Here is a 72,089-nt window from a genome sequence, read left to right on the forward strand (position 1 = left end):
ATGTTTGAGAACTAAATGTAACATCTCTTCTAATTAATCTTTGAACTTTGATCCATCATGTTATAGAAAACTAGCTATTTCTTCTATGTTCAATATTTTTAAAATCTCTTCTTCATCCACTTTAGAATTTAAATTCTTGTCCACCAAAACTAAAAGCTCACTTGATAAAAATAAGCCTAAAATAAATGTATTTAATTTGTTACTCTTTAGAATTTTTGGGCTGGGCCCAAATTTAACCATAATTGATTAGTGAGTATTTTTCTAACAAAAATAGTGTTAATGTTCCAAAAAGTTTTTAGCAAAATAAGTGAATTAGATGTGTTCAAGCTATTTCGAGTGAGTCCAAGTGGGTTGGTTTGGTGTTTGGGCCACGTGATTCCACTTCAACCTTTGTCATTATTTGCTAATAATGATTTGAATGATATTGCGCAAGGATATTTGTGGTATGAATGCAAATAAAGAAGTAATTAAATATTCTAAAAATGACTAAAATAAGAAATAAATTAATTAAGACTAAAAATTAGAAACAAATTAAAATTTTCAAGTACTAAAATTGATGCATGAAAATCCTACAAAAAGACTAAAATTAAAAGATAAAAATGTTATAGGAACTAAAAATAGAATTTCAAAATTTTCTAAAGTGCTAAAAAAACTCTAAATCATGTGACATCACATGAAAGTGTCATGTGTCACACCAGTAAAGATATCATGTGATACTTTAATTTTATGTCACGTAACACCTCCATGTGACGTCATGTGACATTCATGTCATTGTTGTGTTTGACATGAATTTTCATTTAATATATCAACACTTAATAAGTCTATTTAATGTTAATGATTAAAAATGTTGATGAAAAGTAACAAGAGACTAAAGGCTATCAAATTTTTATGAGAAATTAAAAATGAAAATCTGAAAAAAAAAAAAAACTAAGAACTTAGTTAGCCATATAATACATAAATAAGTTAGAGATAACATAAAACAATAAAAAAAATTATTGAATTTCGTAATAATAACGTGTATATTAAATAAGAAGTATTATTTAACAATATAAAATCTTGTATTTTAAATATAATATCTATATGATTTCATTTAACTATATATTTTAAATAATGATTTAATATAGAGAAATAATGAACATACTCTTAAATATACTCTTTTGAAAACACATTCTTATATTAGTTGAAATTTATTAAAAATAATAAATTTTTGCAAGTCCGGCATTTTTTAAATAATTTTTTTCCTTATAGTTTTTAATAAATTTTAATTAATTAAAAAGTGAAGTTAGAAATAGTATGCGAGATTATATCCCTGACAGTCTTTTTTAATATAATATATGAATAAGTCAAAGATAACATTTGATAAGGGGGAATCAACAAATTTAGTGATGAAGACACTTGAAATTTTGCAAATAGTATTAAACATAAAAGTATTTATAAGTTAACACTAAAATAATTTATCGTCAGTAGAAATTATATGCAAAATTCAAAAACACATTTTTTGTTTTTTTAGAATAATACATTTTTTTAGTGGTTACAGCGTAAAGTTTGGTAATAAACTCTATATATAATACTTTCTTCATTCTAAAATGAATGTTGTATTTGAGAAAAAAAAATAGTTTCAAAATAAGTGTCACATTTAATTTTTTAATGTAATATTCATGTTTTTCACTAATACATTTAATAAGAGTCAGTTTAATCTTTCAATGCAATTAATACTAAGGTTAGTTTCATAAAAATTTTATTTATTTATTTATTAATTTTTCTTGTTCAATATAAAATAACATAAGAAAATATTTATCTTGGGACTGAGACATATGGAATAGTTTTTTTATACATCTACCCCATCTTTTTACCACTAAACTTACCTAATTGTTGATATTTGTTGGTGCTTATAGCTCGGTAAGAAATTCCAATAGTAATATTTTATGTGTACTTCTAGTAAATGCATCAAATTAAATAAGGGTGTTTGTGGGTCGATTTTGGTCAAATTTAGGACCCAATCCAATCAAATTTGATCGATTTGATTCGGTTTGATTTTTACAATTTTTTTTAAACTCAACCCAACCCAACCCATTCATGAACAGTTTGGTTTGGTTCAAGCCAATGAATTATCCATTTAAATTTGATCTTTTTTTAGAACTACTATTTTATATCGTAATTCATTCAAATATCCAATACAATTAACACAATATTATCAAATGTCTTAAAATAGTAAAATCGATTAATTTAATACCATCAACATAATATTCTAAAATAGACTAATATAAATTAAAACAAAATATTCTTCAACGAGATTTACTATAATAGTTTGAATCACAATTATTTGCTACAAACTAATTTTTTGCATTAAACTTGTTACAATCAGATTTGCGACAACTAGATTTGCCGAAATGAACAAAATATCATTCATTAATATTATAAAGATGACAAAAAAATAAATAGGAAAAAAGGTGAAACAATAACAATATGTACCTGAAAGTAATACCTTAAGAAGTTCCAATACTAGTAGTTTCAACACTTGGAATCTCAATATTAACAGTATTTAAAGGCAAATCAAACAACTCTAAAAATTTAAACACAACTCCGTTAGCACAAAAATTAATTGATATTTTATACAAATATAAAAAAATAAGAGATTATAAACCTAATTCAATCTTTTTTACTTCATTTATTTCAACTTACAAGTCATTAACATTTTACTTAGCAGATTTAAACTAATTTTGGACACAAATGAGAGTTTCAACAATAGTGGAACTCAAGGAACTACAAAATGAATCTAGAATTTTATCTTCTATACTAAATATCTCTAGTCATACAAGAAATAATATAATATTTAAATGTTTTCAATTTTCACCAATTCAAAATGTCAAACTTAGGGTGGTCATCTTCAACATCATCCTCAAACTACTTGTCTACCTTATTTTTTTGCACCTCACCCTGATTTTTCTTCATTTTCATTCTAAATTAATTTTTTTAGTTTTTAATATATATATATATATATATATATATATATAATAAAATTTATATTTTAATTACGAGTTCATGATCGGGTCAACTGATTTATAAACCTAAACTCATGACTTAATCCTTACATGAACGATTTTGATCGGTTCAATTCAGTTTTGATCCAAATACATAAATGATCCAACTCAAACTGTTCGAATTGATTTGGATCAATTCAAATTTGCGGGGGTGACTCGTACTCATAAACACCCCTAATATTAAATACCCTTATGTTATTTATTTTTATTTTTATTCCTTTAATAGCATCATGTAGTGTAGCGTTTCAAATAAATGCATATATTGATAATTTTCATACTTCTAATAAATGTAATAAAAAAAAAGAGAGCTTGGTAACGAACTCTAGATACAATAACTTTTTATCCTTCAAATAAATGCGTCACGTAGTGTAGCGTTTCACCATTTAAATACACTTATGCCAATTATTTTTATTAAATGCATCACTTTTTTTTATTCCTTTAAAACTAGTATCTCATACGAAAAAAAAGAGCTTGACAACAAACTCTATATATAATACTATTTTTTATACTTGTAATAAATGCATCATGTAGTATAGCGTTTCAACATTTAAAGACACTTATTATGTCATTTATTTTTAATAAATGCATCATTCATTTTATTTTTATTTTATTCCTTTAAAATTATCTCATACAGAAAATGTCAAACAATGCACCCCGAATATTTAACAATTAATCCTTTATTATGACTAATATTTTGGCATATTATGAAAATTAATGCACTTAATTATCTTTATAAATAATCCTAATAAACACAGGATTGTAGTGTCAGAGAGAAAAAAAATAGACTCCAAAAATCACTTTCAACTCAGAGATACACAATGGCAAAAGCTTCAATGTTGTTTCCTTGCTTAATAGTTTTATTTCTCATAACATATGCAACAGGTATTCCTCTATGTTTTTCTTTGTTTGTGTCTCTTAAAATTAATGTTATTTTAGGTCGTGTGTAATGCAAAATTTCGTGAAATGAGTATTTGCTCTCATGAAACACCATTTTTTTAACTAGGCATTAAGATTTTGATCAGGATGAACAAATTTGACAGGTTTTGTGGATGCATGTAACTACCCGTGCAAATTCCCAAGTGATTGTAATAATTTACGATGTCTTCGCCCTGATTGCAAAAAGTATTGCCTCAATGGATGTTGCCTTTGCAATTGTCGTCTTATTCCACCTAGTGGAAATGTTTGATAAAGAATTATAATAAAAGAAAGTTGAGTCTTTCATGATTCAAATTAAGATGCAAAAATTTCCATGACTTTGTTGTGGGATTTATTTGTAATAATAGAGTTGAAATAATAACGTCTTTAATTCTTCGTCAACAACATTTGTATCTCTTTATTTGAGATTTTGTTTTGCTTGTGTTTTATATTGTCCTAAAGTTTCACTATGTATGTAGTATGTACTAATAATATTCTTGGGTATTGCAGATTATAGTTAATTATGCTCATGAACATGATTATGCCCATTAGATTAGTTGATGAGAAATTAAAAATATTACTTTAATTTATTAGAAAAATTACATATGATTATGTCATTAGATTTTTTTATGAAGTAGTAAGACATTGGATCGTCAATATTATTAATAAGTTATCAGGAAAAAATAATAAACTCTATACTTGAAAAATGTGTTTTTTTTTCAACTGCTTATATATCTCCGTTATATACTTATTATATAGGAAGGTTATAATGTTTCAATTAGCTTTTTTTTAATTATTATCGACACTAATTTTGTTTTAGATTTTTTATTCTTTATCAAATTAAAAAATAATGGTAAATAAAATAAATTATTTAAAATAATGAACAATTCATCATCTTATAAATTCAAGCCCTCGCCAATAAATATAAGGATAAAAAGTGAAAAAATTAAATTAAGAAAATCAATATTAAAGCGCATTGTAATGTACTTGCATGCATGTTTGTTTTTTGTTTTTATTGAACTCAACGCTAAAAAATTGAAATAAATAAAAATTATAGAAAATTTAAAAAGATGAATATTTTAGCATAAAGATAATAATATAAATAAAATCCTAGAAAAGAAAGGAAAAGGAGCATGATGTTGGCGTTGGTGGCCTTTCCTCATTTTCGGCAACCAATACACAGATATCATCATATGCACTCCCTCGCTCACTCGTTTTTTAAACTCAGTAGGTCACACTAATTAACAAACTCTCTCTCTTTTTTTTTTTTTTTTTTGAGAAAATTTAACAAACTCTCTTATGTTCGGACAAATCATATGGTAACAGATAATAAATAATAAAGAAATTATTATACAATTTAAGACTAGAACATGTTGATAATCTCAACCAATCTCCACATGTGATTCGTAGAAAGATTATAAGTCATTGTTTAAACTAATAAAAAAAAATACTTACTTTAAATAAAATTAGTTTAGACAAATACATTAAAAATTTTAAAAAATTAGTTATGTTAATAAAAAAATTATATAAAAAAATAAACTTAAACAAACGATCCCATAATTATACACACTAACAAGTAACAAACTCTCATTTGGTATCAGCATTCGGGTACACTAACCTCACACTTATCTTCCTTATCCACAGTTGTGGTTTGCTTATCAGATTCAACTTATTATATTATATTTATTTTATTATTATGATTCTTTAAATTTTTTATTTTTTGTTGCATATAATATTAGTTTTGATTGGGCTGTGTTTATTTTTTTTTTGTCACTTTTTACTTTGAACCTGTTTAGTATGTAGATATTAGAATTTGACAATTACTATTTCCACTACCCTTTATACTAATACACTCCCTTTTCCTTTTAATTCCCAAACTACCCTACAAAATGCACTCCCCTTATCTCTTTCTCCCCAATTCAATTATTTTCCATAAGAAGTATACACCAACCTCTTTCATATAACTCTTGCAATCCCAGAACAACACCCTCCCCTTCCACGTCATTCAACCTCTAGCAACATGTTTCAGCCAAAAATCCATAGACGACATACCCGTCATGGTAGCGACAATAATCGTCAATCAGTGACTCAATTATGATACAATTGGTGTGATTAAAACATAGACATTGATCTCTTCAAAATCAACAATTTCAAACATAGTTTCGGCTCCCCTGACGATTACAAAATTAGAATCGTGCCAAGTTCCTTACTTGTTTTGAATCATCAATGAGAGTTTTGCCCTAACTAGTTGAATTGTTGTGTTGAGATACTGACCTCACCATCAAAGCCTCATCAAAGAAGCTCGTTAACACCGATGTGATTCCTTGCGTTTAGTCTCATTCAGATCTGAGAGATTTGGTGAAACCCCAAAAAATGCAAAATCAATGACAAGAATGATTTAACAATTTAATGTAGTTGAAGTTAAAAATTCCACATCTCAAATTCAAGCTAAGAAATACCTAAATCAATCCCAAAATCGCAATCTTCAATCATAGGGGTTTGGTCAACGATGCATAGGTGCCTCTGCTCACAAATTCAATGTTGCATGGTTTGATTGAGTGTGATTGGTGATTAGGGATTGAATGGTTGAGTGTGAAATGAATCTAAATTCTCAAGTGATTAGTGAGTAGTGGGGGTCTATTGTGTGTTTGTGTAGTGTGGAAGGGTAACGAGAATCTCAAGAGAAGAGAAGCAGTGGATCAACACTACTTTTTCATGCAATCATGAACTTAGAAGGAAGGGAGTAGTGCTTTCTTTTTTCTTTTTTCCGAAAGAATAGCATCACATGAGAGGAAGGAAGAAATGAGAATGTGTTTAGAGGATAGTTTGGGGATAAAAAATGAGAAGAGGGAGTGGATTAGTATAAAGTGGAAGTGGATATAGCAATTGCCTAGAATTTTTGTTGGATAAATTGATGGGCCGGGTTAGCTCTCGTTTGAATCAAATTATATCTGACAAGAGTAAAAGAAAAATGATACAAGGTTTAGAGTTAAGAAAAGTTGAAAAATAAATAAAAATAAAATAAAACAACGTGGAATGTAAAATGTTCATGTCTCTCATGTTGTCATCTTATTTATTACTTTTAATAACCAAAACTTAATTTCCAAGTCATTTGGAGAATATTTATATGATATCAAATAATAAGTTCAAATCATTCGTAACAAGTAATAAAAAAAAAAATCATTCCTAACAAATAAGATTCCATCAACATCTAATTTCGCCACTAATTCATTCTTACTATGACAAAATGACGTAAATGAGTTTCTTTTACAAACTATTTACCTCACAGGATTTCAAACAATTGTCGGAGGGGGTCTCTTTTTTAAAAGTGTTCTGCCACTTGGACTGACAAAACCCTTGTCTGCATAAATTAGCAGCCCAAAGGGTTTCGTCAATCCAACTGGCGAGATACCCCATGTCATTCAGCCCATCCATGCTTGGTTCTAGAGAATGTTTGTTATCCTGAAATTTTCGTTTCTTTCCTAAATGATAAGGATAAAAAAATAGGGTCAAAAGAAAATGTCATTTTGGAGTTTTATAGACAATTTGCTTGTGTTGGTGGAAATCCAATATTTTCTGAATCTTTATGTAAAGAATTACAAAAAAAAATTCAACAAAGATGTGAATTAGGAAGGATTAGTTGACAAAATATGAACCAAAAGCTTAATCTTGATATACCTCATAACAATATATTTTTGTTACCAGAGATATATTGACAATTAGTTTCGCCATTCGAAGTAGCGGGATCTTTGTACTTTTTCCATTATTTCCGCCAGTCATACTGGCTAGATACAATGTGCAGAAATATAAAATAAGCGTTATGCGTAGTTACGGCCACTGAATACAGTGCCACTTTGCGTTTGCGTGGCTATAATGGTTATAACATCTTAGAGATGGCAGGTACACGTAGTAGCTCAATGGGACTTCTTCACTAAGTTACAAAGTGATTTTGTAAAATGATGATCGAACTGAAGATTGAGTTTGATTTATCTAAAGTGAGGATTAAAATAGATATAAATATAACTATAATTGTTAATCAAAAGTAACATCAGCTTTTTCATCAAATATATATTTTCTCCTTGAATAAAATTTGAATGTGTATTTTACTAATTCAATTTTCAATAAAGTGATGCGCTGGCTATATTCAATTTGAAATTACTTCATAAACTAGTGAGTATAATTGACTCGTGTAAGATATTCAGTATACCTTATGTTTATTGTCCAATACATTATCGTTATTAAATTTCTTGCAATCTAATATTTTATTACTTCTAATACATTATCTTTATTAAATTTCTTGCAATCAACTTAGGCGTACACGAGTCTTGATTTGCTTGTTTTAGTAATGAGTTTAAAAACTATGAACTAATCATACAAAATAATTTTTTCATTGGCATTGAATCATTATGTCTTTTTTCTTTTTAAGTAATTGACTGGAAGTTTTAATAACTTCAAAATTAAATACTCTAAATCTAAAAAATAATACACTACATATTATAAGTTAATTCTAAAAATATATATATAAATGATGTGAGGATTTAAAGAAAAATTGTCACCTATATTAAAATGGGAGACATACCAAAAAATAACAAATTTTCAATTAAATAATCTAAATCTAATAAATACTACATATTAAAAGTTTATTCTAAAAAAATTATAAATTATGTCATTATTTTAAAATGAAAGATATCACCAATATTAAAATAAGAGACATATCAAAAAATAATTTGTAAATCATATGAGGATTTAAAAATAACATATACAACCAATATTAAAATGTGAGACATACCAAAAATTAACAAAAGATTAACTGGTATCAATTTTAATCCCTTAAAAATTAAATAATCTAAATCTAAAAAATACTTAATATTAAATCTTAATTCTAAAAAAAATTATAAATGATTCTCAAAATATAACGGGTATTTCGCCAAAGGGATTGGCAGAACCACATGGATCATACTGTTCCGCCAGAGGGACTGGCGTAACCACATACATGGATATTCCGTCACCCATATTAGCATAACTCATGTTGTGGTGTGGCATGCATGGGGTGGGTGCATGGGTGAATGATGCATGCATGGGTATTTCTCGCTAGTGCTTTTGGCGTAACCCACATGCATGTATTTCGCTCCTCGTGTTGGCGTAATCCTTTGGGGTATCCCACCAGCAGTGATGGCGAAATAAGGGTTTCGCCATTCCTGTTGGCGGAACCCTAGAAAAACAGACCCCCTCCGGCAATTGTTTGAAAACAGACCCTGTGGGGTAAATAGTTTATAAAAAGAACCCCTTACGTCATTTTGTCTTCTTACTATCGCCATGATCATCATCCTATCATTTACTATTAGCCTTACTGTCACAAGGGTGACAACTCTGCTTAACTACTTTAATTGTTATGTTTGTTCCTAGCATCATCATTCTACGGACATTGTTATTGTGATTACTACATACTAGTTTTACTACATACTATATATAAGTCTACTTTTCCAAATCCAATATTATCACAAGAAAAATACACGTTTCAAACAACACTAGTAATATTTTATTATTAGTATAAGTATAATATTATGTAGGTCTTGTTGGTATAGATTAATAGGGTTGATAACACATTAATATGATACTTAATCCAATTATAATTAGGTATAGCAAAATAAACTCACACAACATGTTAAAAAATAGTTGGATTAATTGAGTTAAGTTGATTGAACTCGTAGATCGATCCCAACATGCTTACAATCCTACTCAGCGAACAACTCATAGATAAGTGTGTATCACACCGATTACTCTCCCATATTATAAAATTCTCATTTGAATTGCTATATATTATTGAAGTCCTAAGTGGATATTTGATTTCTCATATGTAATCTTATGTTCAAGTGAGGGTAGAGTCAAAATTAACCTAGTAGTTGGTGTTTGAATTGTTACGCATTATTAAAGTCCTTGGTGCATATTTAACTACCCATCCGCTAATTGTGTTCGAGTGAAAATTTAGTCAAAATTAACATAAAAGAAACTAATAGTTGGTTTTGCTTGTGCGGAGTGGGGATTAAATTTTTTACAATATCATATATAAAATTATTTGTTTGCCCACTCTTCTTAATTTTCTAAGTTTCCCCTTAATAATTTTTTATGAACATATTTTATCTAAAATTGAAATTTTTCTTTATTTTTACTTTCCACTATTTGACAATTATATTTAGTTTCTAACACATTTTTCTAGTTTCCACAAGATTGTAAGTTTTTTTTTATTGTTGTTCTTCCTACTTTATGTTATGAGTTTTTTTTTATTATGCTTTTAACATTTTTCATCTTGCATATTTTTCATCTGGCATGATTTTTTTATCGTCTAAACATTAGTTATAATTATTGGTTTTGTAACTACATCCTATCAGACCCTAATACTGTCCATCCCAAAAATAAAAAGAAATAAAGAAAAGAAAAAAAAAGTATTAAGAAGAAAAAAAACAAAAAAAAAGAAAACAAATGAAAAAAAAAAGAAAAGAAAGAAAACTTGCAAAAAAAGAGAAAACGTGGAAAAAAGAAGAACAGAAAACAAAAAAAAGAGGAAAAAAGAAAACATAAAAGAAAAAGAAGAAACAAAAAAGGAAAGAAGAAAGATAACATAAAAGAAAAAAATAACAGTAAAAAAAGAGAAGAAAACATGTAAAAAAATAAAATAAAACATTGTGTGACCTATTGGGCTCTTAAAGAGAGCCCATTAGGTCAAGAGAGACAACACAATGCATAAGGAAGGTTTATGGATTAGAGGACAGAGCAGCACGAATCTTGCGAAAGGGAAACGGACCAATTACATCGTGCCATTTGGCCATGACATCAGAGAAGAAAGAGGGGTCACCAGGTAACCCCTCATTCTCTCACTCTCTCACGTTTCTTCTCCCTCTTTCTCTCTTCTTCTTCCTCTCCTCCATTTTTCTTCTTCTCCTACAAAGCCTTGTCATTCGTCTTGTCAATGAGCTTCATGGTCGCCGACGAGATCTGTACATGATGATTTTTTTTTCTTGGTGTCTTTGCATTTCGTCATTCTTCTCTTCTTTTCATTTTTTTTCTTCTTCCTTCTTTCATTTTTCGCTGAAGTTAGCGCGCCACCATTGTGGGCCTCTTCCACGCCACCACCACCACCGCCATCCTTGTGGCAGCCTCGCATCGCGATGCCATGCACCAATGGAGTTAGGGAGGCACGCCACCCTCCGTGGTGGCTTCTCCTATTGAGGCCTAAATGTAGGTTGTTTCAACCTTGATGCCTAAATGCAGGTTGGGTCGGGTCACCCTGACTCGATTCCAACCCATCCCTAAAAAAACCTAAAAAACAAAGTTCTGTATACACCCATATGTTAATACATGCATCCGTTTTCCGTTTTGGGCCTAACCCATTTTTCTAAAATTTGAAATAAAATAGAAAACATTATTTACACCACATTTCTAATACATGCACCTCTTTTTTTTTTGGCCTAGCCCATTTTCGCAAAATCTGAAATAATATAGAGAACATTATTTACACTTCCTATGTCTTTATGTTCGGTAGGACTCAATATCCTCTCTCTTTATGTTTTCATAGGACTCAACGTCCTCTATCTTTATGTTTTCATAGGACTCAACGTTCTCTGTCTTTATGTTTCATGGAACTCAACGTCCTCTGTCTTTATGTTTCGTAGGACTCAACGTCATCTCTCTTTATGTTTTCATAGGACTCAACGTCATCTGCTTTATGTTTCATAGAACTCAAAGTTCTATGTTTTTTGTTTCATGAGACTTGTTTCCCTGCTTTGTCGTTGAACTCAAAGTTCTTTATTTTGTTGGTAATCCAAATTCTTTTTTTCTAAAGATTCTTCATTCTCATGTTGTGATCTTGCAAATAATCATTTGAATAGAATTAGTGTTTTTGTCTTTACGTATCTTTTACTTTCAATAAAAGATAAGTAAAGAAGGGTAGCTGTCAGACCCTAATTCTGCCCCCCCCCCCAAAGAAAAGAAAACAAAAATAAGTATTAAGAAGAAAAAAAACAAACAAAAAAAGAAAACAAAAGAAAAAAAACAGAAAACGTGCGAAAAAAACAGAAAGAAGAAGAACAATAAAAAAATAGGAAACATGGAAAAAAGAAGAAAAACAAAAAACAAAAAAAAAGAGGAAAAAAGAAAACATAAAAGAGACAGAAGAAAGATAACATAAAAGAAAAAACAACAATAAAAATAGAAAAGAAAAAAAAGGAGAAGACGTGTACAAAAAAAAAATAATGCATTGTGTGACCTATTGGGCTCTTTTTAAGAGCCCATTAGGTCAAGAGAGATAGCACAATGCATAAAAGCGAAAAAAGGAAGGTCTCTGGATTAGAGGACAGAGCAACACAGATCTCGAGGAAAAGAAATAGACCAATTACATCGAGTCATTTGGCCACGACGTCAGAGAAGAGAGTGGGATCACCAGGTAACTCCTCATTCCCTCACTCTCTCACGTTTCTTCTCCCTATTTCTCTCTTCTTCCTCTTCTCCATTTTTCTTCTTCTTCTTCTTCTTCTCCTCCTACAAAGCCTCACTGTTTGTCTCGCTGGTGAACTCCATGGTCACCAGTGAGATTTGTACATGATGTTATCATTTTTTTTCTTGGTGTTTTCGCATTCTGTCATCCTTCTCTTCTTTTCTTTTTTTTCTTCTTCCTTCTTTCGTTTTCCGATGAAGTTAGCGCGCCACCACCGTGGGCCTCTTTTGCGCTGCCGCTGCTGCCACCATTCCTGTGGCTGTCTTGCATCACTATGCCATGCACCAGTGACGCTAGGGAGGTGCGCCACCCTCCGTGGTGGCGTCTCCTATTGAGGCATTGTTTTCGGAGCTAGGTCATCTAGGATTGTTTCAACCTTGATGCTTAAATGCAACTTGGACCGGGTCACCCTAACCCGGTTCCATCCTAACCCTAAAAAAACGTGAAAAATTACAATTGTTGTTTACACCCATTTATTAATACATGCATCCCTTTTCTGTTTTGGGCCTAGCCCATTTTTCTAAAATCTAAAATAAATGGAAAACGTTATTTACACATCGTTTCTAATACATGCACCTTTTTTTCGTTTTGAGCCTAGCCCACTTTTTGCAAAATCTGAAATAATATAGAGAACGTTATTTACACTCCCTCTTTCAACACATGCACCTGTTTTTATTTTGGGCCTAGCCCATTTTCTTGTGAAATGAAATAAAATAAAACTAATGGTTACACCCCCTCTTTTACATATGCACCCCTGCCACTTTGGATGGTGACTAGGCCCGTCATGTCAGCACTCCTTCAGTATTGACTAAGCCAAAGTAAACCCTTTGACTTTGAAAAAAAACCTTAAATAAATAAAAATAATAGTGGATAACTCTTTATTTTATTTTATTTCTTTATTGTCTCTATTGTTTATTTTATTCTTCAATGTGATTTTCTTTTTATCATTGCTTAGTTAGTTAGTTTAATTAATAATGTATTGTAAATATCTCATTGTTCATTTTTTTTCCTCATGTTTCAATCATACATCCTTAATTACTAAGTGTCTCCACTTCTATTATGTGCATTTGAGTGAGGACTTAGTCAAAATTAAGTAAAAGTAGGGATGAAAATAGGACATGTTAACGATTTGAGTAAATTGTTCTGGTCTATTTTATAAAATTAAGGCTTAAATTTGACTTATTATCTATCATATGCTTTTCTTTAGACTTAATCTAACCTTTTTAAAAAAAAATTCTGGTATATTAGCTTATTTAAAATCCTACTTAATGCCATTAAATTAAATAGGTTAACAAATCTATTTTTAAACTCCCCAAGTTAGAACCTAAAAGGGATAATAAGCTCATTTTTTTAATTGCATGGAAAAAAAAAGTGGTCCACCCCGTTGTTATAAGCATGACCACCCCACTGTTATCAAAATTTAATTTTTAAAAGAATAAAAAAAAAAAGACTAACGTAACACGACAAACTTAATTGCTAACGTAAAAGCATATGATATAACAAACGTAAAAACCTTAACATAAAAGATATAAAAAAAAGAGCTCATGTAAAAACCATATGAAAACTTAATTAACAATATGATGTTGGTATTATAGATTTATTAAATTAATAATAATATTATTATTCGTATAATATGTATATTTATTTTTATTATATTATATAAATAAACATGTTTTTTTATAAGCCTAAGTCTACTTTTCTTAAATAAACACCCGCAATTTATGTTTAAGGGAGAATATAGTCAAATTTAATATTATAATAAATGGTTGAAGTCTTAATATATATTTAATTATCCATTTGTAATATGAGCTTGAGTGGTGATATAATCAAAATAAACATAAAAGTAACAAATAGTCTTAGTGTTTGAATTGATATATATATTTTTGAAATCCTTACTACATATTTAATTGTCCAAATATGATTCAGATTCGAGTGAAAATAAAGTCAAAATTAACATAAAAACAAAAACAAAGGCTAATTGATACTTGAACTGTTATAAATTGTTGAAGTCCTTAATGCATATTTAATTACCCGTCCACAATTTGTGTTTAAGTGAAGATATAGTCAAAGTTAACATTCTAATAAATTGTTGAAGTGTATATATTTAATTGTCCATCTGTCATTTGCATTTGGATGATCATATAGTCAAAATAAACGTAAAAACAACAAATAGTTAGTGCTTGAATTGATATATATTTTTTAAATCCTTAATACATATTTAATTATTCACCTGTGTTTCACGTTTGAGTGAGGATAAAATCAAAATTAACCTAAAAGCAACAGCTAGTTGGTGTTTGAATTGTTATATATTTTTAAAGTCCTTGGTGCATATTTAATTATCAACCTGCAATCTGTCTTTGGATGTAGCTTTACTCAAAAGTAATGTAAAATCAACCAAACGCTGGTTCTACATATGAGCATTTACAGTTGCCGCAAGTGAATCCAAACATGCCTTAAGTCTTTTGAGTTTTTTGCATTTGAGAATATTTTAAATAATACTCTAAAAATCAAAACATCTTGCTTAATCACGTTTTTACTCTCTTAACCATTAATGATTTGAGTTCTGCTATATAACATGAAAAAGAACAATATGAATTCTGAAAAAAAAAAATACATGTACATGCTTTTTATTAATTATATTTGAGAGTCAACAAAGAAAAAGTGATGTAACAAATTTGACAGAAATCACAGGAATAAGTTCGTACATAAATCATTTTTTTTAGGTAGAACGTAGAATTAGTACATTACTCTTATTTATGATTTCATAATGCATAATAAAAGAAATCAAATCTCACGTTTATGATTTGATAATATAGTTGGAACAAACACAGCCTATAAGTCAGTATCTTCGGCTGCAGAACCCAAAAGAATTTCCTAAACTTAATGCCACTGACACATCACCAGTTACATTCTGATCGGACTAAAACAAAAGAAAACATAGACATAATACAAAGTAACAATGTCTCACCCTCTACACAAAATGACAAATGGACATAATCAGTTTCCTCGGTTAGAGCATTGAGGTCCAATCCTCATCCCTCAGTTTCTGTCAAAAGTAAGTAAATAAAATCCTAAAAACCACATCTCAATTGGAGAACCTCACTGCTCACAAGACATGCTTTTCCTTTTCTAGCGTTTTGAAAGTACTTTTGAACTTCTTCAAACAAGGGTGTCACCTTAACGCGCCCCAAGAGCGTGACCACTGTTTTTTTGCTTAAAACCGGGAAAAAAAAACACAGCACAAAAAAATGACTTTACAACGCGCGTGGAGACAAGCCACTGCACCATATAAGTATATATCAATGTGCAAAAGCAAAGAACAACCACTCGCAGTCACAACGCCACACTACTTCTCATTTTCATTTTCTAAGAACTTATTTGCTCTTTCTCACTCTCACATTCAAATGCAAAGCCCGCCACCCTTTTTCTTCCTTGATGTAGCAAAATTCAAATCCCACTTTAGATTCTTGCCAATTCCAATTCCAATTCCCATTGCCCTTTTCTCTTTGGAAACTATGCCTTTATCATTGGAAGTTTGAGATTCCAACACCCCCATTTCACTTTTCCTTTTTTTGGTTTTAAAAATTCAGTTTTTTTTCTTCTTTTCTTTTCACTTTGCTTGATCATTCAAAACATGAAGAAGCTCTCATCAACTTCTTCTTCTCATGCATCCCCTTCATCTTCATCCACCACAAGTTTGGACCCAACTATGTGCACCTCCAAAAGCGCAACTTCAGGGTGTCTCACTGCTATCTTGCGCAAAATTCTTTGCTCTGATGGCCTTCCAAGGGACCAAATTAGAGAACTTGATTCATCAAATGCAATGTTGAGTGACAAAGATCAAAACTTCAAGGCTAAACAGAATTCGGAGACCGATACTGCTTCTACTGCTACTACCACTGCTGCTACCGTTACTACTACTACTACTACTACTCCTGGTATAGTGGCAAGATTAATGGGTTTGGAATCAATTGAGATACCCTTTGGACCAAAACCAAGTTCACTTTCGCGCAGCAGATCCATGAATTCTGTGGAATATTTGGGAGCATACAATGGAATGGAGGAGGTTCTGCATAAGAGGGTTAAGTCCACATTGTCTTTTAGGGAGGCTCCAACTTTTCTTCTACATGAAAGTGAGAAGTTTTTGGAGCTGAGTTTCGAAGGTGGAGGTGGTAAGAGTAGAGAATTCAGATCCAACAGGAGAAAGAGGGAGCCTGTTTGTGCAGAATTGAAGCAGAACGTGCGATCAGAGAGAGGTGAATTGAGGGAAAACAAGAGAGAAAAAGTGTGTGATGAGAAGGTTTTGATTGAGAAGGGGAAACTTGGAAAGAAAAGGGTCTCTCATGTGTCTAGTGGGAGTGTTGGAAGTGGTGGTAAGCTTCAAGAAATCACCAACACTTTGCATCATTCCAAGGCTTCATCTGAAAAGAAGTGTTTTGATGATTCTGAAGCAGGGAAATTGTCACAGAACATGAAGGGCAAGGAAGTTGCAGTTGGTGAAAAGCAGAAGAGGAGGAGGAAAAAGAAGAAAACAATTTGTCAGAAAAAAAACAAGATAGAAGTTGAAACCAAATCAGAAGATTCAAGCCCAGTTTCTGTCCTTGATTTTGAGCGTGAAGCTTGTGCAACAGGTGTGTTTCCTTTGATAATTTGAATTACACTTTATTTTGCCTTTGATATACATTATGTGAGTATTTGAATTCATGTTGGATGATCCAAAATTAAATTGAAATATATCGGTTAACATGATTTTAGATAAATGTTCACATGTTTGGTCTCAAATTGAATAATTTCAGTTCAAAATTAATAATAACCAAATTCACACTATATCAGCTCAATAGATTATTATGTTCAAGTTTTGAAGTTAATTTCTATTACGAATTGCAAATGAACTAATTGCAGTGGCACATTCTTTTGCAGTTGGTTTGAGTTCAAGAAGAAAATTATCACCAAAGCTTGACAATGATCAGCACCTTCCTGTGCAATCTGATGGTAACTTGATGATTGATGAGAGTAAGGTTGAGGCAATTGACAACAACAAAGATGAAGGGTCAAAGAAAAAGGAGAAGAATGACCAGGAGTATATAGATATATGGGGTGAAGTTTGCAGAATAGTTGAAGATGAATTGGCTGAATCAAATAAGATACATATATGGACCAATAAACAAGGAGATTTAGGTAGCATAAGTGCAGATTTTGAGGCAGAAATTTTTGATAACTTGCTAAATGAGCTTGTGGATCAACTTGCTGGCATCCACTGACAACTTTGCAACTTCAAAAATTTGTAAATTGAGCATATTGACATAAAGTGTATAAAGATTTAAATTCCTTGCTACTTTTCCGTTTTTACTTTGTCCCTATCTCATCACCTAGTGCTGCATCCAGGAAGATTCTTAAATTTGCTTTTGCTGAATTCTGTGAGATATGAACGGAAATGTCGAAAATTTTAAAGCAAAATTGATCAAGGGAGACAAGCATATGCTTTTTGTTTCGGACAAAATTCTCATGGGTGTGCGTGCCTTAATACAGTAATAATAATAATTATAGAATAGATTACATTATCCTTCTCAAATACTCCAGGTACCTCAATTATATTATTTTTCTTTCTATTTTAAAAAAAGTATATTTTCCTTACTTAAGAATTAGAGTGTGTTTGGATCCACAACGAACTTGCTGTTGTACAAAATACGAGGCAACCTCAACGTAAATGCAAGAAAGGAAATGCTTCCTGGAAACGGAGGTTGGGCGAAAATTTAAGTTGAAACCGGCAATCCAAACAAGCACTTAATAGGTGATATAATTGATGAGTTCATGTGAACTAGTTTTTCACCCTTTCTGTAGATTACAAAATAAATTACCGCAAGTTTAATTTTGCGGGCATATACTTATCTTTATCCTTAAATTTATTAGGTGTTAGCAATTAGGTTCCTAAATGATGAAAAATTAAAATTTTATCCCAAATTTATAAAAAGTATGACAAATTAATATTATTTTAATTATTTTTATTAACTCAAATATTTGTGCTTACGAGACACTTTTATTGATGAGATGATAAATGATAACGGTGTCAAAATGTTAACTTTTTAATTTGGTAAACTTAACAACTTATCATTTTAGACCATAAATTTAATTATTTATTGATATTTTGTTAAACTTATCACGTACACTTTTAAATTTTTAATTAAATCTTATTTTGCATAAAATTATTATCATAGATATTATTATATTTTTTTCATTTTATTCTTTTTAGGAATCAAAATGATAGTAAAAAATTAACTTAAAAGAACAAAATATCGATAAATGATAATATTGAGAACTAAAATGACAACAAATTATTGAATAAGAGATCAAATTAAAAATTCATGCATATTCCATTCTTTTTTTAAATGATTAAGTTAACAGATTTTGAATGTAAATTTTAATTAATGAATAGTAAGAAATTGTGTTAGAAAACAATTTTTAAAACCAATAAGAGAAATTAATCAAACATCCCGAAAGCAACCTTCCACTATTTTGCGTTTTTAGTTCTAAAAACCATATAACAGCGAACAGTTTAAAAAAATATTCTAAAATGGTTATTCAACAAGTTTTTTAGTTTGTTTATTTTAAAAATCAGAAAACTTTTTTTTATGCATTCTCCTTTTTATATTAAAAGAAAAAATGTAAATGAGAAAAAACAAGGTAAAAGTGTAGCATGTTCGCCTATGCAATGCACAAATATTTATTTGTATATAACTAAATTTCATAATAATTTTTTTTAAATATAAATATATTATATCTAAATTTTATTAAATAAATAAATTTTGAATATATAAATATATTATAATTAAAAAATTAATTAATATGCATTTTAAATATATAATTATATTTTAATTTGTGATAAATAATCTATAGTTTGTTAAAGATTATTTTCTTAATTATTAGATAATTTATTTTTCAAATATCAAAATTTAATTGAGAAATAAAGATAGAAAGGATAAACTGAAAGGGATAACCAATTAAGAAAATCAAATATATGATAATGATAACAATTCATAAAACCTCTTCATTAGAGAATAGCTCCTAAAAATGCTTTTATTCAAGCTTATTATTCTAAGTTATACAGATTCTCTAGGTAGATTGCAGGGGTGTTTATAACTAAACCAAACCTTTATAAACCGTTTAAGACCCAAAAAAACCGAAAAACTAAAAAAAAATCTAAAAAAACTGCATACTTTTGTAGTTTGGATTGGTTTTGAATCTTGATATAAAACTCCAACAAAATCAAACAAAACACTTATTATAATTATATTAATTTTTATTGTAATAATTAATAATAAGTATTAAATAATTGATTATTTTTTATTTACTTTATAATCAATATGTATATTTTATTTTTATGTTAAAAAGATGTATTAATGTTGTTAAAAAAGAAATGTAAAATATCAAGTGATACATAAATTATTATTATATTCCAAAAAAGAGTTAGTAATATCATTTTATATTAATGTTAAATAAAAGTAAAAATAATAATTTTGAATTAAAATATGTTAAACAAAATTTAATAAAAAAATAAAAATTATTTTAAAAATAATATAACATAATAATTATATAAGTTTAGTTGATAGATTTTAAATTATGATAATATATTAAAAAAAATAAAAAACTGCAAAATTAAACTGAGTCACAAAAGGTGGTTTGGTTTCAGTTGAATTTGATGTTATATTAAGATGAAACTAAATTGAATCGTATTTTAATTTATGTTTGATTCGAATGATTTTTTTATCTAAAAATTAAATTAAATCTTAGCGTGAACACTTCCAATAATTGTGCTATTTCAAAAGTTTAACCAAATTAAAATTAACATTAATTTTTTTAAGAAACTTTAGATATTTTGTAACTTTAATTCCGTTAGTTGGATTTATCCTATCTTATTTACATCTATCCTTAATTTTTTAATGATTTACACATTTATCCAAATAAAACTTTGAAGACGTAGATATAAAAAAAAAAAAAAAAAAACCTTGAAGACAATGCCATCCTTGTTATATGAATGGCACAAGTGGAATCGTAAAAAAAAAAAAAAAAACGGCACAAGTCTTCTTTTTTTTTGGAGCACAACTCTTCTTAACTAGGATTGGGCTATTTGTGACTATATTGTTGTTGAGTATACTATGTACAACCACGAATTATTCTCTTTTTTTAATATTATCTAACTAGTTATGTTAGGTAAGATATTTTAGTTAGTTTTAATTTTTTTTATTAGTTAAAAATTTTATTTAATTGTTCAGGAAACAAATTTTTTGAATAATTTTTTAGTAATATTTAGTATTTGTTGAAATGTTACCTGAGGTAAGTAGCTTTTTTAAAATATTAGTTTTTAACTTTTTATATTTTTTTTTCTTTTTTATTTTTGATATATTTATTTATTTTTTTATTATACTTTTTAAATAAATCATAATTTATTATTTTTTTATCATTTTACATTTTCCAGCTACTTCAACTATCAACTTTTAACTAATTTTGTCCAACATAATCATAAGTACATTTCTTTTTCTTAAAAAAATTAAAGTAGGTCCAATGTATGGCAACTCATTCAATCTTTTTAAAAATAGCCACATAAAAAAATGCCTGCCAGGTGGAAAAATAAAAATTTACTCTTCGTTAACGCAAAAGAATAGGGGAAAAAAGAGTTTACAGTACTCCTCATTTTATGCTTTCTTTAGATGATTAAAAAAATAAATAAAGGAACAAATACAAAAAGAAAAAAAAATGACTAGATGCGCATGCGTGGTGAGAATATTTGTACGTGGATTCCACCAGCATTTTTTCCCTTTGTCAGAAGTTTTCCATCATTCCAAATAGAAGAAAAATTATTGGAAAAAGCATTTTCTCTTTTCTTTCCCTCAGATTTTAACAATGTTATAGTTCTTGGAACAGTATCGTAACAAATTTATATGTGCATTAAAGCTAGCTACCATTTAAGGATCAAAGTCATTTTATACTTATAGGATTGAGTAACTATGTATTAAAGTTTGAAAAAAAAAGCCAAGGCCAATAAGTTGAGCTTTTCCTAAATGCCTTTACTTAGTGCTCAACAAACTTCTCATTCGGAGCCAAAGAACCAATGAATATAATCTTTCATGGCCTAAAGTAGCATCGTCAAAGGTACATATGGAAATGCTATCTACCAAGTTCACATCCTTGTTGTCTACAACAAATGCCAAAACATAGAGCAAGAATCCCAAAGGCATCAAACATAAAAATAGTAGTTACAAGTGCCACACGTATCCTATATTTGCAAACACCAGCATTTTGAATTTGTCAACCAACTTTAACTAGATTGAACCAACTTAAACATTTTGTGATTTATGGTTAAAATCGCCAAAAGTTAGAATGGATTACGACAAAAAAAATGATAAATTTACACGTCACACACGCACAAACTATATCACTGTCCTACAAAAAATAGTGAAAATAAAATGAACAATTCATAAACTTAAGCTATGAAAATTGAAAATTAAAAGTCTCAGTGCATTAGTTCCAATTCTTGGTTGCTGGGAAGTTACAACTCAATAGAGCATGACAAAGAACAGGAAAAGAAAAAAAAATAAGGGAAAAAATGGAGTCAAATACCCTAGAAGGTAGTTACTGGAGCAGAAAACTTGCATTCTGCCCAACTTCTACACTGTTTCATGGGAAACATTTAACCACGATTTCTACTAATTGTCGCCTACATATAAAGAATATTTATGAAATTAAAAAATAACAATAATAAATAAATAAACTAGCCTAGAGTTGCATAGAGGATTCAATGCCATTGTTAACATTGCATTCATGCAACATGTACAATTGCTATAGCATTGCAGCTGCTCTTCAACACTTGGTAGCACAGTGGCAGTAGCCATTGTAAAAGGACTACTGCTGCTTCAAAAATCCTACAGAAGAAGATTTGCTCGGCTTCTTTAGTTCATCACCACGGATGGACCAATCTAACTTGCCATCAGAGGGACCCCAACCAGAGAAGGTAGAAGGCTTGGCAGCAGTAGAGGTAGCAGGAGAAGGAAACTCAGTATCACCGTTAACCATAAAGCTCTGGCTCCGATTAGCAAAGGCAGCATTTCTTGGATTCAAAGCCATTGCGGCTGCTGCCCCAGATGGATCAACCCTGAATGAGGGCGATCCTATCACGCTTGAATTGTAAAGGTTGGAGGGATAGCCTCTCAGTTGCTGGTTCACATTTTGATGCACTTGAATTCTGGCTGGAGATTGTATCTGAGACCCGAAAACGTCTTCAAGGTTAGTAGGTTGCACTCCTGAAAGCCTATTGAAGTCCCCAGTATAATCACAAAGAGATGGACTATTAGGCATGGAGTTATTCCAGTTAGAAGGTGATGAAAGACCAGCCGTCCCCTCCATCATTAGCTGCTGCATCAAGCATCCATGATTTTCAATTCCAAGCAATTCCATGTCCAATTCAACATCTCTAGCATTTAGCGCAGATTTCAATCTGCTTTGGGGCAGCTGAAGGGTAGGGACAGCAACATGAATCTGAGAGTGCCACATGGTTCCACCCGCAGGAGAAGATCCTCCAGACGGAGTCAAAGGTGGGGATGAGGCAGGTGGTATCAAGGCAGATGGAGAGCCCAGTGTGAAAGGGTCCAATGGAGGAGAACTAACAGAATATGATCTGGGAGAAGGCATAGCAGAACCAGTTGAAGCATACACAGGGCGGAGATCCTCCACGTTGTGAGCAAAGAAACAAACTCTTCTGGTGCATCCTGTCTCCTTGCAAAGCCTTGTTTTATATTGCGCAGGGTGAAGCCAGCACTCAAAAATACCGTGCGCATAATCGCAGGCATCCCCCTTGCTGCAGAATCCCTTCCGAAACTCGGGGCAAGGGACACAGCTATATTGATATCTCCTTGGATCACGGCGCCTTGCATTTTCCCCGGGATGAACAAAGGGGCACTCGGTCCAATCATGAGAATAAGCTCTTGAGCAAGGCCTAACTTTGAATGTATACATCCTAAACTCATCTGAGCTATATATCCCATTTTTTATATCTGGAAGAGAGAGATCAACAGGATAATCTTTCTTCTCAGTCCCATCTTTTGAAACCTGAAGTGCATCTACATCTTGCTGTTGCTGTTTCTCCATTTGGCCAACTGCTTCCTCAAATCTGAGGCAAGCCTCATCAATACCATCTGCACCTTCTAGTACGGCTTGTAGTATCCTCTTTCTTGAATTGAATACACCATTAGACACCGAAAAAATCAAGTCGCACGACCTGTTTCCATTGGCGTCAACAGTACTAACATCCGCCGATGCGTCGAGCAAAAGCTTGATGACTTCAAGGGAAGCGGAAGAACCCCCAGCAACAGCACAATGAAGGGCAGTAGCCCCATCTGACCCACAAGCCCGGTTAACATCAACACGACCCGTCCCAAGAATATAAGACAAAACACTTTTGCTTCCAAACATGGCAGCAATCATAAGAGGGGTCCTCTCTTCAAAACACAATTCCTTTGAGCCAACCCTCCTTCCATACCACAACCCCACCTCATCAACATCATGACCCTCTTTTTCAACAGCATCTTTGAAAGACGTCACATCATCTGCGGCCGAAAACTCAAGCAAAGCTGAAATTTTATGATGCAACCCTTCTTGTCTTCCATGCTCATCCCCCATTATTAAACCTGTTTGGGAAGGTTTTCTCTTGGAACCACTGCACATGATTTCACAGAATCTACAAAATCACAATTGAAAGAACAAATTCAATATGCTATTGCACCACAAGAGAATAATATCTCGAATTCAAAGCTCACAAAACTTCCTTTAAAAGATTTCAGTTTAACCTAACCAACCAAAAAAGAATCAGATAAAGTGATAGAAAAGACAAATTATCCCCATTTTGTGGATGTTGACAACAGACTAGGCATCTAGCCATTTGCATAGTTACAAAATCATGAATTTTGCAACAGCTTTAGTTTCAGTTATCAGTCTTATTAGTTTATCAAAACAACAATTCTAAAAATAACACAAACCCTGATAACAGAAAAAAAAAATAAAAAAAAATAAAAACGAATAATTTGTCAATCTTAACGATAACATCATACAAAAACCTAACTTTTCAACGGGGTGCAACAGAAAGCACATTCTTTTTTTCACGTTACTACGCTAATTCACTCTCCTTAATTTTCTTAACAACCAAGTAAAAAACATTGCAACCACCAAAACTTGAAAAAGATCCAATATTTAGCACAAAATTAAAGACCCATTAAGAAGAAAAAAAAAGGCAAGAAAAAGAAGCATACCATACACAAAGAAAGAAACAGCACCAAAGCTCGTGCATGAACTTGGGTTTTTTTGTGTTTTGCTTTAAAGTTCAAAGCTTTTGAGAGAGAGACGGAGGGAGGGAAAGAAGAGAGCTGAGAAGACGAACTTTGGGGTCAAAAAGGAAGGTCACACACTCTTAAGTTTTTTTTTTTAATATATATATATATATATATATTTCTTGTTTTCTTTTTAATTTCTAATTTTTTAATAGCATTTTCTCTAAAAAAGAATCAATGGTGCATGGATTAGGATTTCAAGAAATTTTAAAAGTTTTTTTTATAAAAAAATCTAGTGATATTCAATCATAATTTTTAAATAATATAAATATGATTTTATTCAATTAGACCTAATAATTGAGTATTTCTCCCAACGAAAAATAATTAACTAGGGTGGTGTTTAATTAGAATTTTTTTATAATTTATAAAAAGTTTTTGGTATTTAAAAATATACAAATTTCAATAGATTATTTTGTAAGAAGAATATAGATGGATTTTATCATTTTTTTTAGTGTAAAACATTTATGAAACAATCTTATTCAAATCTTTGAAACTTTATTAGACTTTCTATTTCTTTTTTTATTACTTTATTTTCTCTCATCACACATACCGTTCCCTCTCTTTAATATTCTTCAAGGCACATGTGTCAAATATATTTTTCCTATATTATTTTCCCGTTTTTTCTTTATTTTCTAAATTAAATTAATGTTTGTCTGATGTGTTAAGATTAATTATGTTTTCTTTATAAGGCTACGCCAATCACATGTTCGACCGTGTGCTTTTGTAGAGATCATCAATAATTTCGTTCACGTGACAAACTTAAGTAATCTTCCTACATTCTTCTACCATCATTATTTCCTTCTAGTATATACTTATTATTATACTTCATTTAAACATGTTATTATATTTATCATAAAATAATTATAATAATCAAACAAAATCAAAAAACCAACTTATAATTTTAAATCTATTACCAAAAGTAAGAATGAGAAGATATTATTTCAAGAAAAATTAGTATATAAGGACATAAAGTTAAAATCAATATAACTATTAAAAGATTAAAAAAATATTAGTTTTACTTTTTTTTTTATTTAAACTTCATCATTTCTTATTATTTTTTTACTAACTTTTGTAATTTTAAATATGTTTTTAAAAATTGACATAATCATTTTAAATATTATAAATTTATAAAATCATTTCAAATCTTTTAAATTTTTATGATATAAATTCATTAAAATCTAAATTATCAGAAAAGTCGATTAAAGAAATCTCATAAATAATAATATTTTTATATAATCTTTAAAATTCATAAGATTATGCTAAAATAATATTTTAAAATCTTAATCTAATACATTCCTAAGAGTTTTATATTAGAACAACTCTAATAATTTTTTATTATTTTAATACATCTTTACTTTTTTTTATTATAGTAACTGTTTCTTTTTTATTTATTAAGAATTTTGCAAACTCTCTTTCTGTCTCTAATTTTGAGATTCATTATATAAATTATAAACCAATCAATTCTTTATCCTAATAATTAACATTTTTGCTATACAAAATTGCCAATTAATATGGCCTTTTTCTGTAACTTTTATTTCAATCGCGTTGACTAATTTGCATTGCTAATTAAGTCACGTTGTACATCAAGAAAAATGTAAGGTGAAATTTTTATTGGGATTTAATAATAATAATTAGATAGGTCAAAGTGGAAAAAATATTTAAAATATTATTAGAGAAATAATCATCATATTAAATTATTTAACAAAAAATTAGCTTTTATAACTTATCGAAAGCGAAAGGATTATTACTAAACTATTTTTATAGATAAATCATTCTTTTTTTAGAAGTAGATAAATCATTCTTATCAGTTCAGTATTTGTTTAGTCGTGATAAGATGATCTAAGATAAAAATAAATAAATAAATAAATAATGGAGGTGATATAAGATAATTATTTTATCATGATACAGTGAATCTGTTTGATGTGTCACTAGTATATAATTCTCTCATTTTATTACCTATTATATTCTATTAATGTTATGTATTTATTATCTAAACAGGTAGTTAGGCCAAAAATCAACATGATAAAATAGTCTTTCCATCTCTCAGTTTTATTTTAGTTTCAAAATTTTAAAACCTAATTTTTGAATTTTAGTTGTAGTTTTTTATTCTAATTTTTAATTTCAAACTAAATATTTGAGTTATAGGATAATTTTTGAGTAATAAGAAATTGAGTTTTTGTCTTGTACATGATGATAATGTCAACCTAATTTTTAAAGCCTTTATACTTGAGATAAAAAGTTGTTACATGATTTTTTGAGTAACAAGAAATTGAGTTTTTGTCGTGTACCCATCTGATTAATTTATGTATCTAATGGACTTTTTTTCAAATCAAACGTAGAACAAAAATATTGTCTTATCCAATACCATAAATTTTAGCAAATCAAGCGAACCATATTAGTTTAAAAGTGTATTTTCGTAATGATAACAACAACGATAATGATAATGTCAAAATCGGTGATTATGATAGTAATAGTGGTTCCAATACCAATGTTGTGGCGGTTACTCGACTAGTGGTGTCGGTGTCACTGGTGATGACGATAGTGTATTAGTGATAGTGCTAGGATTGTCTTGCATTTGTTGGATTTCTAGGTGTTGGGATTTAATAGAATGTGAACATGAACATGTACATTATGTATCATTGTTTACTTCTATTTTTCTTTTTCAAAAAATTATTTTGAAATTTAAAATAAATTTAATTTTTAGACCCATTGAGCCAAAATAACCAACTCGTTTGTTACTAGTTGGTTTGAGCTTAGTTTAAAAAAAAATTACATAAATCAAACCCAACTTAATTCGTAAAATTTTATTGGGTTTGCCAAATCCTACCCAACCCAGCCCATAAACACCATTAAGAAGAGATTTTCATTTAAAAGTAAGGAGCAAACCGAATGATAATTTTAGTAATTTAAAATGTCCAAAAATAGAGGGTTTGTAAAAGAAAAAAAATGTATGAAAAGAAAGGACCTAAAGAAAATTGTGAATTGGTAATTTGTTAAGGCTATTGTATTCTACACCTCCATTATTGTAATTTTTTACCTCTCACAGAATGTAAATATGCATTTTAAAATGAACTTTCCTAAAGAGAATGGAAGGTGTCTAATGTAATAGTAGGAATGCAGGATATAAATAACATCTGATAATCCAACCTAACTATTGATGAGATGCATGCTAAAGGGGTAGGTCCATAACTCTATTTTTCTTTCTTCATATTTTGCATCCATATTAATGATATAGTAATAATTAACATGAATATAAAATTACCAATTTATTATTACATTTTAATATTATCATCATACCCGTACATTGGAGCAACACAATGGATATATTTCCATACATCTACATAGGTAGTTGATTCTATCTCATTCTTTTTTCTGATAAAAAGATATACAAAGGGAAGAGTGAACCTAAAAAAAAAAGCAGAAATCTTAAGAGTTGAACAAGTGATATTAGTACATCATATGTGATGCTATATAATACTTGCAGCATGTTTTATTAGGCTTGGATAAGAAAAAAAAAAAAAAAAAGATAAATGCAGAAGCAGAAAGACATTAGAATTAACATGAAAACTGGTGAAGATACATTCTTTTACCATAGGATCACCACAAAAGAAAAAATTGTGGGATTGATTAGCCGAAAAAAGCTAGTGGCTACCAAATGCTATATCCTACAAGCTACATTTTACAAGTAATTACAAAATACATAGTGAGCAAAAATTCAGTTCAAGTTAATTCTAGCTGGAAGGCATACTCCAGGAGATTGTTCTTCCAAAAAAAATCTTTCACAATTAACCAGTTTCATCACAAATTCAGGTGCAAAGTGGTACTTTTGATGAGCTTCACCAAAGCTTCTTCCAAGAACATGTTCAACCCAATCTTCCAAAGATTTTTTCTTGTCTGATAACCAAGCAGCTGCAAGTATCTGTGTCATGACCTCATACTCAATTTCAAGTATAAACTCTGATCCTAACATCTTTTGAAATTGTGTGTCAATGCTTTTAATTACTTGCTCAGCAATAGAATCAAAGTTGAAAGGCTTAAAAACAACTTTTTCATCAACTTGATCACACAAATCATTTAACCAGGCTCCAGAGTTTTCAACTATTGATTCACTTTCATCATCATTGTAATTGTTGCCCTCTTCAACCTCCTCAAGAGGCATATTAAGATCGAGATAGGACCTCGATGCCTCCCTGACTGGTTTCAGTGTCTTGCATGGTGCTTTATCTTTTAAATCACCACTTTCTATTAGCTTTCTTTTACTCAGAAATGTTGTTTTGGATTTCCCTTTTCTCTCTGCAACCTTCACATTTGTGCAACCACTCCTTTTGGCACCCTCAGAAGCATGTCCAAGTGATAATTGCATTTGACATCTTTTAGCTTCTAGGATTCTTGCCTCTGGAAACATTTTAGGATCCTCCTCCAAGTTAAAAGAGCCACTACTTTTAAACACACTAGAGGTTACAATAAACATTGCATTGTTGATGCTGATTTCCCTTCCGTGTGAGTATGGGAATTTACCTGTTTTTATTGCATGGAACAAACTATTCTGCACCAGGAAATCAGCTTGATCCACATTTTCAAGAAAGACGACCGAGTGCGGCTTTTTACTCAACTCCCCAGCAATATAGTCCAACACTGTCTTCCTCATAAGCACATCATGACAATATGAATTTTGGAATTCAAAAATAGAGTATGATGGGTAACACCGGTCTTGGGAGCTCAAATCCACAGTGATTAGGCTTTGTTTGTTTCCAAATAAAATCTCAGCAAGTGCTGATGCAATTTTTCTTTTTCCAAGCCTATCTGGTCCAAGAAAAGCAAGCCATATGTCTGCTCTAACATGTGAATCACTACTAAGCTTTCCAGCACCGGATCTACAACGAGACACGGTTCGATTGATAGCGTATATGGCCTCATCCTGCCAGCCAACCTTTTCAGTGAGAAGATGGTAAAGTGACTTGAAATCTACAGTTTCAAATCTCCCTTCTAGATTTGGACCAGAGCAGGAAGAAGATCTTGCAATTTGGTGTGAAGTATTCTCATTCATAGCATCAAAATCGGTTGAAAGGGAATCTGACAAGTGATGGAGAGGCTTCTTATGATCACTTAGTTTTGGTGTGTCTGGCTCATGAGCAGCTGATGTGTAAATTGTTCCCAATCCCAAATCTGTGGTCACAGGAGTCACAGATGAAAATGTTGTGGGATCAAGAAGGCTTATATTGGCCTTAGGGGAAGGAGAAACCCAAGTACCATGCATATCAGTCTTTGAAACTTTTGGTATTTGGTCTGCTTCATCAGTGATACTAACAGTGTCAAAAGGTACCGAAACTGGTAATATCTGTTTAAATGGAAATGCACTTTGTGACTCTTTAGACATGTAGGAAATATGATCAGAATATTGGATTTCACTATGGAGTGGACCTCTGCTGCTACTTCCTGGACCAAATTGAAACCCCTCATGGGAAGGAGCTTGGAACCTTGTTTTGGTGATATCAAATTCAGGTAATGATCGGTTTTGATGAAGACGTTGACAAATATCACTCCATCTCCTTTGCAATCCGAAGATCTTTATATTCAAACTTGTATTTTCTTCATTAGTCTGCACTGGATGATGAAGTTCATTCTTAAATAAAATTCAGCCACAAATTGAATCAGTGAAGCATGGTAAATGATGCAAAAGAAGATTTGATTAAACATTTTATGAGGGTAGATTTAGAAGAACTTTTGCAAATGTTCCACACGAGTTTTCTTTTCTTTTCTTTTGTCCAAAAATATTAGTTATTAGTTTGTGAGTATACAGTATGATTTTCTCATTACCCAATATTAAATTCAGAGGAAGTCCTTTCGACCAATGCAGACAAGAACATAGTTAGTGTGTCTTTGGTTTATGGTTAACACACACTCCAAGTCAGTTGAACGAAGAAGTGTGCGAAAGCATGGATTAGAATGAACATCTGTTTGTGTCTTTGAACGGAAATCCAAACACACCCTTAGAAGGCATATGGTTGAAGTGTTAAATATTATAATTTTATGAGAATGAAGATTTGTGGCACACTACACGCAGGAAATATTTGTTTGGGAGTGCTATAGCCCCCACTCCTATGCCTAGGTCCATCCTGAACGCATGTGTATAAGGTAGGACCAAACCAAAGTATTAAAAAAATATACAAGTTGATATACAACATGTCTTGATCAACTTCCAGAGACTTGGGTGACAAAAAACATAGGCTCCACATAAAGAAAAAAAAATTGAGTGACAAAATAGATTAGAGAAATACTACTATTATGGTTCCCTACAGATAAGACACTACATTGTCGGGTTGGATCCTCTCTAGTCACATTATCGTCATGTGAAATCTTAGCCTTTAATTAAAAATAGGGAAGAGAAAGTTTAAATAATAAAAGAATAAAGACACGAGGTTTTGATGGTGGAGATTTTCACATGACAAAATTCGAAAACCTCGCCTGAGAGGATCCATTCCCCGAGTTTGCCACATTGCTTTTTTAATGGGAAAATGTGTTTTTTTTTTACCATTTTAGGCATGTAACATTTATTATTACTACTGCGTACCTCTAAAATTATTTTAGTGGGTCAGTAGTACTAGTACAGCAATTGCCCGCAAGATGCTGCATGTATGTGTGTGAGCATGTGAATGTGTCTGCATGCAATGAACAAGGGAAAACAAGATTAGGTGGATCATAACACACACCTTTGCCACATCCAATCCTCTATCTGAGTCCACATTAACCTTTTGTAACCTAGGCAAGCTCGTGGAGGAGTAAACAGAAGTTGAAGTAGCAGCAGGGCCTACCTTCAAAATATCAGCAACTTCTTGCTCACAACTTTCATTGCATGTGTCACATCGAGTTAGTAAAGATGATGATGATGCATTCGTACAGCTTACGGGATTTTTGAACTCAGAAGGTGTAGAAAAGAACCCACCAAATGGCACAAAGGACCCCATCAAGCTGCAAGGTCATGAAGTGTGTCAACTTTTATGTCCATTAGACACAGAAGTGTCAGAAGCCAAAGTGCACATTATGAGATAGACTTATAAAGCATCATCACACCCACCAATGAAAAAAAATTGAGTTGAGTCAAATAACTTTAAAAAAATCTTATAAAGATACTTGTGTAATATTCATTAACAAAATCCTTAAATCCATTCAAAATCAAATCTTGTGAAATATCAATTTAATTATTATCAATTAAATCAACGTTGGTTATAAGAAATATATATATATATATATATATATATATATATATATATATATATATATATATATATATATAAAGTTTGAAGGGCTATAAAAAAAGGCCCTCTTAGGGTATCTTCCACAGAGTCCAAATATGTTCATAACCCAAAGGAGAAGAAGGGGAGCCCGTGGGCCAAGGGCACAGAAACAGAAGAAGCATTTATTTATTACGGCATTCAGCAAAACAAGCCTGCGGGTAGAAATAACATTTAGGGCTCACGAGACCACACATGCGAATCAGCGGCAAATTCTATACATGCCAAGATATAGATCATGCTAATGAAGACTGATTGCGACCATTCCAGCTTGCATGAGGGTAATTGGCCTAAACCCCACAAATTAGAGGAATCCCTTCAGAATTCAGATAGACTTCAATGACTTGTTCCCAACAAAGTAGTATATCACACCAAATCTATTTAACAGAGAATTTATTTTTTCTTTGAAAACAAGACAAATTGAATCATGAACCTCACCTCAGTAAATAATTCTTAACACTTCTAAATTAAAAAAAAAAAAACTCACATGTCTAAACTAGAACCATGAACATGTCATGTTTCTGAGGCATATATAGATACTAGAGAGGTAAATTAAAATTTAATTATAATAACATTAAAAAAAAAAACCTTTTCTTTGTGTTTCCACAAAGGAGGACAAGGAAAGGGAGGCAACTAAATGCATCAAAACAATTGGATCAACAAATAAGTTCATGGTTTGAACGGTATTGAATTTGATTTTTTTAAATAAGATTTTCGGTTCAAGTTCTATAAATCAAAAAATAATAATTAGAAGAAAAGAATTCTATTAAAAATGGTTAGTAAGATTTTCCGACAAAAATTATTCATTGCAAATGTAGATAAATATTCCGTATCAATAACTTAATAAGAAAAAAATAATTGGATCCTAAAATTAAGTCAGGAAGTGAAGGATTTCAAGTTTTCGTCGACAACAACACCACAGACAAAACCTTCACTTTACACCTGATCATTTGTATGTCAACTTTAAAAAAATATGTTACACACACATCTAAACACACCAGTGCCTTTTCACATAATATATTATTATTATCATAATTATTATTTTTATCCAAAAACCCATTACTTATTCTCATTCGAAAATAGACTAAAATAAATAGGACACAAAGGCTCCAACTTTGAAGTGAACAACGAACAGAGTACAAGAAAGCAATAAAGAAAAAAGAGAAAGAAACCAACCCACCCACCCACCTGGACTTAGGGTAGAGTTTTTCAATGGAAGGGGTGGCAGAGGTCATGGTCAGAAGATGCAGATCCCAATCCTTGTCCACAGTAGGAAACAACCTCAGGAACTTAGAATAGTCCTCAGAGGTTCCCGCCACCCCCAACAACCACACCTTCCCTCCTCCATGAACCCCCAACAACCTCGTCAACTGCGAAACCACAAACCCAACACTACCTTCTTCCTTATACCCCCCAACAAAAACCTCAATCTCCCCGTAACACACCACAACCCCACCACCACCATGCTCCACCAAATGACCCACATGCTCAAAAATCATCTCACCCCTCCCACCTTCCCTCAGAAACTCCCCAATCTCTTTTTCCACCGAAACCACGCTCAAACCGTTAAGCTCACAAGGCAAGACTCCACCTTTACCGTTCTTCTTCACAACTTCAACGAAGCTCCTGAGAGCGGTTTTGGCGTACACCCCCATCAAAAGAGGGTTCCTTTTGGTCTTCCTGGTGATTACTTCCACGATTCTGCGGCAATTATCGTCGAGGCACGAAATGGGTTGGACTGAACCGGTTTGGATAGGTTCAAGGTTGCAGAGGAAAAGCGGTGGGGTGAGGCGAGAGAAGATTCTGGAGGGAGGGGGAGGAGGGGGGTGGAGGAGGGCGAGTTTGATGTCGTAGCTTCGGAAACCGGCTTCGGCGAAGACGCGACTCACGATAGGGTCGTCGAGGATAGAGAGAATGAAGTGTTTGAGTTCGACTTTGAGCAACGACGTCGTTTGAGTTTGATGCTGCATCATTTGCATAAGGTGGAAGCTGTCCGGGTGGCGACGCTGGTTGGCCTGGGAGCGCTTGATGGCAGCCATCAGGGAGTTTGAGACGGGAGGACCCTCATCGGCGCCGCCGGATTTGGTGGTGGGGAGGCGGTCGAGGGAGACGCCGACGGAGAGTTCGAGGGCGCGAAACTGGAGGCGGGGGGAGTAGGAGCAGCTGCGGCAGCTGGAGCAGGCGTCGCGGAGTGAGGCGGAGGGGAGGGAGAGGAGGGCGGAGACGGCGTGAAGGGAGGTGGTTTGGGCGTGGCTGCGGCGCCGGGCGACGGAGACGGCGTCGTCGAGGGTACGCGCCGCCTCGTCCGTCAGGCATTGCCTCGCGGTGCTTACCGGCGTCGGCATCGCCGGCGAGCATATATGAAAAAAAATGTTATGTTATTATAATAAAAATAATAACAATATGGGGATAAAATAAATGTGATGTTGGAGTTGAAGTATGTGTATTTTGGGTGAGGAGGTAGTAATAAAGAAGTTTGAGGATTTGGGTTTGAGTTGGTCGAAGGGAAGAATTAGTTATTTGGAGAAAGGAAAGTTGGGGGAGAGAGAGAGAAGGCAGAGAGAGAGAGGGAGGGAGTAGTGAGGTATGTAACTATGCAAGTGTTGGAGGGAGTTCGATGGTGTTGATGTAGTTCATGATGAAGAGGAGGAGGATGCTATTATTGTGGGGAGATTACCATGTGTTTTTTATTTTTTAAAAACCTATATTTTTATTAGAGTTTTTAACAAGAAATCAAAAGTTATATTCTTTAAAAAAAAAAGAGAGAAAAAAACTCCCACACATGTTAATAATTTAATTTATTATCAACCAAAAATTATTTTTAGTGTTAATTTAGATTATTTTTTTTAGAGATTGCAGCTGGATAAAATTATCAAAGGTGGCAAAGTCTCTTCATAAATATAAAAAATTCAAACTTTACACTTTTAGTCAAATTAAGGAGTAAGATATTCATTTTACTCAGTTTCTTACAACTCAATTTTATCTTATTTTTCTTTGTATATCTCCTTACTTGTTCTATCACATCATATATTAGTTTAGTTTGTTAAACTTAAAAAAATAACTTTAAAAAAATATTTTTATATAAAAATTTTAAATATGCACATATTATTTGTTTTTTAAGTTTATCCAAAAAAATATTTTCTTTTTAAAATAAAAAAGCAAAAAGATTACTTATTTTAGATAAGAATAATTTAGACAAACACATCAAAAAATCATTAAATTATTTATTTTATTTTAAAAAACACTTTTCTTATATAAAAAAAACTTAAACAAACTACTCCAATATATCTATACTTTTCTCTTTCAACTTTTTTCTCTTAATATCTTTCTTTTCCATCCATCCCAAATTGCAGTGTAAAGTACTATTATTCTAAATTAAAACAATCTTATATCAATCATTCTCCCACACATTTGGTGTGATAGAATGAATTTAGTATAAATATTAAAATTGTGAGTTTAATTGTTTTATATATTATTAATATAAAAAATTATTGTCAACTAATATTTTTTTATAAATCACATATATCTTTTATTTGATACAATATTGTTCTAAATAAGTAAGTTCATCTTTCGAATATTTAACATGATTATACGATTACATATATTGAGTTCATGCGCTTACACACACATATATATATATATAAAGATTATGTTTAACAACACAATTTTTTTATTAACTGAAAACTCATTTGATTGTTCGGTAAGCAAGTTTTTTTATAGTTTCTAATGCTATTTGAAACGTTAGTTTTTAACTTTTTATATATTTTTTCCCTGTTATCCTTAATATATTTATTCAATTTTCTTACATTTAAAAAAATATGATTTTATTATTTTTCTATTATTTTACACTTTTAAGCTACTGTCTACTTCAATGATTAGTTATATCGAACACTTATAATTTAATAAGTTAATTTTTTAACTTCTAGTTTTTAATTTTTAGCTACCAATTAACTTTTCAACTAATTTTGTCAAATATAACAAAAATCATTATTAAAATAACTTTTAACACAACTATAAAAAATATAATTAATTTAATATACACAATAATTTATGATTAAATAATACTATAAAAACACTTAACACTAATATAAACATTTTTTTAAAAGTAATTATTTTAAAGTTAATAAGTTTATTATGTATAGTAATTTGTACAATGAAAATAATAAAGTTAAAACTTGAGACTTTATAATAATAAAAAACTCTTGTTACTCTTCTAATTTAGTGGATATTATATATGATAATAATAATTTAAGACTGAATGCCAATTTAATAAGATTGCACTCTAAACTATTATAGGAAGCATTATTTTGATATTTAAGAGTAGTATGTATGATATTAGGTGGTAAGTATGATATTAGGTGTACGGATAAAGTTGACATAATTCCTACATAATTGAGTTTCCCCATGTTAAAATTTAATAATTTAAATATTTTTTAAAATATTATATTTTTAATTTGTATAAAAATATTTTTTTTAATTTCTGTATTTAATAAAGTTATAGTAATTTCAATATATTATTAGATACTTAAAAGAGATGTAACAAAAAATTAAAATCACATTATTTCATTAAATGCAAAAAATAAAAAATAAATAAAACCTTTATAAAAACTAAAATAATAAATCATAATATTTTACTAAAATATAGGTAAATCAAATTTTATTTTTTACTCCATTAATAAAAATGAAAAAAATAAGTGCTTACCTAAGTTCTATAATAAGTTGGGGAGTACCTTGGTTCGGGAAGGAAAAAAAATTATTTCTAGGGTGGATTGTTTTGTGGGGTCCTTATGTTTGGCAATGGATGAAACACATGGTGGGCATATATTCTCTTCTATGGGGAGGAAGAAGAAGATTTGAAGGGGTGGAAATTATATATGGATCTATTTTTTTTTTTAATTTCTTTCATTTATTTATATATTTAATTTAACTTTTATTCTGTTTCAAAAACTTTCTGAGTGCTTGTCTTTCACGGTGAGAGAGATCCCGTGCCCACTCAAGCATATGGGGGTAAGAGAGGGTCAATGTCAAGCTTTTGAGTCTAACAAGGACCTTTTGTTCTTCTTCTTTTTCTCTATTTTTTTGCTTTTTGAGATTTAGTTACACAAAAGGGAAGACTGTATGCCTAATCTAAATTATTTGGTCTAATCTGCATGGACCCCATTCATGATCCTTAAGCATGTGATGTGATACAGGTTGAGTAAAAGTAATCCCAACACCAAATTTTTGTTTCACTATAAAAAAAAAAATACATAACAAAATTAGTTAGTTTAATTGATAAAAATATTTTGTTTGGAATCGCAATTGGAGATAAGATTTTATTTTTAAATGGGTTGACTGGTGGGAGAGATCAGTTAAGTGTCGAATATACTTTTCGAATATTTTCTATTATAAAATAAAAGTAAAAATACTTTGCTAATAATTTATGAATATATAATTGTGTCTGATGCGAGTTTTTTTTTATAGAAAAATGATAAATTACTTTGGATGAATAATTAATTAAAAATATTTATTCAATTTTACATAGCTGTTTAAAAAATATGTTAAACGTAAGATTTGAATCTTTCTCCAAAATCACTAAGAGTGACAGAGGTGTAATGCAAAAAAGAAAAGAAAAATGTCACTTGATTATGTTAAAAGAAAAAAGTACATATAAAGATTACCAAACATTTAAGAATAAATACTTGAATTTATCATATAAAAACAAACTATTTGTACAACCAAAAAACCTATTGGAGATCATGCTGCAAGAAAATAAAAATCTTTGGAAATCAACGAATATTTAATAGCTTAAGTGATAAGGCATTTGCTCTTTTTTCAAATTAAAATACTATCTCCTTCTCCTATTCTTTTGATGTTTTAGTTTTTTATTTTTTTCAAAATAATTGATGTTTTAGAATTTTAAAGATTAATTAACGTAATTTTTTAAATATATCTTATTTAATATCCACTATTAGTGGTGGAAGAATTAAGATATTAAATAAGGGTGATATAATAATTTTTAATTTCATTAAATATTTGTTAATTCATATACAATAATCTTAAATATTAAAAGATATGAGAAGAATGTAATATTTTAATAGAAAAATGATAATTTACTGTGGATGAATAAAGATATGAGAATAAGGTACTAGTCTTGTAAATAGAAAGAATAGATATTGGGAAAGGTCCCACCGTATAAAGGTTCATCCCATGCTAATTAGAGTTTAAGATTATTTTCAAATTTTGAGGTTTGGCAGAAAGACTATGCGAGAAAAAGTATTACATAAATGTTTGTAATTAAAAAATAATTGTCGAATAAAATGTAAAGGTTTCTATTTTTTACATTTAAGAACTACTAATGTTTTATTAAGTTTAGAAATAGTTAAACTAATAAGACATTGTTGTAAAATATAGTTTAATTATATGAGATTTCACTCTGGCTCAAATTATTTTAATATAAATACATTTTCAGATGTAACCTTTTTAAAATAATAAAAAATTTTACTGATAAAATTAAAATTAATAATTTTTTTTTCAATCCATTAAGTATATTAATTTTTATTTAATACTTATTTTTAAATTTATAACACGATGTATGAGTAAAAATATCATTGGTTTTTTTTAACATAATTACATGTGCACAGAACAAAAGTAAATAAATAAAATCAAAATTATACTCCCTAAAAAAATTGATATTAGGAGTAATTGCTAAGAAGGTACGTACCAGGAAAAATTGATAAAAAAAAAACAAGAAACATATAAAAAATATTAATTAAGTTTTTAGTCCCTCAACGATTTCATATTATATTTTAGTTCCTATTTTTTTTTTGGCAATTTTAATCTTTCATTAAATTTTCCTTAGTATTTTTAGTCCCTCTAAATTTTTTTATCCATTTTTAATCTCTTATTTATTTTTTATTACTCATAATTGATCCCAAATATAAAATAAATTAGGAATTAAAAAATGGTAAAGCAATCATTAATTTTGAACAATAATAAAAATAAACGATGAACTAAAAATAGATAAATTTGTTTAAAATAGTTAAGAATTCTGATAGAAAATTATCCAAGGGGAAAAAGTTGTCAAAATTTGTTAAGAGACTAAAAATTTAAATCTAAAAAATTTGAGAGATTAAAAATTTATTTAACCCAAAAATAAAATAAAAAATTCCACAAAATAATTTACTATTTAGATTTTTTTTTGTGACTACTATTTAGAGTTTATCTTATAATAAGTTTAAAGAGGAATAGATTTCATAAAAAAAAAATTAGCACCGGTAACAACTAAAAAAATTAAAAACGATTATAAAAAAAACACACAATGTAGATAAAATCATGAAACTAAAACCATTGTGGGCCTTGGGGCGCCCAAAGTGGGTACAGAACAAGGTTTCACATTAAAAGGTATTTGTTTTATAGAATCATATTGTATTTCTGAAAATCACATCCCATGAATATTATAGCTGAGAATATTATTTTCTAACATACATAAAAATATATTTGGTTAATTCTTAGCATTTTTATGAATATTTTAAAATAATAATTAAAAATAAAAATAGAAGTTATAATAGAATTAAAAAATAACTTCTCACATCCATGTGGGAATGTAACTCTCATACCCCATTAAAAATTATGTAAACATAAACTGTAAAATTTTTAAGAATAAAAGATATTCAAAAATACTTTTTATAATATCTTAACAAATATGAGAATAAACATTTACACCTTTATTCCTTTATATTTATGAGAATGCAAAGATGATTTTTGTAAAACAAATCCCTCAAAAAAAAATTGTGGGAGAATAGCAATCTAAATCCAAGATTACTACGAAGGATTATTTTTATTATATAATTCATTCTTGAGAATATCTTAAACATTTCAAATATATCTATAACATTCTTATAAACATGATTTTGAAAGATAAAAAAAAAAATGTATACTAAACGCCTCCTAAACTAGACTGAGAGGTGTGTCTATAATTAAAAAATTATTCACTCCAATAATTTTCTAATTACGATAATTTTATGCAAACATCTTTTTAAAAAAAAATAGTATCTATCCGTAAATTATTACAAAATTACTTTTAAGTTTTAATCTATAAAAGAGTATACATTAAAGTACATTAGGGTCCATCTTAGAATTGATTTATAATGTGATAACTCATAATTTATGACTTACCATTTGAATTGTTTTAAGATAATTATTTTAAATTTAATAAATTTATTATACATAAGTTGTGATTAAATGACTATATAAAATATTTTAATATGTTAATACATAATTTTTTTCTTATTTTTTAATCAAATGGTGTCTATTTTTTTTATAAAATTTATTTATTTATTATACTGGTACACAAAGTACCTTGTAATATCTTAATCATATTAGTAAAGAATTAGTAATATTTAATAAATTCTTTTAATTGATCAAAATGATAAACATTTTTTTCCTTTTTAATAAGTATTTTTTATTCACTTTTCCTACCTCAATGATCTAAATCTTGTTTTCAAAATGATATTTTAAACATTGGAATATGGGGTGGTATCAAATATCAACTATCAAAATAATAGATGATAAATTATGTAAGCATGATTTTATTTCTTAGGTCAGAGATCACGGATATTTTTAATTCATTGGATCAGAGATTAATTTTGTTTGTAATATATAATTATCATTAGTTTAAGAAAATCTTATACAAAATAAAAATCAAACTATTTCTACTCATATAAATAAAGAGAAATCTTCTATCATTATGTCAATCCAATTATTTGAGTAAAACTAATAAGTAATAACATTAAACTCTTTATATATTTTAATTTGATTTGGTTTGATTTAAGGTAAGCAATCCACCGGCATAAGATTGACCTCCATATATGCTTTTTTCTAACAGAAGATTGACTTGCATGCTTAAAAAAAAATCAAACTTATACATTATATAAATTTGGCTTAGGTTAATGATTTGTTTCCTTAAAGAGAATTTTGTTGTTCATCTAACCCGATTTAATTGAACATGTACTTAACCCCACCGTTCAAATGAAAGGCTACCGGAATTGAGACTCGACCTAATTACTTTGGCAGAATGCATTAAATACCTATGTCTTTAATCATATTCATTAAATTTTAGTTAACTAACTGTATATTTTTATGCCATCATTTTCTTGATAAAAAACAGAAATAAATGGATGAATTAACTCGATCAAGGGTATGTTTGAATTAAAATTTACAAATTTGAATTAACTTGAGTTTTTCAAGTCTTATTTTTCCAACATTGAGCATACAAAATTTTATTCTCAAACATATTTTTGAGAAGTAATTGTACATAATTTTGAATTGATTTTACTCTTTTTTAAAGCGAAATTAATTTCATTAAAACTCATACTTGGCACAAACTGTGACCAAGATAAAAAAAATAATGATTTTACTCTTAAACAAATTTTTATTTTTGGAGATTCTCACGGAAGATTCAAACATACCCGTCACAATTAATTACCGATGAATAAAAGACAAAATAAAAATAAAAAAAGTTGCGTATGATTTGGTTTGATGCTTTTATGTTTCAACATAATACTCCGTAGATCATTAATCGACGATTTAATGTTGTGGCTATCGTCTCGTTGTTCTATTTTCTGGCATTTATTTTACACTTCCAATTTCCAATTTGAGATAATTGCCAGGAAAACATGGGTAAACAATTTTCTTATTTTGGCAATCATTTTTAACACATGTTTCTTCAATTAAAAAAAATCATTTTTAACACATGATGGCGACTTGTTTATCTAGAATTAATATTACAAAATGATAATAAAATAAATGAACACATTGTAGTATTGTACACAACTACACATAACGCAAGGTGAATAATATGAGTTGGTTGTGATAAGAGAGCACTTACTAAAATTAAAAGGTCTTACCGTACGGCTATTTATTTAGTAATAATAAATGATCTTAAAAGAGAAGTATTTTATTATAAGCTAATAAATTGTAATTTTGATTTTTTTTAATTTTTAATTTATGATTTTGTTCTTTTTGTACTAACAAAGAGCTTATTTAGACTCTTGTATGATGCTTATGTAAAAGAATTAAATATAATAAAAATAAAAAATATCTCAATAGGGCAATAACCAACAAATATATTTGTTTTATTTAGTTAATCACGATATTTTTATGTATCATTAGCGATGATATTTTTAAAAATTATCAAAATTTATAATTTAAAAATATTTAATAATAAATCTTTTTAATTTTATTTTGTATCATTTTATATGTTTTTATTTTGAATATTTTACATATTTTATTTTTATTTTATCAATTTATAATTAAATTTAATAAATTAATATATAAATTATTTACATATTTTATAAAATTGATTTTAATATATAAATTATTTTTACTGTAATTATTTATGTAAATTAAATTTTTTAATATATATATATATTTTAATTTTATTTTATATCATTTTATATGTTTTTATTTTATTTTACTAATTCATAATTAAATTCCATAAATTAATATGTAAATTATTTACATATTTTATTTTAAATTAATTTTAATATATAGATTATTTTTACTTTAATTATATAAGTAAATTAAAAAATATTTAATATATACAATTTTTATTGTCTTTCATTTTGTTCTATCTTTTTCGTTTTGCACTTTTTTTTCCAATTATTTTCTATTGTTTTTTTTTTCTTCGATTTCACAAGTGTGATAAATGATGTTACCCTCAGGTTTTCTTTCCCTTTTTATTTGTTACGTGTTATTTTAAAGAAAAATATTTTATACATCCTCATTTATAATAATATTAAAACTGATCTCTTATGTTGTTGTTTTTTCAAAGATGGTAGATATAATACAATGAGGATGGATGCTTAGAACAAAATTAGTGTTTGTTTTTACTGAAATATATCTGTTATATAAAAATATTATTACATATGTAAATCACCAACTTTTTCTTGATCTATCTTTTAATTTGAGTTATAAGTATAACAACTAAAAATATATCTGTTATTAAAAATTATTATGAATTAAAAATAGATACTTTAATAGGTAAGGGTAAAATAAATTGACATTTACTCTACTAGCTTATTAGCTGGCTATGGGTAAGTAATAACCCAAACTTATAGTACCTAAAATTTGAATTACTTAAATAACTTTAATTATATATAAGTTAAGTTGTTGTAATATAAATTTAGTATAAGTATAAAAATTCAAAATTATTTATTTTAGTATAAATATATGCTTTAAAATATTCCAGAAAAAAATGTTTTAAAAATATTTGTTTTAATATAACAACATACTTCAAATTTATTTGTTTTGAATTTAATCTATTTTTTTGTTTTAATGTTTTTAACGGATACTTATGACTATATTACTTGCAAATATACACACACTCACACATATACACACATGCAATGACCCCACACACACATATATATAGCTCGGTAGCATTGCTACCACAAAGTAATTTTTTCCCCTTGAATATAATAAATAATTTTTTTGTTCTCATAAAAAATAAATGTTTATCCCATAAGATAATTATTTTAAAAAAATGAATGTGAAAAATTAGAAAAGATAAAAGAGAAAATAAATTAGTACTAATTTTATTTATTTTATTCTTTTAATTTTTACTGTTTTCAATTTCTCTCATATCCTTGTAATGAAGTTTATATTATTTTCTGTCTCATAAAATATTAGACTATTTTACTGTCTCCACAAAAAAAATTCTAAATCTGTCACTGATTATAAATATAAGAATTTATAAATTGTAAATCTAAGACTTGTCTCCATTGCACTAGTATGAAAAATTTGAATGTTTAAAAAGAATATACAAATGAAAAAAAAATTGAGAGATTAAATTTGCAAAATCATAACAATTGAATTATTTTTTATATTTAAGTCATAAAATATGCAATTAAGTGTATTTTTAACGATCACAAATGCATCATCAGATAAAATATAAGATTGATGGGATGATTAAGAAAGAAAAAAAAAGGTTATAAATTTGATTTTTCCTACTAATAAAAACTAACAAACTATCAATTAATATTTGTGGATAAAAAAAATTAGCTATCCTACAAGCTTACATTGTTGTGCGATATTTATTGAAGGGTTTCAGATACAACACACGTTGCTCGCTCATGGAGTCCAGTGTACCTATTAAAATTGAAAAGCCAGGCATCGCTTTTTGTTATCCCAAAAGTGAATAATAAAATCTTGTTCTTAGTTGACAAAGGTGTACATAAATTTAACTGCTCTTGATAAGGTACGCATGAATTAGTGCTTCTAAGGTACAGATTCTACATAATCATATTTTGTCTATAAGAATCAAACTTAACAGTATTTGGTGGTTGTTGGAACTTTTTTTTTTTGTTTTTTAATCTTTACTCCTGCGGCTTAGAGTTGACTATGACATCTTTGCCAGAAGGTGAATTTGTTTTTTTTTATTTATTTTATTTAAAAAACTACTTATGTCTAATTTGCCAATAAAAAAGTCACAATGAATTTTGTATTAAAAATAAAAAATTATAATGATGTAATTATTTAAGTTATACATACTTTAATTTAAGTTACTTGTTATAAATTTTAACTCATTTTTTGTCGTCGAATAAAAGAATATTAGAATAGAAGATGTCATTTGTTATTTTATTCTAAATTTTATTAGGATTTCTCTTTATTTTATTATATGCCAATTTGTTTTATTTTTTCAGAAATTAAAATGAACACTAAAATTTTAAAGAATAAAAAAGAAGACTAAAGAGCATATCCCAAAAAGAAATTAACTCTTTAAAAGTTCTGAGCTAATTAAGGATGGTCACTAAATGCTAGTTAATATTAGGAACTTCAATCCTTAATGTTTTTTACTACTCCTTAATTAATGTTTATTTCTATTTAATTTTTTGGTTGTTAAATTTAACTATGTAAAAATTAGGATTTAAATTAGAAAATTTAGTAGACAAAATTAGAAATCAAATTCAATTAAAAACCCAAATAGATATCATAGGTGAAATGGAATGAACCTTATAATCCCAACATTTTTCGATAAAATTAAACAATTTTTCATTGCATCCTTACCATATCAAAATAGAAAATCCTACAAACATTTTTTTAATTACTTTATTTTAATTTAGTCATTGTTTTCTCTAAATCAATCAATCAAAATGTTGGTCAAAGTAAAAGATTTCCTAAATAAGACATGAGTATCAAATCTTGTTAATGAAAAAAATATATTAAAAGAGAATATTTTATTAAAAACAATCCATTAGGTTTACAATAAAAATTAATTATTGATAAAATTAATAAATATTTTACATGCATAATATTGTAAAAAACATCAAACAATGATAACTAATCCTTTTGGTTCCTAATTGAATTTCTTTTGGTTAAATTGAGAATGATTTGATCAAAAAGTACAAAACTCAATTTCTTAGCATTTTTATTAGACATGGTAAAAAAACTCGTATCCGTGGGTACCCGTCCGAATCCGTCTCGATTTTGACGGGTAATACTTGAGTTGACCAGGTACGGGTATGGGTTTAGGTTTTTCCCGATAACCAAAAGTTGGGTATGTGTACGAGTATGGAATTACTACATCCGCCCTGATCCTAACCCCGAACCCGAACCCGCCCCGCCACTAAATTTTTTTGCATAATTTAATCAAAGGGCCTAGAATTTTTATTACTTGTTAATTTTATTTTAGAATTTTTACATAATTTAATATTCTTTTCTTAACGATTTTTGTAGACACATGCACTATAATAAATTTATTATTGACATATAAGTAGTTAAAAATAAATGTTTAACAATCAATTTATTTTTTCTAAAATTAAATTTTTAATATTTTCTTTACAAAAAAATATTTTTCTAATTTGAGTCGGGTATGGGACGGGGTCGGGAATACCCGATACCCGATGGATACGGAGATGAGATGATAAATTTTAACCCGTTAGATATCGGATACAGATATGGGGACATGTTCAGGATTTAGGGTCGGGGATTGAGGAGATAATACCCATCCCCATCTCGCCCCATTGTCATGTCTAGTTTTTATCCATTATTTACAAATTGCAATGACTCAATCTTTTTTGGTGAATAGCAATGACTCAATCTATATGTAATATATACTTTTAAAATACTATATAAGTGAAAATCATTTTATTACATTTAAGTTGGTCATGCCCAAAGGACTAATTAATATAAGATCATTGATATTGGAAGTACAGATTTTAGAGTTTGAAGTTTATTTTCATATTCAAATTTGTTAAAGTAAAATTCGTATGGTTATTTCAATTACAAGTTTTAAATGGAAATTCATAAATAATTTTTTTTACGAATCTATTGTTTTAAGCTGTTTGATCAACGTGATATTAAAATCTTTAATTTAATTTCTCTTCAAGTTTCTTAGAAATATTTCTTCATGTTGTTTTTGGTTTCTCTAACTCTAACAGATTACATCAATGACAACTATTTTGGTTAGGATAAGTCCTTGAGATGTTGTTCATGTTTTTATGGTTGTAATTCTTACAGGATAGAAGGGTAAAAGAGAAATTATTGAAAATATATAGAATTTTTTCACAATTATTTAACTAAAAAATTCCTTACATCAAAGAAATAGATAAGTTAAATAAGTGTTTGAAGAAAATTTATAAATCTCCTTTGATGGGTTAAATATATTTTTAGACCTTGATAATTTTTTTAATTTTATTTTTATTCTTAATAAAAAAATTTAAATTTTTTATCCCTAATATTTTTGTTTAATTATTCTTAGTCATAATTTTGTTTAGATAGTGTTTTAAAAAATAAAATAAGTTATTTAAATAACGCTTTAAAGATGAAAAATAAAATAAAAAATTATTAGGGATCCAAAATAAATTTTAATTTTTTTAAGGATAAAAACAATTTTAAGCCTTATTTGAATTTACAAAACTTTAGAGTATTTCTAGAGAAAGTTGATAATGGAGTTTTGAGTTTAAGAATTTATTTTTATACAATTTTACTATTTTTTTAATCATGCTATTGATACGGAGTATCAATTAGTTTTGTCAATGATTAATCTCACTTAGAGAACTTGGTTGACCATATTTAGTGTGATTTTCTTCTTTCAATCATATTTTTTTATCCACAATATTCAATCTTAAAACTTTATTTAAGGGAATTAAGTTAACAACATGTTTTGTTGGTATGCAATTTTTCTATTTGAATAAGTTGGTTTGAAAAAACAAACATTATAAGAACTTTATTCTCACCATTAAAATGAAACTATATTTTACTATTTGCAAGTGCACCTCTCATTCACATTGAGGATCGTTTGGTTTGATGTGAGTGAAAAATCATTAAGAAAAGTTAAGAATTGAAGTATTAAACATATCTAAGACACATCAATATCAAAATGTTGATGTGACAAAATAAAGATTAACTTAGCTGCATTTAATTCGTTAACATTTTATTTCCTACAATATGATCCTAATTTTTTTTCTGATGTAAAATATCAGATATATTGCAACCATAGAGCATACTAAAAATTCTCTTTTGAATAATACACTTTGATGTCCAAGAGCTCGATCTAATGCCATAGTTAAAAAATGATAACACAACTTTCTTCTTCTATATTAATTCAAAATAGGCACTAAGTGAAAACTAAAGTGAGTGTATTACCAAAAAAAAATTAGTTGAAAAACTTTTTCCAAAGTGAGTAAGATAAAAATACAGGATCCATATGCCAGCCACTTAAACTTCCATTATAAAAGTAATAAAAAAAATACAAAAATACAATATGTATCTTCAAATTGTAGATAAAACTCTCACAAATTAACTTACTATTTTAATCTCAAAAACTCTTTCTAGGATTCTCTTTCTCTTACTATTACTATTTCTCTTTTTTTTTTTTAACGAAACACATCCTTGCACTATATTGTGGTTCTTTTTCTCTATTCTAGAGAGATTTTCACTAGGTACAATTAATGCATCAAAAGGTTATAGAAGATTAAAAGGAATTCAACTTTTTTTTATGGCATATTTTTCACTTTTGCTAAATTTACTAACAATAATTTTAAAAATAAACCAAGTAATTCGACATAAATAATTAATGTGTTGAAGTTAATATTAAATCGTTAAAGTATTACTCAAGTTTAATATTTGACAGAAATAATTCTTAGTTAAATTTTACTTACTTTCTGGCCAAACTGCAGATTAGTTAAAAAAATTTCTTCCTTAATGAACCTAGGATTAAGACAAAAAGAAATTAAAATAATTATTACAAAACTAAAAACACCTATTATACATAAGAATTCATATTTTTTTGTGTGTAATGATGATAATGAGAATTAAATTTAAGTCATCATGTGTATTACTCAAACTCCCCAGCATAAGGTTAACCCTAGTGGCTACGTAACAATTCATAATAGTAACAATGCAAAAACACCTTTAGAACATAGTTAAATTCAACAATAAGACACAACCGATAAAGTTGCTCTTACAAGAATGACAGTCGCTGATGAAAAAAAAAAGAATGACAGTGGTGAACCTTGTTTTTATTTCCTTTTAAACTAAGTAACATTTGTCATAAAACATCATAAAGTTAATTTGATATTATACCATTTTTGTGCAGATGTTAACACCGTACGTTATAACCCAAAGATAGAAAGTTGCATCATGGATGGTGGTGGGCCCTCAAGGTCAACAACACCTCAAGTTGGATGTCGCGATTCTTGTGTTTTGTATATTCACTACTAAAAAAAGTATTTTTTACAACACAATTTTTAGGATGGTCGTTACAAAATCGTTTTAAAAATTAAGACAATGACATTTTCATAAATCCGAGCTTGCTATACTAAGACGGTGTATCTCAAACCTGTCTTCAAATGACCTCTTCAACAACGATTATTTATAAAATCGTCTTAGAATCCACTATATCATAAATCCAATGACATTTTTGAAATTAAGTTAAAATCATTTAAGATGGTTTTGAGATACATCGTCTTTGAAGGCAAGGAGACAACAACGATCAGAATGTAAAAATCGTCTTTAATTTTAAAGCTACCATCTTTAATTAATTTGTGACCTCTCGTGCTCATCACTCTGGTTTTGATAATCCCTCATTCTTGCACTCATAACCCACAAATCCCTCAGTCTATATCTAGTGTTGTGCCTTGACCCAAGCTCCCGTTGTGGCCTCACTGTACCTCACGTTGTGTCGTCACCCTAGGTCGCACCGTAGAGTCGTTGTAGCTCAGGTTGTTGTACCCTAGTATGAGAACAATCCTATAAATTAGTTAGAAGCATTGGACCAAAACTAATAACTTGTCCTACTTTATTTTTCGTAGATGGTACAATGATTTTGTACAATTCACCGTATATTTATCTTTGATGTGTAGCTTCGAAAGCACTTTGGAAACTAATATTTGACATTCGATTGAAGTATTGAACCAAAACTAATAACTTGGGAACAATCAAATTTAATTTGGCTCTAGCCAATATTTGTTGGGTGTTGTTAGTTTTTGGTAGTTTCAATCTGTCTTTCATTATTTTGTTTAAAATAAACCACATTATTTAAACATTGGAAGTTAATTACTACACTTATTTGAGTAAAACAATATAACTCATCAGAGAGCTAGCTAAAGAGAAAAAAAAAAGGACTTTGCTAGTCTTCATAAATTTGATTTCTTTTGGATTGAATCCAAAAATAAAAAGGCCTAGTGCTGGTTTAGGATTATCATTTATGACAGACACGTTTCTTGTTGACACTCATTAGTATAACACTAGGTAAAAAATTATCATCCTTCAGCATCAAAGGAATATTAATATCCTTCAAGAAATTTAATAAAGACAATTAAGGATTAACTTTATAACTATCATAATCACAACTCCTCATCATCTTGAGTGCCAATTCTTGCAAATCATCCAAGTCATTGTTACATGATCTTTTCTTAGAATTACAAGCTTGTAGTGACAAATCTTCTCTTCTTTGTACATCTAGCATGCTCAATCCATCATTTATGCTGCTATAATCAATTGAATCAAGTGAGCTCTGAGGAGATGTGGAGTTATTCATGGAAGTGAAACAAAATGGATTGAATGGTTGTCTGATAACATTGTCTGACCAATGATTGTCCATGTTCCTGGACTCCATCTAGTTCTGGTCTAGTTGTGCCTTCATTTGCATTACTTGTGCCTGCAAGCATGCTACCTACATAAAAAACAAAAGACAAAAATCATGAGCTGTAAGACAAGAGAATCCATGACCAATTAAAATGACTGCTTATAAAACTTAATTATATGATGATTGGGAAATTTGTTTCTATATTCATAATGAGATGATTCACTAGTAGTCAATAAAGAATCATATTATTGGACCAGTTGCTGAATATTCTTAGAAGATAAACATATGTACATATGAAGTATATAGGAAGAAGAAAAAAAGACATTTTTTAACCTACTATTAACACATTCTTCATTGTTAGCTAGCTGTAATTGAAATTCATAAAATTTTATGAGTTCTACTTAGAAATAGATCTAAGAATTTTAAGTTGTTAGCTAACTTTCGTGTGTGTGTGTGTGTGTCTAAACACGTGTATGTGCATTTATGGGCGTGAAATTGTAAAACTTTGAAGTCAATTTGAAGTTTGCAATCATAAATATCATACTGATCATGTATTTTGATGAATTCATTATAAAAACAATTCATACATGTGATATTTATAAAGAATGTTATTATTATGAGGAAAATTGTTCAATGGGGAAATTACATAAAGTGTGAATAAAAACACTAATTTATATTTGAAGTGTTTTGTTTACCGAATATGATACATCAAAATTTTTAGGCTGATATTGGGAGATAGTTATTAGAAGTCCCATGTTATTAGAAGCGAACATCACTATTTTTCAATTGAAATTTCATAACTAAAATTGGTATAAAATAGACACTAATTATAGAACAAATTTTGAGCCAAACAACAAGCACACTTCCCTTTCACTTTTTTTTTTCTGGACACTAATTTTCCTGCCAATGTGTATGATTTTTTATTGTTGTTTCCATTTATCCAAATCACTTGGTTATTTTTTTTATAACTATGGTCCAGATATCTAGAAAATTCAGTAAAAATTTCAGCTCAAAATTTGTAGTGACCAATTCTCAGTAATTTTTACAAGTTCGTATGTTCAAGCTGTCAGCACCAGCGATTTCAACCTAGAAATTAAGAGTAATGTTTATGTTGCTTAAGGCTTGGATAGTTACAATTTGTGTTTGCTTATGCTCAATTGTCTTGAATAACACAATTCAAGAGAGCTTAAGACTTATTTTGATTCACAAATCCAGCCACAACTCAGCACCACAACTCAACTTCTTCATAGGCATCATGTAGGGAACTTAGAAAACCAAAAAAAAGTTCAACAACAAGACTACTTCTAGGAATTGATTTAGAACATGTTATGAACTAAATAACATGCATGAATTAGACTCAAAATTCAAAAGATAGGCTAAGAATGACAAAAATACATAAACAAATGTAGGATATACATGAAGAACCAAACCACAAGAAAATGGAGGATATACATGAAGAATAAGATGAAGAACAAGGAATTAAAGTGAATTGATCGAACAAAAAGATAGAGGAAGCAAAAGAACATCACCTAGACGAAGATGTTCTTGATACCACATGATGTAGCTCCATATGGAGCTTGTAGGCCTTGGATCTTCTTCATCAATGGAGTCTTTTGCTTCTTGAAGATCAATTGCAGTAGAATGGAGAAGGAAGAAAGATGATTGGAGACGCCACTTCAAGGAGAGAAGATGAGTCAAGAACAAGCTCACTACCATAGGAAGCCATGGATAAGAGCTTGAAGGTAGGAGAAGATGAGTGGAGGGAGAAGGAGAAAATGAGCATGAAATTTTGTGCCTCAAATGAGGTCTGAACTTTGAAGTGTAACTCTCAAATGATCAAAGTTGAAAATAATGCACACACAAGGTCTCTATTTATAGCCTAAGTGTCACACAAAATAGGAGAGAAATTTGAATTTCTATTCAAATTTCACTTGAATTTGAATTTGAATTTATGGAGCCAAATTTGGACCCAAAATTTTACTAATTATAATTAGTAAATTTTAGCTATGGTTCAGCCCACTAATCCAAGATCAAGTCCAAGATTTTCCCCTAAGTGTGCTTAGGTGTCATGAGACATGTAAAACATGAAGGGCATGCACAAAGTGTGACTATATGATGTGGCAATGGGGTAAGCAAATGCTCACCTCCCCCTTAAGATGGTCAAAAATTTAATTGGATTGGGCTTCTCCCAATTCAATTAAATTTATCTCCCAACACACACACATCAAATAGTGCACTTAATGTATGTGAAATTACAAAATTACCCCTAATACAAAAACTAGTCTAGGTGCTCTAAAATACAAGGGTTGAAAAATCCTACATTACTAGGGTACCCTCCCTACACTATGAAGTCCTAAATACAAGGCCCAAAAATAATGAAACCTTAATCTAATATGTACAAAGACAAGTGGGTTCATACTTAGCCCATGGGCCTGAATTCTACCCTAAGGCTCATGAGAATCCTAGGACCTTCTCTTGCATTTCTGGCCCAATCTTTTTGGAGTCTTCTATCAAATGCCCTTGAGGGATAAGATTGCATCATTAGAGCACCTTTTTCCTCACCTTTTCCTTCATTGATGGGTTAAGCCTTCTCTGGGGCTGTCTGACTAGTCTAAAGTCTTCTTCCATCATTATCTTGTGCATGCAGTAGGCAGAGCTGATTCCTTTAAGATCTGATATGTGCCACCCAATTGCTTCCCTGTGTCTCTTGAGGACCTCTACCAACCTGTTCTCTTCCTCTACTGTTAGCTCACTGCTGATCACCATATGCTTGGTCTCATTCTCCTCCAAGAACGCATACTTCAGAAAGTTGGGTAGGATCTTCAACTCTACCTTGGTCTTCTCGGATGGACTCCCGCTTTTCAATTTTTCAAAATTGGTCCCCCCTACAGGAATGTTTTCTTCATGATCTAAGTCTTCCAAGCAATCCCTTAGATCCTTCTCATCTTCACTGGTTAGACAATCCACAACATTGATCAAAGCTTTCTCCAGTGAAGTTTGTGTGGTTTGGAGAGCATCGATGTCTTCTTCATTGACCTCCTCCATCTTGAAGCACCTCCTATCTTCCCCTGGGTATTTAATTGCTTCGAAAAGGTTGAATGTTACCTTTTGGTCATCGACGCTCATTTCCAGATTACCATTCCCTACATCTACCACGCAGTTGGCAGTCAGCATGAAGGGTCTGCCTAGGATAAGAGGAATCTCCAAATCTTCTTCTATGTCCATGATGACAAAATCCACCAGGAAAGTAAAGTGACGGACTTTGACCAGGACATCTTCCACTACCCCGTATAGTCTTGTGATTGATTGGTCTGCGAGTTAGAGCGTCATCTTGGTAGGGTCTATCTTTAGATTTCTAATTCTTATACACATTAACAGGGGCATCAAGTTGATGCTTGCCCCTAAGTCAATGAGAGCCTTCCTTACTGATTCATTCCCTATGGTGCAAGGGATTGTCACGCTCTCAGGGTCTCTGAATTTCTTGGGTAGCTTCCTCTATATCACTGCACTGCAATTGCCTCCCACCATAATGCTTTCATTGTCAATGTACTTCCCCTTCTTGGTGAGGATGTCCTTCATGAATTTGGTGTAGAGTGGCATCTGCTGCAAGACTTACCCAAATGGCATGGTTATCTCCAGCCCCTTTAATATCTCTAAGAAACACTTGAAGTAGCGCTCCTTATTCTTCTTTGATGGCACTAAAGGATAGGGGGGCTCCTTTAGAGGGGCTGTTGGCTCTTCTTTCTTAGCCTCTCAGGCTAGTTGGCTTTTGGTCTTAGAGGTTAAGACCTTATTCTCTCCTTCCTTCTTATCTTCTTCCTCTTTCTCTCCTTCTTTGTTTGCCTTTCCTTCCTCAAATTGGTCTCCTTTAGCTTTCTCTTCTTCTCCTTGTGCTATCCTCTGGCTTTTAGTCAACACTGCCTTACATTCCTCCATTGGGTTTTTCTCTGTATTGGCTCCAAAGTTGCTAGTGGGTCTTTCAACCATTTGTTTGGCTAATTGTCCCACTTGTATCTCCAAGTTCTTGATGGATGATTCCATGATCTTGTAGTTGGACATGGATATCTACATGAATTGAGTCAGTGTCTCCTCAAGCTTGCTAGTCTTCTCATAAAGATCAATCCCTTGGTTGGAATTCTGGCCAGGTTGACTTCTTTGCTCCTTGTTGAACAGGTTCCCCGGATGATTCCTCCAGCTTGAGCCTTGTGTAAAGTTCCTCCCTTGGTTGAATCCCAACGGTCCTCCTTGGTTGTAGCCTTGAAATCCTTGGCGATTCAGAGCTCCCATGTAGTTCACCTCCCTGGAAGAATCTTCTTAGGCTATGCATTGCCCTGACTCGTGTGCTCCACCGCATATGTGGCATCCCCTTATTTGCAAGATTGAAGAGTGAGAGGGATTTACCGCTTGTAGTTGTTGAGGGAGCTTGCCGAGGGTCTCCGTTAGGGCCTCTATTTGTCAGGCCAATAGCTTGTTTTGGGCCAGTGTTGCATCTTGAGTTGTGAGTTCCAAAAGGCTTCTCTTTGTTGGTGTGTATGCTCGATCACAAAGGATGGCGTGATCATTGGCCTCCATGTTCTCTATCAGCTTCATTGCCTCCTCTAGTGCCTTCATCTTGATTTTTTCCTGCAAATGCGTCAAGGAGTTGTTTTGACTGTGGTCGTAGGCCATCTGTGGAGATGTTTAATTGCATCGGCTCGCTGTACCCATGTGTAGGCATCTTTTTGAGTAGTCCGTAGAAATGGTCGAGCGCCTTGCTGAGTGATTCATCAGAAAATTGATGGAATGAGGATATTTCCACCTTTCCCTCGGCAGTATTTGACTCTGGAATGTATTTCTTTAAGAACTTTTCAATAACTTCTTCCCAAGTCCAGAAGCTATTGCCTTTAAAGGAGTGTAGCCACCTTTTTGCTTCTCCTGCCAAAGAAAAAGAGAAAAGATTAAGGCGTATGACATTCTCGGGAACACTGACTATCTTTACCGTGTTACAAATTTCTATGTAAGTGGCAAGATGAGTGTAATGATCCTCATTCGGTAGACCATGGAAGAGGTTTCCTTGTATCAGTTGTATGAGAGAGTGAAAGTAGGTTATGTTGGCTGCCTGAACCTCCGACCTTGCAATACTAGTGAAGAATTGCGGGGTAGTTGTACTAGAGTAGTCCCCTAGTGTCACTCATTGTGCACGCTCCTCTTCCATTTGATAGTAGCTTTGTGGAGAGGATGGAGGTGAGGGTTGACTGCTTCCTTGTATTTCTTGCTCTCTTCTTTTTCTTGCAGCATTGTTCCTTCTACAAGGGGCTTCAATTTCTAGATTTAGTGGAGCTAAATCTTCAGTTGCAGTTCTACCCACATCTATTAGAATACTTGTTCCTGATGTCTCACGATGACAAGCCTATTTTACCTATCTATCTCCCAAATGTCTTTGCAAAGACTCAATAGATAAAATGCATGACATCCTAATTCTAGATGCTTGCTTTGATGCATAGGCATAATACAATCACTCTATGTCTAGCAATGATTTTATTAAGATATCATTTCCTTTTAGTTCTATTAGAAACTACTCTCTGTCGAGCGACTAATCCCTAAAACTAATGCATGTAAGACCTTCCTTGTATTTCTATTAAGGATTACCCTATGTCGAGCACCTAACCCCTAAAGATGATGCAAGGATGAATGATACATGAAATTTAAGTAAGAAAGGATAATACGAAAGAAAACATCTATTTGCATTGATAAATATGAAGCATAAAATACATCTTTTGGATTTTTAGGCCTGTCAGGCCCTAACTAAGGATTTAGCCTCTCATAGCCATAAGGGACCTTACACTTGAAAAGGGGTATAGAAACTAATGAAAGAGAAGGGAAGGAAAAAAGGGAATAGAAAATAATGAAAGATAAGAAGGAATTCCCCAAGATAGAGTTCTCAAGCTTTAGGTGTGTATTAGAGTGCTATGAGACTCGGTGTGTCTTTTCTCCTTGACTTGACTCATTTTTTATAGTTGCTGGAGTGGACTTGGGCCTGCGCACTCATGCTAAGCCTGTGCTGCTCGCTTAGCGCGGGTGCCTATTTTCGCGCATAACACTAGTGCTTGTTTTCACGCTGTGTGCTGCGCATGACTTGGGTTGGGCCTTTCCTCACGCTTAGCCTGTGCTTCTCGCTGAGTGGGCTGCACGCTGAGCAAGCTCTTCTCGCTAAGCCTAATGCCACAATCTTCCTTTTTCATATTTTTGTTATTTTTTGCATCTTTTTGCCTTTTAATCCCTCATTTTTATAGATGCAAGCCATACAAAAGAAAACATTAATTCTTAATAATTAAGCATAAATAACTGCTAATTAAATATTTTTAAGGCTATTTTCATTATAAAAAAAATTGCTCATATTTAGTAGTTATCAATATGATACATCATAATTTTTAGGCTGATATTGGTAGATAGTTATTAGAAGTCCCCTGTTATTTGATTTGATTCTCTCTAGAAAAAAAGGTTTTGTTCCAATGGATGTTCTTCTATTTGTTAGGTCAGGGAAATAAGGAAGAAGATCGATCCATGTATGCTCTGAATTCAAGGTTTTGTTGATTGGTGGTCAATTCATATTTCCAATTAATTCCTTGGCAACTTCTGAAGTTATCCAAGTTCCTTCCTAGGAACCGTGATTCCTCATTCATTTATATGGTTCTTCAACTTTGTGATGTCTTCTCCCTCTAACTCAGGTTGTCCTTTTTTTTCCTGTCTCTCTCATGCTTTTATTGTTAATCTTTTTTCATGCAGAAGAAAAAATGAGCATGAAGGTTTTGTCTATACTATGTAATATTGTCTCCAAAGCATATATGAGAACCCTTGAGACATTTCTTTTTTCTAAGAGTTTGTTAAAACACCTGAAGAAAACATATTACAAAATATTTTCCAAATGTTTCTGCCTTTTGGTTGTTAAAACACTTGTTTTTTTTTTAATGTAATTATGAAAACTTAATAATTATAGATGAAAAATTAATTGCTAGAGGTGTCAAGTTGTTGTAGGAGGAAAAAAATGAACAAAAAGTGAGAAGGGAATGAAACAACCCTAAGTTTCTTTTTTCTTTTTTGTTGGATGAAGGGTTCCTTTTTTTTTCATGGATATAAGCATAACTTTTTAATTTTTTTTCATCAGTAATACCATTGTGCACAATGAAGTTTGCTCTAATTGTGCTGCTACCTATATTCAGGAAATTTTTCTTCTTTCTTTAAAGCATTTCTTAATGGATAATATATTTTTCAACTCTATATTTCATTCTTCAAGTCTTATCCAAAGAAGGTGATCACTGATTCACTATCAAATTGGCTCCGTCAGATATATAATAGTAGGCGCATTATATCTAGGTAGCACTCTTAGTCCAAGGACACACAATCAATGTTCCATTATGGAATTAACTTATTTTGTACAATTGTTGAGTTTTAATAATTCATTATCTTGAAGAGATGTTTTTATTAGAATTGATCTTATTTTTCCTTGTAATATGATTACTAGATATACTTCAAAAAAAAAAATATTCCTACTATAGGATGATAGTAATTTTAATAGGATTAATACAACCATGAACTTTGATATTAGAAACTGTATATTTCTGCATATGAAATACAATACTCAAGGTAGAACAACCCTATCCATGACTACCAACACTTTTTAGTTTTTAGCACTTACTATAATGTAATCTTTAATTTTAGTCAAAACATTGAGGCTTTCCAGAATCGCACTAGAGTTTGAGAATAAGGGGTTTCAAGTCAACACATGAATTAGACCCATGCAACTAGTCATGGATGCACAACCTATGGATCAAAAAAATTATTTCCACACTGTTTTATTTTCTTCTAAATAGAGAAACATATGGTTGCACAATATGGAAACCTTGGAACCATAGTGATCATCAAAAGTGTATGAAAAAGCCAAATATGTTGTTCATTAATGCCAATAGAAAAATAGCAAAATACATTGATGCCAATACAAAAATAAGTAAAAATTTGTTAGCACCATTTAATATAAGAGAACAATACCCCCATTTCAGTGAACAATCACAAAGAAAACTTAAGTTTCACTAGCTGTTTTTAAATTTTAGAGACCCCTGACCTAGTATGTGATGATGACAATAAAAGATACCCCATATATCTTCTACAGTAGTATATGATCACCACAATAGCAGTTCACCAGGTGCTGCAACAAAAACTGCACCATATATCTTCTGCAATTCACTCATCCTAGCTAGCCCATTTCAAATTCCAAGTCCACCTAATTCCAACCAAACCACAATTCATAAATGTATTTCTTATTGTTGTTTTCATTACTAGTTACCACCTGCACATCACTTTTCACTAATCTTTTAACTTTAAATATTCAAATCCTTCAATTTTGTTGTTGTTGCCAACTTGGCCATCTAACTTTAATGTGCCATTTTCAAGTTCATAAGTAATCTTCTTGGTTAAATCCTTTGATAAATGGATTTTGCACTTTATGTTCATCCAACAAGTGCTACCTAATGCCTCTGTGGTGGACAATACTACAAATTTGACTGTTGTTGCAATTGAGTTTAAACTAAATAAAAATGGGATTTTGCTCTGTATTACCTGTGCTACCTTGTATAACTGAGTCCCTTATAAGCCTAGTTTGATGGATATGAGTACTAATAACCAATAATCGGACGACTTCTTTGCTGAGTTGGGAGAAATAAAAGTTGACCCACTTGACCTTTTGTTTACACAGGGTTTTGGTGGTGCTGATGATGAAAGGGAATCCAAGGTCTTAGATCCATTTCATCTCTTTCATTGGTTAGGAGACAACAACACCACTACCAACACCAACACCATTACAAGTAGTTCATTCGAAAAACCTAATAACAATAGAAGGTTACAAAAAAAGACATGCAGGAAATGAGTAGTGCTTTGTAATTAAGAACTTTTAGCATATGACCATACATCATAACATAGTAGTGGATATTGTAATTTACCTTAAAATAATGACAAAAAATCAAACATATTAGTGTATATATATGTATGTATTAATTATTAGTTCTTTAATTATATGGCAAGAACGTTATTAATAATATTTTATTGGTCCATAGTTAGGCATAAATTTATTTTTACTATATACAAATTTATTTGGCTAATAAAAAAAATCAACAATCATTTCCTATAAGTACTTGATGAGAACAAGTTAAGTTATTTGTTACATTCATGTTCTGATTATTTCTCCCATTGTCCTTACAGATAAAATATGCTCTTGAGAACAAGTGAAGTAATATTCTACTACCAATACTATAATCAAGTGGGCATATTTCTATACTATAACATTGCATCATCACACTCATTGTGACACCCTCTACCCCTCACATATATACTAATAAGGAAAAATAAAATTCAAATATTAATTAAAAGTATTTTTAAAACATTTGTTTTTTTACAAGTCTTTCAAAGGGGAAAAAGGCTCACATTCATTTTCTTCTACATCATATTCAAACTTGTCCAAATAAATAATAAAGTATTCCCGACCCAAACAAAGTCGTCTAAGCTTCATACAATTAATAAAGAACCTATATCCTAATGTCACATCCTATCAGAGCGTTGTGTTCCCGTGTCCTCTAGCATGAGGTTCTTCATAGTCATCCACCTATTCATCTGCTCCCCCGAACACAAGTTCAAGATCATCACAGGATCCAAACACAACAACACACAGGGAGTGAGTTATCACATTCCTAGCTAATAGAGAAACAAGATAATTAAATATACATATTATATAAATGAGATACCACTTGCTTAAACATAGCTCACGTAACTTCACCACTTCGTCATTCAAAATTCACTTTTCAATCATCAATCACATTACACAAGAATCCCACACTTCGATCAAGATATAATAACACATCAATTAGCAAGCATATGCAACAGTTATGCTAAGACTCAATCCTATATGCAATGTGGTACCATGTCAGTGAAAAACCACCCTGGGGTGCTTAGGAGTACATAACAAGACACACCACACCATGGGTTTGTCAGGTCACTCTCACTAAGTAAGATCATAGGGAGACCAGTTAGGGTCACGATGTTTTGCGAGAATGTTCCAACCATATGGGATCAGCATAGGCTTAAAGGAGCACTCAAACCCGGTGACCCCCAAGGCCTACACTCCGAAGAGTCCGTCAGGGTCTCTCCCTCGTGATTCAGGTTCAACCCCTAAAATAATTTTTGCATGCAGACACTGCTCATGAATTATACAATACCCACGACCTTACACTCGTGTTTTAAACACGTTCAACACAATTGCGCTACGATTTAACACTGGTTCCTAAATAGGAAACCTACATTTTCTCTTTAACACTGCGCATCAACGCTTTTCTCAAGATAATGCTGGTCGGGTTATTGTACAATTCATAGCTTACAACACAAGTGATTTCACATCAAGTGTTAACTACACACTTATCCACAACTAGAACTCATTCACAATTTCACATCTCATAGTGTCACAAACCACCATCACATGTTTACACGTATCTCACAAATTAACACATGTTCAACTTTACACTTATACTCAATCTCAATAACAATATTATAATCTCAAAGCAACATGTTATTCTACAATTCATCACATACTCACAATTTGAATCATCATTTCATATCCTCAATATAACAATTTATATAAAAAACTATCACAACATGAGGACTAAAACCCCTCAAATAATATTACACAATTATATCAAAATCATAGGTCGAAATATACAAATATCAAGAACACAATTTATCAAGAAATTTTCATTAGGACATCAATATTTTATTTGTAATCATAAAGGAAAAATTGAAATTTAACAAACATCCCAAAAAAAAATCCCAATTTAATTCTCTAAGGATCCCTACACATGTTCTCACTAATCCCCAACTGTGAATAACTCATCCCTTACCTCTAAGCGGACTCACGTGTCTTCCGATAGCGATAGCAGCATCTCTAGCGGTTCCCTAAGATTCCTCCAGTTTCTCCTCCGACTGCTCCGATAGAGTTCCCAAACGTCAGAGAAACGTAGAAGGGATTGAATATCTTCATGCGATATCTTCATGCGATTCCTTTTTATCTCTCCACGAACATCATCTCGCAAATCCCAACGGTCAAAGAGTGCGCAATTGAATTTAAAACAACATATCCAACTTTCACAACAATCTAACGGTTAACGAAACCAGGATCGTAGTTTTACCAAGACAGCTCTGGGTTTCTACGGGAAAGAAAAAGGTTACAATGCGAAGGGTATTTCTCTCATTTCAGACATGATATCGAAATAACCAACGGTGAGGATGCTCAGAATTGGGTTGTGAACGTGGTTCTCAAATTTCACGACGATCCAAAGGTGAATGAGTCCGAGATCGTTGTTTTTCTGAGACAGGTTTAGTGGACTGCGGGAAAAAGAAAGGGTTTTGAGAGGAGAAGGGATAAAACGAAAATGAGGAAAAGAAGAGACAGCGTCGAGGCCGTACCCGAATCAAATAAACATGAAAATGAAGTAACTAGGAAGTGATCCTAGGTCGTTTCCCAACGAGCAGTGACAAGCCAAATGTTCATAATATACTTGCAGTAACAGTAACGATGGGGGGGGGGTTGGTTGTTTGGTAATTAAAGAGCAGAACAAATAAAATGGAATACGAAACTACTAATATTAAAAACGGGTTGTTTCCTCTGATTCAGAAGTCACTCTCTTATCCTGGGTTATGGATAATTCGTCCCTAACAGTCAACCACTTAATCCAACCCTATTTCAATTTACTAAGCGAAAATCAACTTAGGGTTTTCAATACGTGATTAGGCACCACATACACCAGTTAGCCCTTCGTCAATTAAGCATGAACGCAAGTTAGGCTCAGAGGCAATTAATCGAACACGAAGCGTGCACTGATTAATATTCACGAAATTGGGATAACTGGTGAAGGGAAAACTGCCAGGAAACCACATTACAAATGAAACCTCAAAGAGAGTTGGGCTTCGTCCTCAAAAGGAAACAACACCAGAAAATCTAGCCTTCCATGGATTCAAACAGAAAACGCAAATGAAACATGAAGCAGAAACGTAAATGAACAAGAACGTAAATGAACAGAAACGTAAATGAACAGAAACGTAAATGAAAGTAGAAGAAGAAGCAAGAATGAACTCGTAATTAGAAGCAGAAAACGGAAATTTGCATTAAGAACGAAAACTGTAACAAGGGCATAGAAAAACGTGAAAACCTAAAACCAAAGCTCTGAATAATGAAAATAGCATAACAGAATAGAATGCCCTGCACAAATCCCAAGGCAGCTATTTAAAAAGAGTCACTCAAAGTCACTGGGCCCTATTACAATACTCTGGCCCAAAACGAAATAAACACTGAGCAACATAAAATAAAATTGCGAAATTTCCTAATTAGAAATTAACTAAGGTAAGCGCTGCTTTATTTGCCCTCTTCAAGTCCACAACCAAAATCCGGATTAAGCCCAATGTTTCATTAATTCCTGAAATTAGATTAAAAACATCAAATTAGCTAAATGAGCCCAAATAATAAAACTGCCTAATTAATTGACAATTAAGACCAATCAATAATTAAAATGGTGCAAAAAGGGTTTAGAAAATAGAAGAAAATGATGGCACATCAAAACCCCCCATACTTAGCCTTTTGCACTCCTGGGCAAAATGAAACAAAGAACAAAATCCAAGGATATGAAAGGGAGACAAACAAAAACATTCACATATTTCTCAATGAACACTTTTTGCCCAACCACGAAGTCTTTTTTAACTATCATGCTATCATGGAACTTCTTTGTCTTTTCTTTGTAGAACTTGGCATTCTCGTAGGCTTCTAGGCGGATTTCATCTAACTCACTCAGTTGCAACTTCCTTTCCTCGCCAGCTTGATCCATAGAGAAGTTGCAAGTCTTCACTGCCCAGTATGCTTTGTGCTCAATTTCCACTGGAAGATGACATGCCTTTCCAAAGACAACCCGATAAGGAGACATTCCTATGGGTGCTTTGTAGGCAGTCCGATGTGCCCAGAGAGCATCATCAAGCCTGGTACTCCAATCTTTCCTGCTTGGCTGCACAATCTTCTCTAGAATTCTCTTGATTTCCCTGTTAGAAATTTCTGCCTGTCCATTAGTCTGGGGGTGGTATGGTGTGGATACCCTGTGTACCACCCCGTACTTTTTAAGCAGGGCATGCATTGTCCTGTTGCAAAAATGGGTTCCTTGATCACTAACAATTGCTTTAGGTACTCCAAACCTGCAAAACAGATTAGACCTGACAAAGTCTGCGACAACTTTAGCATCATTAGTTCTAGTGGGCTTGGCTTCCACCCATTTTGAAACATAATCAACTGCAAGGAGAATATAAACATAACCAAAAGAGACACGAAAAGGACCCATGAAATCTATACCCCAGACATCAAACACCTCACAGAATAGCATAGGTTGCTGAGGCATTTGTTGTCGCCATGTAAGTGTATTTCCTGCTCTCTGACACTGCTCACAAGTGCTGCAGATCTTCCACGCATCTTTAAAGATGGTGGGCCAATAAAAACCACAATCAAGCACTTTGCGAGCTGTCCTTTGAACACCCAGATGACCTCCCGGTGCGGAAGAATGACAGAACTGCAGGACTGAGTCAGTCTCATGATCTGGAATGCACCGTCTAATGACCTGATCACTGCACAATTTCCACAAGTAGGGGTCATCCCAAATAAAATGCTTAGCATCACTTTTAATCTTATCTTTTTGGGCCTTAGATGCTAAGGGAGGAAAAACAGAGGCAACTAAATAATTGACAATGTTAGCAAACCAGGGAGTAGAAAGAGAGTCAGAAATACTATACAATATATACAAATGATCATCCGGGAAATCATCCCGAATAGGTGAATCTGCATCAGAGACACGTTCGATCCGACTCAAATGATCAGCAACTAGATTTTGTGCTCCGCTCCTATCACGGACCTCCAAGTCAAACTCTTGGAGCCAGAGCATCCATCGGATCAACCTAGGCTTAGAATCAGCCTTCTTCAACAAGTACTTTAGAGCTGCATGGTCAGTATAAACAATAATGCGAGTACCAAGCAAATAAGATCGAAATTTTTCAAGAGCAAAAACTATGGCTAGAAGCTCTTTCTCAGTAGTAGTATAATTTGCTTGGGCAGCATCTAAAGTCCTAGAAGCATAATATATCACCCTGGGCAATTTATCAATTTTCTGAGCAAGGACAGCCCCCAATGCATAATTTGATGCATCACACATAAGCTCAAAAGGGGCTGTCCAATCGGGTGCCTGGATGATGGGGGTGGTAGTCAACGCTCTTTTGAGGCAATCAAAAGCCTCTTTGCATCTGTCATTAAAGTCAAACTCCACCTCCTTTTGCAACAAGTTGGACAGTGGAAGGGCTACTTTGCTAAAATCCCTTATAAAGCGCCTGTAGAATCCTGCATGACCAAGAAAAGATCGCACCTCTCGCACACAAGAGGGGTAAGGCAATTGTGAAATAACAGAAATTTTTGCAGGATCTACTTCAATGCCCTTATTGGAAATAATGTGGCCTAAAACTATACCTTGCTCAACCATAAAATGACATTTTTCAAAATTTAGAACAAGGTTAGTTTCAATGCATCTATTCAAAACTTTTTCCAAACTATTCAAACAACCATCAAAAGAGGATCCATATACAGTGAAATCATCCATAAACACCTCTATGCAATTTTCTAAAAAATCACTGAAAATACTAATCATGCATCGCTGGAAGGTACCAGGGGCATTGCACAGGCCGAAAGGCATCCTCCTATAAGCAAAAGTGCCGAAGGGGCAGGTGAATGTGGTCTTTTCCTGATCCTCAGGAGCAATAGTAATTTGCATATAACCAGAAAAACCATCAAGGAAACAGTAGTGGGATTTACCTGCCAGGCGTTCAAGCATCTGGTCAATGAATGGCAGGGGAAAATGGTCCTTTTTGGTAACCTGGTTCAGCCTCCTATAGTCAATGCAGACTCTCCAACAGTTCTGCACCCGAGTAGGAATCAGCTCCTCCTTCTCATTTCTGATCACTGTGAGGCCAGTCTTTTTCGGGACTACCTGGACGGGACTCACCCATTGGCTGTCGGAGATAGGATAAATGATTCCAGCTTGCAAAAGCTTGGTTATCTCCTTCTTCACTACATCAAGAATCACCGGGTTGAGTCTTCTCTGTGGCTGTCTTACTGGTTTAGCTCCATCTTCTAAATTTATTCGATGCATACATGTGGATGGGCTAATACCAGGAATGTCCGCCAGGGTCCAGCCTATAGCCTTCTTATGCTTCTTGAGAACTGACAACAACTTCTCCTCTTGCTCATCAGCAAGGGAGGCAGATATAATCACTGGAAAACTCTTGCTATCATCCAAGTAAGCGTATTTTAAATTTGATGGCAGAGGCTTCAATTCTGGTGTGGTCGGCTGGACAGTGGTAGAAGGAGATGGTTTCTCAGCCTTTACCTCATAAAGAAAGTCAGAGGTATGTGTACTTCCTGAAACATGGTTAGTTCTATCTGACTCTATAAAATCAATCTCAAGAGGTAAAACACCACCACCAGGCATGCAATCAATATCACTCTCAGATTCACTCTCAGCATCAAATTCAGACATATGATCAAGTACAATTTCAGACTCAATGCATGAAGAGTGAGAGGCATGCAGATTAGAATAAAGATCAGTCATGTATTCATCAACAACATGGTCAATTATTTCAGCACGAAATACAGAAAGATCTTCAGATGGGTATTTCATAGCATCCAGAATATTAAAATGAACAGTTATATCACCAAACTCCATGGACAGTGTGCCTGCATAAACATCTATCTTAGTTCTAGCAGTTTTCATAAAGGGTCTGCCTAGAATGATGAGAACTGATCCTTGAGAAAATCCATCTTCCATATTCAAGATATAAAAATCAACAGGGAAAATTAGTTCACCAACTCTAACTAAGACATCTTCTATGAAACCAACAGGATAGGCAACACTTCTATTAGCTAAATGAATTACCACATCAGTTGACTGCAAGGGACCTAGAGATAGAGAATTAAAAATCGACAGAGGCATAACACTAACAGAGGCTCCTAAATCTAGCATGGCATTGTCAAACTTACTATTCCCTATAATACAAGGTATGCTGAATGTACCTGGATCTTTGCATTTTTCAGGAATTTGAGGAACAGATTTACCAATCAATGCAGAGACATTTCTGCCCATGCTAATTCGTTCACTTCCTTTAAGCTTCCGCTTATTAGTGCACAACTCTTTCAAGAATTTGGCATATCTTGGAATTTGCTTTATTGCATCCAACAGAGGTATGTTTACCTCTACTTTTCTAAACGTTTCCAAGATCTCTTTCTCTGCCTCTTCCATTTTTTTGTTGCAAATCAGAATTACCTGTGAAAGAAGATTCACCTACACAGAAATTGTTAGGTAGATTTTTGTCATCACCTTTTTCTGGAATAGAGTGAAGTTTGGCAGGTTCATTTGCAGATGAGGAAGGTGCTACGGGTTGAGGTCCTTGACACTGCTTTCCCGACCTCAATGAAATGGCACTGACATTTTTGGGGTTTTGGACAGCTTGAGAAGGCAGCTTGTCAGAATTCTGGGACTGTTGTTGATTCAATTGAGTAGCTAATTGTCCCATCTGATTGGTTAAGCTCTGAATGGAGGCTCTGGTCTCTTGCTGAAACTGCATGTTCTGCATAGTCATTTGCCTCACAAGTTCTTCGAGGAAAGGTTGTGGAGGTGCCTCAACTGTTGGCTGTTTCTGGGGTTGTTGCTTTTGTTGGATTGGTGGAGGAATGTATGGTCTGCTTGGGCCAGCATCATTTTGGAAGGAAGGAGCAGGCTGCTGTTGTTGTTGCTGAGGGCTGGACCATCTGAGGTTAGGGTGATTCCTCCATCCAGGGTTGTATCTGTTGCTGGAAAGGTCATAATTGCTCTGCTGTGGTTGATTTTGCTGCTGAGGTTGAGGAGGTCTATTGTAAATATTTGCAGCATAAGCTTCAGGCTGCTCAATTGCTCTAGGTTGCTGCATGGAAGGGCAAAGGTCTGTATGGTGGTCAGCAGAGGAGCACAAACTACAAACCCTTGCGACAGGTACAAATTTCTGATTCAAGGCCAGCTGGGTTACCAAGTTGACCAACGCATCCAGTTTGCCTTCAAGCTTCTTAGTTTCAGATGATGCAGATGGGTTTGTAGCTACCTCATGCACTCCTCTAATGACTATGGCATCATTTCTGGCGCTAAACTGCTGGGAGTTGGAGGCCATCTTCTCAATTAAATTTCTGGCTTCAGCAGGAGTCATGTCTCCAAGGGCTCCACCACTGGCAGCATCTATCATACTTCTCTCCATATTACTGAGTCCTTCATAAAAATATTGGAGAAGAAGTTGTTCTGAAATCTGATGGTGGGGGCAACTGGCACATAGTTTCTTAAATCTCTCCCAGTACTCATACAGGCTCTCTCCACTGAGTTGTCTAATACCTGAGATATCCTTCCTGATGGCTGTGGTCCTGGAAGCAGGGAAAATTTTTTCTAAGAATACTCTCTTAAGGTCATCCCAACTCGTGATGGACCTTGGAGCAAGGTAATACAGCCAGTCCTTTGCCACTCCCTCTAATGAATGAGGAAAAGCCTTCAGAAATATGTGATCCTCTTGGACATCTGGGGGTTTCATGGTGGAGCAGACAATGTGAAATTCTTTCAAATGTTTGTGCGGGTCTTCACCTGCAAGGCCATGAAACTTTGGAAGCAAATGAATCAGTCCAGTCTTAAGAACATATGGGACATCCTCATCAGGGTATTGGATGCACAAGCTTTCATAGGTGAAATCAGGTGCATCCATTTCCCTTAGAGTCCTCTCACGAGGTGGAGGTTGTGCCATGTTCTCAGAATGTGCAAAATCAGAATGCTCAGAATCAGAATGCTCAAAATTATAAAGCTCAAGATCAGGATGTTCAAAATCACCAATAACAGAATGCACAGATTCACCAGTTATGGAATGCTCAGAATGATCAAAAGGTATAAAATGATGCCTAACTAATCTATGAAATGTCCTATCTATCTCAGGATCAAAGGGTTGTAAGTCAGATGGATTGCCTCTAGTCATACACTACATTCAGCATGCACACAACTAGTTGCCTTGTCATGTAAATAAAGGTGTAGGTTTGAACTACAGCTACCCTCAAATGATATCCAAATGACTTGAAATTTTGTGAGAAACCTTATAAAATGATGAGAAGATAGCAAAAAAAAATTTCAGACAAAAATTCAAAGTCTAACTATGAAAGCTAAAATTGGTAGGTTAAGAAAAATAAGTGAATAAAACTTGAAAAATAAAAAACTTTTGACAGAATCGCTTTTTTTGGACGATGGAGACCTCAGCCGGCCATAGGCCGGCTGCCACGGCGTAGGAAATTTTTTTCTACCCCAAATGCATATATAATAATTGCGATTCTGATAACCGGAGCAAAAGTTATGGCCGTTTGAAGTTTTGACAAACACAAAATTTGCTAGTGTTTTTGAACTTTCAAATCTGACCAAACTAAAGGCTCTAGCTATTTTTCCCACAAAATATGGATTAAAAGAAGTTACCACAAAAAAATTCAGCCAAAAATAACAACCCTAGCTACTAAAACAAAAAATCCCAATTAATTCAGCATGGGTGGTCGCTAAAATCCGTCTCTAATTGATTTCTACTACTACTCTGTTTTTCCGCAAGCTGATTTCTACTACTACTCTGTTTTCAAGCATAATCTTCACAGCAAAACACCCAAGACTGAAACAGGGGAAACGCTTAATGGTAAAACTGAAACATAACACACATTAAACAAAATACCAGGACACTAATCAACACTAACACACATACTAACACAATACTAACAATTAAACATAAAACACGAAAGGATTAAACACACAACACTAGCTAGCTATTATGAACCTTTGGACACTGCTCCCCGGCAGCGTTGCCAAATTTGATTAAGGCCGTACCCGAATCAAATAAACATGAAAATGCAGTAACTAGGAAGTGATCCTAGGTTGTTTCCCAACGAGCAGTGACAAGCCAAATGTTCATAATATACTTGCAGTAACAGTAACGATGGGGGGGGGGGGTTGGTTGTTTGGTAATTAAAGAGCAGAACAAATAAAATGGAATACGAAACTACTAATATTAAAAACGGGTTGTTTCCTCTGATTTAGAAGCCACTCTCTTATCCTGGGTTATGGATAATTCGTCCCTAACAGTCAACCACTTAATCCAACCCTATTTCAATTTACTAAGCGAAAATCAACTTAGGGTTTTCAATACGTGATTAGGCACCACATACACCAGTTAGCCCTTCGTCAATTAAGCATGAACGCAAGTTAGGCTCAGAGGCAATTAATCGAACACGAAGCGTGCACTGATTAATATTCACGAAATTGGGATAACTGGTGAAGGGAAAACTGCCAGGAAACCACATTACAAATGAAACCTCAAAGAGAGTTGGGCTTCGTCCTCAAAAGGAAACAACACCAGAAAATCTAGCCTTCCATGGATTCAAACAGAAAACGCAAATGAAACATGAAGCAGAAACGTAAATGAACAAGAACGTAAATGAACAGAAACGTAAATGAACATAAACGTAAATGAAAGTAGAAGAAGAAGCAAGAATGAACTCGTAATTAGAAGTAGAAAACGGAAATTTGCATTAAGAACGAAAACTGTAACAAGGGCACAGAAAAACGTGAAAACCTAAAACCAAAGCTCTGAATAATGAAAATAGCATAGCAGAATAGAATGCCCTGCACGAATCCCAAGGCATCTATTTAAAAAGAGTCACTCAAAGTCACTGGGCCCTATTACAATACTCTGGCCCAAAACGAAATAAACACTGAACAACATAAAATAAAATTGCGAAATTTCCTAATTAGAAATTAACTAAGGTAAGCGCTGCTTTATTTGCCCTCTTCAAGTCAACAACCAAAATCCGGATTAAGCCCAATGTTTCATTAATTCCTGAAATTAGATTAAAAACATCAAATTAGCTAAATGAGCCCAAATAATAAAACTGCCTAATTAATTGACAATTAAGACCAATCAATAATTAAAATGGTGCAAAAAGGGTTTAGAAAATAGAAGAAAATGATGGCACATCACAGTGTGAAAACTGACCTAACACTATTTATAGCTAGACTTACTCTATTTATTTATTTATTTATTATTTTATAAAAATAAATTCTATTTTATTCTCTATCAAACAAATAAATAAAATACCCTTTTTATTTTCTCTCAAATCATTATTTTAATTAATAATTATATCTTCTTATTTATTTATTTATAGAATCTCATCATTTTTCTAAAACTCTATTTATTTATAAATAAAAATTATTTTTTTAAATTAGCTTACGAGAAATGGGATGTTACACTCATTGTGGTAGTTACTCAATTTCTTCCGAGGTATGTATGTATTTGTGACACTGTGGTGCTTATTACTACCTAGTTGATATATGAGTATTGTTTTATATTAGTAGTAACATGCATTGTGAGTGAACCTTAGTTTCCTGTTTGAGATTCAATACATTGATTAATACAAACAGTTTGCATTAATTGATGTATTGAATCTTGAATTATCCGTTTGAACAGTTTGGAAATACTTATTTTTGTAGTTGATTCATATGTATAGGTAAATTCTCTTTTCTAAGATTTGGATAAATTTCGGTATAGTGCATTTCATTTTGTTCTTTGGGTGCATACTTGACTGCGGTGGATGTGGAACATGTCATCGCTTTCATCTTGTGTACCTTGATGGGAAAAAAAACCATATGCTTGGTTCAAGTTGGATCTTCTAGGATGGAATTCGCGCACCAAGAACAACAACCCAGAACGAGTTTTTAATTTCGTTTGAATTTCAGTCTACAGAACTCGGATTTGAGTGATTCCAAAATGAGGAGAAACATGACGCTCTGAACTGCCATTTAGGGTCAAGAAACGTGCAGAATGAACTTGAGAAAATTCGGGCCGAAGGCACAATGGGAAGAACGTCGAAAGTGCAAACACGAACAGAAAACGTGAAAGATAGAAAATCAAATAGGCGCCACAAACATCGAGGTTTGATAAGCCTAAAGGATCACCACAAGAATTGGGTGAATTCCTGATAAGATCAGTTGGTTCAAGGAAGAACCCTAGCAGAGACAAAGCTCACACTTTTTGACAAAACAACAATTGTCCCCCTTCATTCAGTTCCCAAAAGCTTTATACTAAATTAGTTCTCAACAAAATAAGAGAAATGTAAAAACCTAAAGTCTGTAATTGGGCCTTCAACAAAATAAGAGAAATGTAAAAACCCAAAGTCTGTAATTGGGCCTTCATTCCAAGCAATCAACACATAGGACTAGCAACTTTCCCTTGTGGGCCTCTCCTTGCATTTGAACTGCCCTCAGAATAGTCACCATATGTTCCAAAGCTTCTTGGGCCTTTTTAGCTCTTGCTCTTGTCATGGGTGCTCCTATGCCTTGTATTGGGTCTTGGGCTTCAATCTGGTCATGGACCTAGGTCTGGTGGTTGCCATGGGCTTGGACTTTGATGTCCGCATCATTCCCTCCTTCTTGACAAACATTTACCCTCAAATCTCTGAAGTCATCACCTGCATCGAAAAAAGTGAGATCAACCACATTAAAAGTAGCACTTACCCCATATTCTCCTGGCAAATCAATTTTGTAGGCATTATCATTGATCTTGGACAGTACTTGAAATGGACCATCTCCTCTTGGCATGAGCTTGGACTTCCTTTGGGAAGGGAACCGCTCTTTCCTGAAATGTACCCAAACCCAATCACCGGGTTCAAATGTTACCTTTTTCCTTCCTTTGTTTGCATATTTTGCATACCCTTCCATTTTCTTCTCA

General features: G+C 31.8%; 3 protein-coding genes, 1 long non-coding RNA gene, 1 other non-coding gene and 1 pseudogene across 6 annotated transcripts; 3 read left to right on the forward strand and 3 right to left on the reverse strand.

The window, feature by feature from the left end:
- Positions 1–3,788: 3,788 nt before the first annotated feature.
- LOC114373963 lies at positions 3,789–4,361 on the forward strand. The gene is made up of 2 exons (XR_003658499.1): positions 3,789–3,923; positions 4,082–4,361. It is a non-coding gene; the product is annotated as an uncharacterized LOC114373963 (long non-coding RNA).
- Positions 4,362–15,779: 11,418 nt separating this feature from the next.
- Positions 15,780–17,782, forward strand: LOC114375247. The gene is made up of 2 exons (XM_028333018.1): positions 15,780–17,078; positions 17,368–17,782. Exons 1-2 carry the CDS (start codon positions 16,082–16,084, stop codon positions 17,706–17,708), a joined length of 1,338 nt encoding a protein of 445 aa, XP_028188819.1. The 5' UTR covers positions 15,780–16,081; the 3' UTR covers positions 17,709–17,782.
- A 4,143-nt stretch (positions 17,783–21,925) lies between these two features.
- On the reverse strand, positions 21,926–24,887 carry LOC114374622 (zinc finger CCCH domain-containing protein 66-like). Its single transcript, XM_028332286.1, has 2 exons — positions 24,744–24,887; positions 21,926–24,175 (listed from the first exon to the last, which is right to left on the reverse strand). Exon 2 carries the CDS (start codon positions 24,160–24,162, stop codon positions 22,345–22,347), a length of 1,818 nt encoding a protein of 605 aa, XP_028188087.1. The 5' UTR covers positions 24,163–24,175; positions 24,744–24,887; the 3' UTR covers positions 21,926–22,344.
- Positions 24,888–28,350: 3,463 nt separating this feature from the next.
- LOC114377360 (protein SMAX1-LIKE 7-like) lies at positions 28,351–34,764 on the reverse strand. 2 transcript variants are annotated; one of them, XM_028335838.1, is made up of 3 exons: positions 33,302–34,764; positions 31,634–31,790; positions 28,351–30,420 (listed from the first exon to the last, which is right to left on the reverse strand). In XM_028335838.1, exons 1-3 carry the CDS (start codon positions 34,456–34,458, stop codon positions 28,537–28,539), a joined length of 3,198 nt encoding a protein of 1,065 aa, XP_028191639.1. In that variant the 5' UTR covers positions 34,459–34,764; the 3' UTR covers positions 28,351–28,536. The 2 variants fall into 2 exon arrangements, with proteins under 2 accessions (XP_028191639.1, XP_028191638.1); XM_028335837.1 differs by having other exon boundaries at positions 31,532–31,790.
- A 31,129-nt stretch (positions 34,765–65,893) lies between these two features.
- The window catches only part of LOC114373097, a 6,688-nt pseudogene continuing 492 nt past the window's right edge, over positions 65,894–72,089 (reverse strand).
- LOC114377785 lies at positions 67,603–67,709 on the forward strand. Its single transcript, XR_003659220.1, has one exon. It is a non-coding gene; the product is annotated as a small nucleolar RNA R71 (small nucleolar RNA).

This window comes from Glycine soja, chromosome 11, assembly GCF_004193775.1.
Source record: "Glycine soja cultivar W05 chromosome 11, ASM419377v2, whole genome shotgun sequence".
Classification (NCBI taxonomy): Eukaryota; Viridiplantae; Streptophyta; class Magnoliopsida; order Fabales; family Fabaceae; genus Glycine; species Glycine soja.

What these genes read in the sequence shown, in the direction of transcription:
- LOC114375247 (XM_028333018.1), top strand. Translation starts at nt 16,082, where the DNA reads ATGAAGAAGCTCTCATCAACTTCTTCTTCTCATGCATCCCCTTCATCT. An exon ending in GCGTGAAGCTTGTGCAACAG is followed by an intron (nt 17,079 to 17,367) that starts GTGTGTTTCCTT and finishes ATTCTTTTGCAG; the next exon opens with TTGGTTTGAGTTCAAGAAGA.
- LOC114374622 (XM_028332286.1), bottom strand. Translation starts at nt 24,162, where the DNA reads ATGTGCAGTGGTTCCAAGAGAAAACCTTCCCAAACAGGTTTAATAATG.
- LOC114377360 (XM_028335837.1), bottom strand. Translation starts at nt 34,458, where the DNA reads ATGCCGACGCCGGTAAGCACCGCGAGGCAATGCCTGACGGACGAGGCG. An exon ending in AAACTCTACCCTAAGTCCAG is followed by an intron (nt 31,791 to 33,301) that starts GTGGGTGGGTGG and finishes ATGACCTTGCAG; the next exon opens with CTTGATGGGGTCCTTTGTGC. An exon ending in GAGGATTGGATGTGGCAAAG is followed by an intron (nt 30,421 to 31,531) that starts GTGTGTGTTATG and finishes CATCCAGTGCAG; the next exon opens with ACTAATGAAGAAAATACAAG.